Source organism: Meles meles, chromosome 5 (genome assembly GCF_922984935.1).
Source record: "Meles meles chromosome 5, mMelMel3.1 paternal haplotype, whole genome shotgun sequence".
NCBI classification, from domain to species: Eukaryota; Metazoa; Chordata; class Mammalia; order Carnivora; family Mustelidae; genus Meles; species Meles meles.
The window spans coordinates 31,986,905-32,058,993 of record NC_060070.1 but is presented as its reverse complement, the minus strand read 5'-3'; the positions used below and the strand labels follow the sequence as shown (position 1 = coordinate 32,058,993).

At 38.0% G+C, this 72,089-nt stretch overlaps 1 protein-coding gene and 1 pseudogene across 1 annotated transcript; one reads left to right on the top strand and one right to left on the bottom strand.

Moving 5' to 3' along the window:
• The first annotated feature begins 34,699 nt into the window (after positions 1-34,699).
• LOC123942793 lies at positions 34,700-34,782 on the top strand (annotated as a pseudogene).
• Positions 34,783-37,180: 2,398 nt separating this feature from the next.
• MCHR2 (melanin concentrating hormone receptor 2) lies at positions 37,181-61,345 on the bottom strand. Its single transcript, XM_046004280.1, has 5 exons — positions 61,164-61,345; positions 51,355-51,564; positions 46,632-46,826; positions 43,861-43,980; positions 37,181-37,496 (listed from the first exon to the last, which is right to left on the bottom strand). The coding sequence occupies exons 1-5, from the start codon at positions 61,343-61,345 to the stop codon at positions 37,181-37,183; spliced, it is 1,023 nt and encodes a 340-aa protein (XP_045860236.1).
• Between the last annotated feature and the right edge of the window lie 10,744 nt (positions 61,346-72,089).

The window sequence follows — 72,089 nt, the reverse complement described above, 5'->3', positions numbered from 1 at the left end:
ATTTCTGTGATTCCCTCCCCACCCTTTCCTTCATGTGTGCAACGTAGATGCTACCACACCTCTGTGTATGAGGCATAAAGAAATGAGGAAGGGTGCCAGATGAATGTTGTCCCTTTCAGCAAGAAAAGCAAAACATTTTCCTTTGGCCTTATGGTGTCTTATCATCAAGGACTACCCAGTGCCTTTAGGATTTCCAGTGTGATAAGAAAATTGGAGATCAACACTCATAAGAGCACCTACTACGGATTGGGCACTGTGTTAGGTTCTTGACATGTCTCACTGATTCCAGGTGAGGCAGTTAAATGGAGGTGAAGGCACTAGATCAAGGTCACTCATCTAGAAATTGGCAAACAGGGGATTTCAACAATAATGCCCTTGGAGCAGCAATCAAACCCTTTATTCAAATGAAATCTTATGTGGAATAAAAAGAAAAAGATAACAGTTAAGCTCCTCTAGTTAAGTCAGGGAAGGGATCTGAGATGTTGATTAGCATTTTCCTGATCATTAGCGACATTGAGCGTCTTATATCCATTAGTTATTTGTATTCTTCTTTATACTGGAATTAAGAAATATATGAAAAGAAAGACCAGGGAAGAGTCATCTTTGCCTTATTCCTGATCTTAGAGAAAAGAAAATCTTTCACATTTTCACCATTAGGTAAGATGTTAGCTTTGGGCTGGTCAAATATGGCCCTTATTATGTTGAGATAATTTCCCTGTATTCCTAGTTTGTTGAGCATTTTTGTCATGAAAGAGATTTAAATTTATCAATCGCTTTTTCTGGATGTATTGAGATGATAGTGTGATTTTTGTCTTTATTCTGTAATGTGGAGTATTATATTAAGTTGATTTTCATAGTTAATTCATCTCTGCATCCTGGGGATAAATCCCATTTGGTCATGGTGTATAATCCTTTTAATGTGCTCTTGAATTTGGTTTGTTAGTACTTGTTGAGACCTTTTGCATCTGTCTTCATCAGGGTTATTGATCTGTAGTTTTTTGGTGATGTCTACGTGGTTTTGGTATCAGATTAATGCTGACCTTATGAAATGAGTTTGGAAGTATTGCCTCTCTCCAATTTTTTGGAAGAGCTTAAGAGGGATTAATATTAATTCCTTAAGTGTTTGGTAGAATTTACCAGTCAAGCCATCTCATCCTGGGATTTATTTTGTTGGGATTTTTTTTTTTTTTTTTTTTTTTTTTTTTTTTTTACTGATTCAGTATCCTTGCTAGTAATTGATCTGTTCAGACTTTCTGTTTCTTCATGATTTGGTCTTGGTAGATTTTGTGTTCCTAGGAATTTATCTGTTTCTTCTATGTTATTTAGTTGGTGTATAGTTTTTTTAAAAAAGATTATTTATTTATTTATTTGAGAGAGAGAGAGAGTCAGAGTGCACACAAGCAGGATGAGGGGAAGAGAGAGAAGCAGGCTCTCTGCTGAGCAGGGAGCTGGTTGTAGGGCTCAATTCCAGGACTCTGGGATCATAACCTGAGCCGAAGGCAGACGCTTGACTGACTGAGCCACCCAGGAACCCCTAGTGGGTGTATAATTGTTCACAGTAGTCTCACCATCCTTTTTCCCCCTTGTGTTATCAGTTGTAATGTGTCCCCTTTCATTTCTGACTTTATTTATTTGAGTCTTCTCTCTTTTTTTCTTAGCCAATTTTGTTGATCGTTGCAAGAAACCAACTCCAAGGTTCATTGATTTGTTCCTATTTTTCTATTCTTTATTTAATTTGTTTCTGCTATAACTTTATTATTTTCTTCTGCTATCTGTGAGATTATATCTTTTCCCAGTTCCTTGAGGTATGAAGTTAGGTTGTTTATTTGTGGTCTTTCTTTTTTTAAAATGCGGACATATATCCCATGAACTTCCCTCTTAGTACTGCTTTTGTGCATTTCATTAATTTGGTATGCTGAGTTTTTGTTTTCATTTGTTTTGAGATATTTTCTATTTTACCTTTTTTTTAAAAATATTTTATTTATTTGACAGAGAGAAATCACAACTAGGCAGAGAGGCAGGCAGAGAGAGAGGAGGAAGCAGGCTCCCTGCAGAGCAGAGAGCCCGACGCGGGGCCTGATCCCAGGACCCTGAGATCATGACCTGAGCTGAAGGCAGAGGCTTTAACCCACTGAGCCACCCAGGTGCCCCCTATTTTACCTTTTGATTTCTTCTTCAATGTGTTAGTTGTCCAAAAGTGTGTTGCTTAATTCCCACATATTCGTGAATTTTCCTGTTTTTTTCTGCTATTGATTTCAAGTGTTGTTCCACCGTGGTTGGATAAGAGTCTTGGTATGATGATGGTCTTCCTAAATTTAGAACTTATTTTGTGACCTAATGTGATATATTCTGGTAAATGTTACACTTACACTTGGGAAGAATATATATATCCTTCTGCTTTCAGGTGGAATGTTCTGGGTAAATCTGTTATGTCCATTTGTTCTATACTGTTGCTCAAATTTGCTGTTTCTTTGTTCATTTTCTGTCTGATTATTCTATCCATTATTGAAAGTGGGGTATTGAAGTCTCCTACTATTATTATATTGCTGTCTGTTTCTCCTTTCAGTTCTGTCAATGTTTGCTTCCTATATTTAGGTGCTCTGAACTTGGGTGCATAGGTATTTATAATTGTTATATTTTCCTGGTGAATTGACCCTTTTATCATATTGTTCTTCTTTGTCTTTCGTCACAGTTTTTGACTCAAAGTCTATATTTTGTCAGGTATAATTGTACTCTCTCCTGCTGTCTTTTTGTTGCCATTTGCATGGAACATCTTTTACCATCTTTCAGTTTCAGCTGGCATGTGACCTTAAATCTAAAGTCAGTCTCTTAGAGAAAACATATAATTGGACTTTTAAAAAAAACCTATATAGCCACTCTATGTCTTTTTCTACCGTTTTAATTTTACTTCCAGTTAGTTAACATACAGTGTTACACTAGTTTCAGGTATACAAATTTAGTGATTCTTCACTTCCATACTTCACCCAGGGTTCATCCCAAGTGCACTCCTTCATCCCCATCATCTATTTCCCCTATCCCCCACCCGCCTCCACTCTGGTAACCATCACTCTATGTCTTTTGACTATGGAGTTTAATCCACTTACATTTAAACTAGTTATTTATTTATTTATTTATTTAATTTTTATTTTTATTTTTTTAAAAGATTTTATTTATTTATTTGACAGAGAGAGAGATCACAAGTAGACAGAGAGGCAGGCAGAGAGAGAGAGAGAGAGGGAAGCAGGCTCGCCGCTGAGCAGAGAGCCCGATGTGGGACTCGATCCCAGGACCCTGAGATCATGACCTGAGCCAAAGGCAGCGGCTTAACCCACTGAGCCACCCAGGCGCCCTAAACTAGTTATTTATGTGGAAGGATTTATACTTGCCATTTTGTTAATTGTTTTCCTGTATGTATTATAGTTCCATTTCCCCCCCTTTTTTTTCTTACTACATTCCTTTGTGTTTCACTGATTTTTGGTATTGATATGCTTTGATTCCTCTCTCTCTCTCTCTCTTTGTGTAACTGTACAAAGGTTTTCTTTGTGGTTACTATGGACACAAAATATCTTACCATTACAAAAGTCTATTTTAAGCTGAAAAAAATATAACTTCAATTGGATATAATAACCCTCCACTTTTACTTCTTCTACCTATACTTTACATCTATTTACATTTTTAAAATTATGGTTATTTTTAATTCTTTTGCCTTTTAACTTTTTAAAAAATATTTTATTTATTTATTTGACAGAGAGAGAGATCACAAGTAGGCAGAGAGGCAGGCAGAGAGAGAGGAGAAACAGACTCCCTGCTGAGCAGAGAGCCCTATGTAGGGCGATCCCAGGACCCTGAGCAGGAGGCAGAGGCTTTAACCCACTGAGCCACCCAGACGCCCCTTGTCTTTTAACTTTTTTAAAAAAGATTTATTTATTTATTTATTTACTAATTTGAGAGAGAGTGTGTGTGCACTTGAGAGAGAGTGTGTGTGCACATGAGAGAGCATGAATGGGGGAGGTAGAGGAAGAGAGAGACAAGCAGGCTTGTCTCCCAAGACACCCCACCCACACCATATCTTGACTTGAGCTGAAACCAAGAGCCAGAGAGGCTTAACCTACTGAGCCACCCAGACACCCTGCCTTTTAACTTTTAGACTAAATTTAACTTTTAGACTAAAATTCAGAGTAATTTACCCACCACTGTTATAACAATATGGTATTCTGTATTGTATACATATCTTTTACCAGCTTTATATTTTGCTATATGCTATTGGTTGCTGCTCAGGGTCCTTTCATTTCAAGAAGGAAATTCTCTCTTTAGCATTTTTTTGTAGGTGGATATAGTAGTGATTAATTTCCTTAACTTCTATTTATCAGAGAAAGACTCTATCTTCCTTTTTTTTTTTTTTTTTAAAGGGCAATTTTGCCAGATATAATCTTGGTTAGCAGGGGTTTTGTTTTTTATTTTCAGCACTTTGAATATCATCTCACTCTCTTTTGAACTGAAAGCCTTCTGCTGAAAGTCCACTGAGGGTCTTACGTGGATTCCTTTGTGTATGAGGAGTTGCTTTTCTTTTGGCGATTTTAAAACTCTCCGTCTTAAACTTTCGATAATCTGATTATGGTGTGTTATAGTACAAAGCACCATCATTGTTCTTAGTCGCCCCTAAGAATCTAGAGTATGCTTGGTTCCAAAAGTACTCTGAGATATGCAAGAAAGAAGTCAGTCTTTTGGGCACCCCCTAGAACACTGGGAATGTTATGTGTGGTCCAACTCATTCCCCCTGCAGAGTGAAGTTGGAAGCTGTTTTTTCCCTTCCCCACTTGTGCTGCACTGAGCTGATGGGGAGAAGCTGTGGTGAGTGCTCACATGCTAGTTCAAACTGTTGCTTTTGTATGTACAGTTGCCAGGGTCTGGCATATGCTGGGTCCTATGAGTGGTCCTAGGTGTTCTGATATAGGTGAAATAGAAGCCAGTTCCTTGGGCAGTACTCAGAAAAGTTGGGATGTTGGGTGTGTGGTCTAAACTTCTCGCTCCTCAGTGGGAAACTGGGAACTGAAGTTCTCCTCCTGATCGTGTGCTGTGCTGGGAAGGGGGATTATGGAAAGAGGGCATCTCCAATTTTTCTTCCAGTTTCAGTGTGGCTGGTTTTGTACCTGTACAGGATGTAGTGACCTCCTAACTAGTTCCTGGCTTTTTCACAATGGAAATGCATACGTTTTTGATGTTGAACTTGTGTGCCCATTGGGTAAAAAATAGTCCAGTGCTTCCTACTCCACCATTTTGCTGACATCACTCTGCCTCATGTTTTATTTTTTGGGTGTCCTTGAAGACATTGATGATTTCCCCCCAGATATTCTAGTATTTCTTTTTTTTTTAATTTTTAAAAAAATTTTAAAACTTCTTTTCAGCGTAACAGTGTTCATTGTTTTTGTACCACACCCAGTGCTCCATGCAACACATGCCCTCACTAATACCCACCACCTTGTTCCCCCAACCTCCCACCCCCCGCCCCTTCTAGACCCTCAGGTTGTTTTTCAGAGTCCATAGTCTCTCATGGTTCACCTCCCCTTCCAATTTCCCTCAACTCCCTTCTCTCCATCTCCCCATGTCCTCCATGTTCTTTGTTATGCTCCACAAATAAGTGAGACCATATGATACTTGACTCTCTCTGCTTGACTTATTTCGCTCAGCATAATTTCTTCCAGTCCCGTCCATGTTACTACAAAAGTTGGGTATTCATCTTTTCTGATGGAGGCATAATACTCCATCGTGTATATAGACCACATCTTCCTTATCCATTCGTCTGTTGAAGGGCATCTTGGTTCTTTCCACAGTTTGGCGACCGTGGCCATTGCTGCTATAAACATTGGGGTATAGATGGCCCTTTTTTCACTACATCTGTATCTTTGGGGTAAATACCCCAGTAGTGAAATTGCAGGGTCATAGGGAAGCTCTATTTTTAATTTCTTCAGGAATCTCCACACTGTTCTCCAAAGCAGCTGTACTAACTTGCATTCCCACCAACAATGTAAGAGGGTTCCCCTTTCTCCACATCCTCTCCAACACATGTTGTTTCCTGTCTTGCTAATTTTGGCCATTCTAACTGGTGTGAGGTGGTATCTCAATGTGGTTTTAATTTGAATCTCCCTGATGGCTAGTGATGATGAACATTTTTTCATGTGTCTGATAGCCATTTGTATGTCTTCATTGGGAAAGTGTCTGTTCATATCTTCTGCCAATTTTTTGATATGATTATCTGTTTTGTGTGTGTTGAGTTTGAGGAGTTCTAAATGTTTATACTGCCTAGGGCAATCTATACTTTTAATGCCATTCTGAACAAAATTCCACCAGTATTTTTCAAAGAGCTGGAGGAAATAATACTAAAATTTGTATGGAATCAGAAGAAACCCCGAATTGCTAAGGAAATGTTGAAAAACAAAAATAAAACTGGCGGCATCTCTCTCAGAAATAGACAGATCATCGAAGCAGAAAATTAATAAAGAAATAAGAGCATTGAATGAAACATTGGACCAGATGGACCTCATCGATGTATACAGAACATTCCACCCTAAAACAACAGAATATTCATTCTTCTCAAGTGCACATGGAACCTTCTCCAGAATAGACCACATACTGGGTCACAAAGCAGGACTCAACCGATACCAAAAGACTGATATTATTCCCTGCATATTCTCCGATCACAATGCTTTGAAACTGGAGCTCAATCACAAGGAAAAGTTCAGAAGGAACTCAAACACCTGGAAGCTAAAGACCACCTTGCTTAAGAATGCTTGGATCAACCAGGAGATCAAAGACGAACTTAAACAATTCATGGAAACCAATGAGAATGAAGACACCTCGGTCCAAAACCTATGGGATACAGCAAAGGCGGTTCTAAGGGGGAAATACATAGCCATCCAAGCCTCCCTCAAAAACATTGAAAAATCCAGAATACACCAGCTGTCTCTACACCTTAAAGAACTGGAGAATCAACAACAAATCAAACCAACTCCACATGCAAGAAGGGAAATAATCAAGATTAGAGCAGAGATCAATGAGGTAGAAACCAGAGATACAGTAGAACGTATCAATGAAACTAGAAGCTGGTTTTCTGAAAGAATCAATAAGATCGATAAACCATTGGCCACACTAATCCAAAAGAAAAGAGAGAAAGCCCAAATTAATAAAATGATGAATGAAAAGGGAGAGATCACAACTAACACCAAGGAAATAGAAACAATCATCAGAAATTATTACCAACAGTTATATGCCAATAAGCTAAGCAACCTAGATGAAATGGATGCATTCCTGGAAAGCTACAAACGCCCAAAATTGAACCAGGAAGAAATTGACAATCTGAATAGACCGATATCTAGTAATGAGATTGAAGCAGTGATCAAAAACCTCCCAAAAAACAAGAGCCCAGGACCTGACGGATTCCCTGGGGAATTCTACCAAACTTTCAAAGAAGAAATAACACCAATTCTCCTGAAGCTGTTCCAAAAAATTGAAGCAGAAGGAAAACTTCCAGACTCTTTTTATGAAGCCAGCATTACCCTGATCCCCAAACCAGGCAAAGACCCTACCAAAAAGGAGAATTTCAGACCAATATCACTGATGAATATGGATGCAAAGATTCTCAACAAGATCCTAGCAAACAGGATCCAGCAGCACATTAAAAAAGATTATCCACCATGACCAGGTGGGATTCATCCCTGGGTTGCAAGGTTGGTTCAACATTTGCAAATCAATCAGTGTGATAGAACACATCAATAAGAGAAGAGAGAAGAACCACATGGTCCTCTCAATTGATGCAGAAAAAGCATTTGACAAAATCCAGCATCCGTTCCTGATGAAAACGCTTCAAAGTATAGGGATAGAGGGAACATTCCTGAACTTCATAAAATCTATCTATGAAAGACCCACAGCAAATATCATCTTCAATGGGAAAAAGCTTGCAGCCTTCCCGTTGAGATCAGGAACACGACAAGGATGCCCACTCTCACCACTCTTGTTCAACATAGTATTAGAAGTTCTAGCAACGGCAATCAGACAACAAAGAGAAATAAAAGATATCTAAATTGGCAAGGAAGAAGTCAAACTCTCTCTCTTCGCAGATGACATGATTCTTTATATGGAAAACCCCGAAGACTCCACCCCCAAACTACTAGAACTCATACAGCAATTCAGTAACGTGGCAGGATACAAAGTCAATATACAGAAATCAGTGGCTTTCTTATACACCAACAATGAAAATACAGAAAGGGAAATTAGAGAATCGATTCCATTTACTATAGCACCAAGAACAATAAGATACCTGGGCATAAACCTAACCAAAGAAGTAAAGGACCTGTACTCGAGGAACTACAGAACACTCATGAAAGAAATTGAAGAAGACACAAAAAGATGGAAGACTGTTCCATGCTCTTGGATTGGAAGAATAAACATTGTTAAAATGTCTATACTGCCTAGAGCAATCTATACTTTTAATGCCATTCCGATCAAAATTCCACCGATATTTTTCAAAGAGCTGGAGCAAATAATCCTAAAATTTGTATGGAGCCAGAAGAGACCCCGAATTGCTAAGGAAATGTTGAAAAACAAAAACAAAACTGGCGGCATCACGTTACCCGATTTCAAACTTTACTACAAAGCTGTGATCACCAAGACAGCGTGGTACTGGCATAAAAACAGACACATAGACCAGTGGAACAGAGTGGAGAGCCCAGATATGGACCCTCAACTCTATGGTCAAATAACCTTCGACAAAACAGGAAAAAATATTCAATGGAAAAAAGACAGTCTCTTCAATAAATGGTGCTGGGAAAACTGGACAGCGATATGTAGAAGAATGAAACTCGACCATTCTCTTACACCGTACACAAAGATAAACTCGAAATGGATAAAAGGCCTCAACGTGAGACAGGACTCTATCAGAATCCTAGAGGAGAACATAGGCAGTAACCTCTTCGATATCGGCCACAGCAACTTCTTTCAAGATATGTCTCCAAAGGCAAAGGAAACAAAAGCAAAAATGAACTTTTGGGACTTCATCAAGATCAAAAGCTTCTGCACAGCAAAGGAAACAGTCAACAAAACAAAGAGGCAACCCACGGAATGGGAGAAGATATTTGCAAATGACAGTACAGACAAAAGTTTGATATCCAGGATCTATAAAGAACTTCTCAAACTCAACACACACAAAACAGATAATCATATCAAAAAATGGGCAGAAGATATGAACAGACACTTCTCCAATGAAGACATACAAATGGCTATCAGACACATGAAAAAATGTTCATCATCACTAGCCATCAGGGAGATTCAAATTAAAACCACATTGAGATACCACCTCACACCAGTTAGAATGGCCAAAATTAGCAAGACAGGAAACAACGTGTGTTGGAGAGGATGTGGAGAAAGGGGAACCCTCTTACACTGTTGGTGGGAATGCAAGTTAGTGCAGCCACTTTGGAGAACAGTGTGGAGATTCCTGAAGAAATTAAAAATAGAGCTTCCCTATGACCCTGCAATTGCACTGCTGGGTATTTACCCCAAAGATACAGATGTAGTGAAAAGAAGGGCCATTTGTACCCCAATGTTTATTGCAGCAATGGCTACGGTCGCCAAACTGTGGAAAGAACCAAGATGCCCTTCAACGGATGAATGGATAAGGAAGATGTGGTCCATATACACAATGGAGTATTATGCCTCCATCAGAAAGGATGAATACCCAACTTTTGTAGCAACATGGACGGGACTGGAAGAAATTATGCTGAGCGAAATAAGTCAAGCAGAGAGAGTCAAGTATCATATGGTCTCACTTATTTGTGGAGCATAACAAATAACATGGAGGACATGGGGAGATGGAGAGGAGAGGGAGTTGAGGGAAACTGGAAGGGGAGATGAACCATGAGAGACTATGGACTCTGAAAAACAACCGGAGGGTTATGAAGGGGCGGCAGGGGGGTGGGGGGGGGTGTGGGAGGTTGAGGAACCAGGTGGTGGGTAATAGGGAGGGCACGTACTGCATGGAGCACTGGGTGTGATGCCAAAACAATGAACACTGTTATGCTGTAAATAAACAAATAAAAAAAAAAAACTAAAAAAAAAAAAAAAACAAAAAAAACTGGCGGCATCACGTTACCTGATTTCAAGCGTTCCTACAAAGCTGTGATCACCAAGACAGCATGGTACTGGCATAAAAATAGACACATAGACCAGTGGAACAGAGTGGAGAGCCCAGATATGGACCTTCAACTCTATGGTCAAATAATCTTTGACAAAACAGAAAAAAATATATAGTGGAAAAAAGACAGTCTCTTCAATAAATGGTGCTGGGAAAACTGGACAGCTATATGTAGAAGAATGAAACTCGACCATTCTCTTACACCATACACAAAGATAAATTTGAAATGGATAAAAGACCTCAATGTGGTCTTTTGACGGGAATCCATCAGAATCCTAGAGGAGAACATAGGCAGTAATCTCTTTGATATCAGCCACAGCAGCTTCTTCTAAGATATGTCTCCAAAAGCAAAGGAAACAAAAGCGAAAATAAACTTTTGGGACTTCATCAAGATCAAAAGCTTCTGCACAGCAAAGGAAACAGTCAACAAAACAAAGAAGCAACCCACAGAATGGGAGAAGATATTTGCAAATGACACTACAGACAAAAGGTTGATATTCTAGTATTTCTGTAACTGTTTTGTATTTGTTGTACTTGTTGTTTGTTTTCTTTATGGGATATCTTCCTCTCTTTCCCTGTGTTGTCTGCTTTTAATTGACAATTTTATATGATTCCTTTTTCTCCTCTTTTAACATATTAATTATACTCCTTTAAAACTATTCTTTTAGTGGTTGCTCTAGAGTTTGCACTATACATTTTTCAGTAATTCTAAGTTGACTTTCAAATAACTTTTAACTCCTCATGTGTAGGACCTGTACCTTAAAACAAAAGATTTCCAATTTCTTCATCCCATGATGTATAACATCGCTGCATTCATCTCATTTATATAATGGTTGTTATTACTTTGAAAAAATATTTATTAGATGAGGAAGGAAGAAGAAAAATAAAAATTTATTTTACTTTCACTTATACCTTTGGTACTCTTCCTTTATTATGTAGATCTGATTTTTAAAACTATGCCATTTTTTTTTTTTCTCTGAAGAACTGCTTTTAAGGTTTTTTTTCAAGACAGGTCAACTTGGTACAGAATTTTAGGTTTTGTTTTTTTTTCCTACTAACATTTTGAATATTTCACTTTAGTCTCTTCTTACTTGCATGTATTTTGACAAGAAGTCCTGTGTAATTCCTATCCTTATTTCTATAAAGTTAAGGTGTTTTTCTCCTACGGCTTCTTTTAAGATTTTCTCTTTACCTTTGATTTTATGCATTTTGAATACTGAACGTCTAAGTGTAGATTTTATGGATGTCAATCCTTTGTGCTGTTCTCTGCACTTCCTCTGGGATCTGTGATTTGGTATCTGCCTTCATTATGGAAAATTCTCAGCCATAATTACTTCAATGTTTCTTCTGCTTCCTTCTCTGCTTCTACTGCTTCTGATAGTGCCATTATACCATGTTATTTTTCCTTGTAGTTGTCCCACAGTTCTTGGATATTTAGTTCCCTCCTTTTCCATCCCTTTTCTCTTTGCATTTCAGTTTGGGAGGTTTCTATTGTCAGAGCATCAAGATCACTGATTCTTTCCTTGTTTATGTCCAATTTACTGATGAACCAACAAAAGTATTTTTTCATTTCTGTTACAATGGATTTTTAGCATTTCTTTTTGACTTGTTCTTAGAGTTTCTAGCTCTGCCCATCTGTTCTTGTGTTTTACCATTAGATCTCTTGGCATATTAATCATTAATTTTAAATTAATGGTTTGATAATTCCAAAATCACTAACATATCTGAGCCTGGTTTTGATGTTTGTCCCTTCAGATTATGTTTTTTCCTTGTATTATTAAACATGTCTTGGATTTTTGTTTTTGTTTTTGTTTTGCATTTTACCATGGCTTGCACTTATTTCCAATATGTAGCACTGATTGACTGATTAATTTTTACTGGTCTGTTTTGACTTTAAGGGCAGTGAGTTATCTTTGGATCCCAGTGGTTAGAATTGTCCTTGCCATATAATAAGCACTCAGAACATGTTTGTTGAAAGTACTCAGGACACATTTTCCCCCCATTCTTCTGCTACTTTAGAAAGTCTGAAACATCCAGAACCCAGGTCTCTTGGCATTTCTTTTGGAGAGTTCCAGGAAAGGAGAAATTGTGATTCTCATTAGAAGCCATTTACTCTCAACTGGCAAAGTTTCCCTAATTAACTAAATTCTCTCAAGCTGAAAGGAATATATATTCCAGTCCTAAAATATTTTCCTGAAGCACATTTCCTCTTCTTCTTGCTTCTTCCTCCTCTTCCTTTTTTCTTTTCTTTTTGTTATTTTCCGAACCCTATAAAATAGTATTGTTAAGGTGAGTTAAAAAAAAAAAAAAAAAAGCAAACCTGATCCTCTCTCTTGTTGGAGAAATGGTTGTGTCTAACACTGGGGTCCATCCTCTGACCTTTATGCAGGGTAAGGGGATTACCCAGTCTATTGACTAGCATAGAGAATAGTGGATGGCACTTTTTCCCAGAGTAAATACTCCAAACGAGTGCAGAGGGGACGTTGTCTCAGCAGGATGCTAACGGCTTCGGCATACCTGCTATGTCTTCTTCTTTGCTTCAGAGAACAATGCCTGATAGTTCAAGCCAGAGGGATTTAATATTGCAGAGATAAACTCAGCTACTCTAAACCTGAGTCAAGGTGAAATCAGGATCTTGTGCCTGTCAGCTTTCTTTTGGTGTTTAAGTGAATGTCAGTGAATACATTAGAAAGGGCCACTCTTAAAAAAAAAAAATCAAAACAAAGCAAAAAACAACAAGAAAACACCCCTCCTTGAATGCTAAATGTATTGCAAAAAGAGAAGATTCCGTTTTGTCTATTCTACTTAATCTTTTTTATCCCTAATTTTTAATAGCGTAAAATGTAAAACAAACACTTAAACCCTACTAAGAGCATACAATTACAAATGTATTATAACCATATATACAAAATGGACTTGAAACTTGAACGGATAACTTTCAGTTTATACTTTTAAATAACATGAGAAAGTAAATCAGAATAATATACTTTGTGTTAGTAATACCTAAAATGGGCCTTAAAATAATATACAAACCTTTTTAATGGCTTTTTAAATTTATTTTTTAAATTGAAGTATAGTTGACACTCGATATCACATTATTTTCAGGTGTCCAGTTTCCTGGACAACTGTACATATTGTGCCGTGCTCACCACAAGTGTAGCTGCCGTCTGTCACTGTACAACCCTATTACAGTGCCATTAACTGTATTCCTATGCTGTGCCTTTCATCCCCATGACTTATTTATTCCATAACCAGAAGTCTGTAACTCCCACTCCATTTCACCCATTTTGCCCACCATCATCCTTCTGGCAACCACCAGTTTGTTCTCTGTATTTATGGGTCTTTTTCTATTTATTTGTTTTGTGTTTTAGATTCTCCATATAAGTGAAATCATATGGTATCTGTCTTTGTCTGACTTACTTCGCTTAGCATAATACCCTCAGGCCCATCCATATTGTTGCAAATGACAAAAATCTCATTCCTTTTTATGGCTGAGTAATATTCCAGTGTATATGTCTGTGTGTGTGTGTGTGTGTGTGTCTGTGTGTACATGTGTATCTCACTCTTCTTTATCCATTCATCTATTGATGGACACAGGTTGTTTCCATGTCTTCACTATTGTAAATAATCCTGCAGTAAACACAGGGGTGTATATATCATTTCGAAATAGTAGTTTTGGTTTTTTGACTAAATACTCACTAGTGGAATTACTGGATTATGAGATATTTCTATTTTTAATTTTTTGAGGAACTTTCATACTGTTTTCCATAGAGGTTGCACCAATTTACATTCCCACCAACAGTGCATGAAAGTTCCCTTTTCTCCACATCCTCACCAACACTCGTTAATTCTCATCTTTTTGATGATTGCCGTTCTAAAAGGTGCGAAGCGATATCTCATTGTGGTTTTGATTTGCATTTCCCTGATGATTATATTCTACTTATTCTTAATGAATTAAAGTTTTATGTGAAAGAGGAGAAATGAATATAGATAGTAACTAAAGCAGAATTCACAAACTCAGATGTCTTCAGATGACAGACATGTCAGACAAGCGACTTAAAGGCGTGACGTCCCAAGGTATGACACTAGCAAGGGGTGGACTCTGAGGGATTCGGTGAGTGTTTCACTTAAAGACATACAATTCAAACTTTCGAAAAGCATTTAGTAGGCTATAGCCCATAGTCTCAGAGGGTGGGATTTCTGAACTAAGATGATGCTGTCAAATCAGGCATGTGATAAGTATTAGTGAGGTCTGGTTAAAAGCAGGAATCCCAGGGATAGCCCCAGAACTTCTAAGCCAGAATCTTCAGAAAAAGGTTCTGTGAATATCTATCTACCTACATACCTATCTTTCTATTATCTATAATCTATCATCTATTTATCTCTATCTACTATTTAATTATCTATTACCCAAGTGATACTTTTGACTGGGAAATCTTGGGAGCTTTGAAATACAATGCATAGCCTGATGCTCTGTAACTAAATGCAGAGCTATCAGATTGGGGAAGATGAGAGGCCAAATGATGGGTTGATATAGGATGAGTGTTAAGAGATGGAAGTGAGGTCAGGGAGGATATCCTGAGGGAGAGATGTGAATGCTGTGAATATCTTGAATGCAGTCAAGGAGATGGATAGGGCTATGGTTATGTTATGCATGTGAGCCAGTGGGTTTGCTAGTATTTCCATGGTCCCAGGGACTGGTTTGCGATGTTTAGAACACGATGAGTAGAACTGCCTTTGAATGTGTTTTGTCCCTACTGGAAACTTGGTTGGGATAGGGAAAAGAAGTCTTCTGCTGATAGATCAACTTGTTTTTTTTTTTTTTTAATATTTTATTTATTTGACAGAGAGAAATCACAACTAGGCAGAGAGGCAGGCAGAGAGAGAGGAGGAAGCAGGCTCCCTGCGGAGCAGAGAGCCCGACGTGGGGCTCGATCCCAGGACCCTGGGATCATGACCTGAGCCGAAGGCAGAGGCTTTAACCCACTGAGCCACCCAGGCGCCCCTAGATCAACTTGTTTTTTGAATGCCTCAGTTGTCATAAGGTCTGTTTGACATTTTTCTGGATAAAAAGATTTCAAAGTTGTTCTAATTTATATTTTTCATTTATAAAGGTCATTGACAATAGATCACTTAATCTGCCAACTTTTGAAGAGAAAATAAAATTCTGCCATGGAAAATCGATGGCTTTCTCTGCACCTTAGTGAAATGTCATGGAGGTGTTAAGACTAAGATTAGAAAAATGACCCCACTACAACTTGGCATATCAAAGGTAGAACAGTTGTCAAGCTATAATCACCTGTTACTTTGCTGCACAAAAATAAAGTAAGCGTGTGATAAATGTAAGGGGATATTACACAAACATAGTATGGTAAATAAAAATATTAAAAATACTTGCTTTATAGATTCCATAGATAAAGTGCATGAACACAGATACTGTCTGATCAAGCTTGAAAAGTGGAACATTTTGTTTTGGTAACAATGGAAGTATTGGATAGTGGGAATAGGATTAAAGAGATTCAAGCTCTGGTTTGTTATTGGTAATGACTGATAGTGCTGCTCAAAACAATATGGTTATTAATAATGCTACGCAGGCTTTTGTTCATTACTAAAGCTACTGCTGTTGAGCACTAAAAAATGTCAGCTACTATTCTAATAAATACCACTTTGGTATTTCTCAATTTTTTTTTTTTTACACCAACCATCAGAGTAGTCTTACTACTTTTATGTTGAGGAGAAATGTGACTCAAACGGGTAGAGCTAAGGTTTGCAACAATCAGTCTGATCCCAAAGCTCCTATTTTTCACCAACTGACTGCCAAAATCAACAAGTAGTTGATGAATTGCTTACCATGAGCAGGTTACTATGCAAGGTATCAAAATATAAAATAAGGATCTGGGAATATGAATGGAAATGATGATGAATAAAAATTTAAAATGGGATACAAAAGCCATGCAAGCAGTAAAGACATTACATGTCAGGAAAAGTCAGTGGAAGGAGTTATCATTGAGGACTAAGGACAGACTTCATCAATCCATCCTGGAGGGAAACAGAGGATTTGGGCAAGTAAAATGACAAGAGGGGTGAGTGGGGTGGGATGTGGTTTTTGAGGATTAACCTGACTTCAGTGAGAGAGCGGATTTTTCCTGGAGCAGGTGAGTGGAGAGATGCCTGAAGGAGTTTATTGCTACCGCCTCCTTCCTATGTCCACATCTTGTGGTGATGATGATCTAGAAAAGTGAAAATGAAAAGAGAGGTTGTGGAAACATTAAATTATCAGCCTTGCATACTACTTAACCTCAGCTTAATCAAAAATAAAGAGCAGAAATTACTATCCTTGGCTAAATTAAGAACCTTGGAAAAAGGGGGACTATAGACATAAGTGCTTTGGGAGGACAAGCATGCAGCTAGCCATTATTTATTGTTAGATAAGAACAATATTAGTATTTGAATGCCTGTCACTAAAAAATTTATTTGATAAATATTTATTTGTATCCTATCACTGTGAAGTTATAATTCTAAGACTCTTTGCTAATCAGGGGAAAGACTTTTCTTACAACAAAGAAAAATTTTAAATAGTTCTCCAAACTGTACACACATAACCTTTAGACTACAATGTTTATTGTAAGAAGTGACATTTACAAGAACATTGCTATATAAAATTGTGTTCACTTAAGGTTATAAGCTATATCAGTATACCAACTTGGGCATTTATTGATTTACTATAGAATTAGCTGCTTTACTATGGTTTAGCTTTGATAACTCAACCTGGATAAAAGCTCTGTGGAAATTTTCTTAATAGACAGATAGCTAAAGGCATATATTTCCCTTGAAAACAAATTCACAAATAGAATGCAGCTTCTTACAGACTGGTTTTTAGCCACAATTCAAAATTTGTTGTTGGAGTGGAATAGATTCTGAAGACCTAGGAAGGGTGAATGAATGTGTGATTCACTGAATTTAAGCAAAATGTGCTCTGAGTTTCCTGCACATGGTGACCCATTCCCAAGATCTCTGTCCATGCACTAGAGGCAAAATGACCTGTATAGGGGCTAAAGGTCTTATGCTGACTGCTCAGCTCATCAATGTGGATAAGTCTTTGGAGAAAACTTTATATAAATGTTGTGATATCTTGAAAAGCTTTCTGAGGTCTGATGAAGTTCTAAAATGCCATAATTCTTTGATTCTTTCATTTTCTTGGGACCACAGACTATATTCAAAGGGTAGTTGTTTGGGGTTTGAGAGCAGCCCAATGGCACAAAACTGAATAGAACAAACTCACTCACTTACAGAGAAAGAGACCATGGTTTTGTCACCATACTTAACTGATGGCTTCCAACTATATCTGACAGTTCAAAAAAAGACATTACTGGATTCTCAAGACTCTTAGTAAAATCTCTGATTGCTCAGGTGATAATATTATTAGTTCCTAGTTTAAATCAGAGTAGATTAAAAAAATGCCTTTGGAGAAGGTAGTATTGTCATTTTATCAAACTTAAAAGAATCTTTTTTGATATTGTATTTACCAAATTGAGCATTTCATGCTCAACACCAAACACATATAGACTTGGTTTCAATAGTTTCAGGGCCCACATGTGTCTCAGAGGTAATTTAATACCATATTTCATTTAATGTTCACTTATATGGTCTGTTTTTTGCCACATTTTGTTCTAAATTGATTCAGAAGAGTTAATCTTCAAACACTCTTACCTCCTTCTGCCAGCTGGTCTCTTTGTAGGTTCTTTAGATGATATTGGGCTGGTAAAAATAAAGGTCTTATTTTGGTAAGTGGCTACTCTATCATCAGAAGATCAAAACAGACTCCAGTCAATTTTCGGGCCTATTGGCTAAATCTTCTTATGTAGCTATCTGAGAGTTCTAAAACTCAGGAATAATTTATTTGGTTTAAGTTTCTTTACCTTTAAAAAGTAAAATATTTATAAGTACATTTACAGTGTTTCATTTGTAGTATTTATTTGTAAATTACTAAAATATAAGGAATAAGTGGGGAAACATGGGCAATGAAGGTAAAGATAGTTTCTATTAGTTAGGATTCAGTCAGGAAAATAGAAAGCACTAGGTATTTCAAGCAGAGAGGGATCAATGCAGGGAGCTGATTGATAATCTGTTGGAAGGATGGAGGAGCAAATCAGAAAAGAATATGTTACCCAGACATCAGCTACCACCCCTGGTGCTGCCACGGCCGCTGCAGCTGTTGGAGCCCTGCTCTTGCTTCCAGAAGTTCTTACTATACTAGGAGGTAAGAAGAGGTGAGATGCTTTCATTGAGTAGCCAGAAATCCAGAGGTGAGAAAGGTGTACAGAGAGGGATAGAAGAAGACTCTGAAGATGGACTGGGAAATGATGGCTCTGTAATTTCTTGTAAATGAGAAGTATTGAAGGAGATAGACTCAATGATGACCGGGATGTAATAAATTTTTACAGAAATTTGTTGAATTGAGGACATTGTAGACCACCTCAAGAACTTGGGGAATTAATTTATTTTGATACTATAATCAGGATGGATGTTCTATTTCACCAGTTATATTTACTTCAGTTATAAAATGCAAGCCCTCTCACATGCCCAAAGTCTAAACTTTTCTTGGAGTTTCTCTTTGTAATTCAAGGCATCACTTACAGGGTTATGAATTAGTCCTTGTTATTTATCTGCTACAAGTGTTTAGGAAAGAAGGAACTCTGGCATCCTTGAAGACCATCATATCCTTGAAGTCCACACACCTGAAGAGCAGTTCTTTCTGCTGGGCCCTTCTGCCTCTTGCCCTTGTTTTCTGGAAATCCTTCCTTCTTGGACTATCCTTTCTCTGTTTTATCCTATGTATTGGTCCTGAAAAATGGGAAGAATGCCACAGATAGGCCATCTCATGGTAGAACTGAACATTCATGGTAGAACTGAATCTAATATATTGACATAGAAACAAATGCTATGAAATTGAATCCTTGTTTTCTTATTTTCAGGGGTGGGGACGGGTGACTGGGAGCTGGATCTGTGTAGAATGCAGGAATCAACCACTGAAACTGGTTTGATTAAGTAGTTAAGCCGCATAGCTATTTGTCTATTTTCCCCTTTGCTAAATTGACCAGCTGTTTGACAGAACGGAGTGATTAAGTAAATAAAAATGTCTATTTGAGCACTTCATTCTACCTCTCTTTGTTATTTGAAATGTATTTTTATTACACCCAGTGAATTACTGAATACTAGTTTAGAAATAGTTTGCTTTGTATGACAAGATAACCTCTAGAGCTTAATATTTTTCCAAAGATTATCCAAGATATAAGGCTTAAAATGCAGTTATTGACATTTATAATTTTCTTTATACCCTTCCCTTCATCAGTCACTTCTTACCAACTCTTTTAAGTCCTATCTTTTCTCAGTATTTTTCCCTCATAATGGCTCAGTCTTCCCCCTACTTTTGCTTGGCTCTGCTTTGGTTCAATAGGGTGATTACAGTGCCTACCTGTGAACACCTAGATCTGTTCTGCATCCTTTCAGTGGTGGAGGAACAGGACTTAGGGTTTATCATTAGAGAAAATAGGAAGTATCTTAGTCTCATGACTCCCAATAAAGAGCTCTTTCTTTTGTACAGTTAGTGGGGTTGGATGTAACCTTGAAGGTCTATTGCAATTGAAGGAAAAATAGAAAAATGTTGAGTGTGTTTAATTCTGTTCGCTAAGCATACCACCTTCCAGTAAATGATCACAGTATTTTTCCCCCCACTAAGTCTCTCAGGAATTGTTTGAGTGGCTGAATGATCTGAGGAAAAATTCCAGCTACACTGGGGCCAATGTACAAGATGGAGTACTATAGTTGATGTATCTCACAGGTTAGTCTGTGAAGTTTGTAATTTACCATGAGACTCCAAATTAAATGCATGGCCATGATGCATGGGAATTTATTGTTGAGAAATGGTGTGATATGAACAAAGAAGATAATCAAGAAGGGGGTTGCAGGGTTTGGCAGAAATCTCTTTACTAGGGATAGACAGGCAAAGGTAGAGTGGGGAGCACAGTTGGCTAACATCAGAGACTCAGTCAGGCAAGTCTGGGATGGTGATCTAGGAGCTTAGATTCCCAGCTGTGCTTTAGGCAAGCATTTGGCACCTTGTGTCTAAGACAAAAAGGCAAGACGAACATGGCAGGGAGAATATATGTGCATGCCCTTGTTTTATCTGTGAGAGTTTTACATGAATAATTCACACTGTAGTTAGTCCATTTCTAGATAACTGGGACTTGGCTGTTGAGAGAAGTTGAGAAAGCTTGCTGTATATGTGGTATTTTACGTTTCCTGAGTCTGTGTTTTGACCTGGTCTAAATTGTTGTCATCAGAAATAAATTACCATTGACATTTCATTCTTAGTCACAATTCAGAAATCTTATTCTGTGTTCTTGAAAAATCTTTGGTTTGGCAAATAAAAATTGGCAGCTACTATCTATAGAAATCCGTTCCTTTAAAGTGAAGTTGACAGCACCATTTAATTAAGTCCAATTTTTTCCACATGGGAGAGTTGTGAAGATGAATGAATAATTTAAAAACATTTCTTTGGGGGTGCCTGGGTGGCTCAGTGGGTTAAAGCCTCTGCCTTCGGCTCAGGTCATGATCTCAGGGTCCTGGGATCAAGCCCTGCATCGGGCTCTCTGCTCAGTGGGGAGCATGCTTTCCTCCTGCCTCTCTGCCTACTTGTGGTCTCTGTCTCTGTCAAATAAATAAATAAATAATCTTTAAAAAAAAAAAAACCAAAAAAGATTTCTTTGGTAGTACATGGTAGAAAAAACTTTAAAAAATATTATCATGTCCTGATTTTGGTGATACGGACAGATATTTTTCTTAAATAAATGGGAATCTATCATTTATTGATCTCTATCTATTCTCTAATCTATAAAAGAATGTCTTACAAATATACTTGATTTTGACCTAGAATAAGAAATACAATTTATACTACTGCATGTATGTGGACATACAACATACACACATATACTCAAACTCTATATGTTCTATTAAGTCAGGGGAGAGGAAAAACAGCTGGTTGAGAGCCACTAACTTGGTCTCATGACTCTCTGGTTGTGACCTGTGCCTTGAAAAACACTATTAGTAATATTTTATATAAACAGATAAGCAATAAAAAAGCCATATGCCAAAACCCTTTATAGTAATAATTTAAAACAGAGCATGAGTCTCAAAGAAGTGTTTGACTAGAGTACAATTCTTTTCTTTAGGGATCTAGACGTAGTGATAAGAGTCTATAACATGTTACCTTTGAGTTCATCCTAATTGAGCCCTGTCTTCCCCATGGGTTTCTGATTGAACTTTCTTTATTTCTGTGAGTGATGTATAAATTAGCAGGCTAATTCCCATATCTAGTCCACATGCTACTTTTGATGAATAATAAGAATATTTTAAAAAATAAGTATTTATAGATATTGAAGTTATCTCACATGTGTTTTTGCATCCATATGCACATTTTTTCCCCCTAGAAAACAACCACACACTCAGTTCTACACCCCCCTCCCACTGTTACAAGAATCTAGATGGCAGGTTGGAAATCCCCAGAAACATTTGCTAATGTTGACATTGGGACATTTCTCCAAGTCAAAACCGACAATATCTCTGTTCATTTGCTTAGCTTTGTCAAAATGATTGGCCAGTTTTGTGGAAATAGGCTGACTTTATACTCTGATGATTGTCTACATGGAAACTAACTACCATCTCTGTTTCCCCAAATTAGGAGAATTACTATGTACTTTTTAAAACGTAAATGCTGCCTTCATTTTTAGGGAGCACTCTGTATTCAAAATCTCACACTGTTTCAGCAAGAAATCTATACAAAGCAGTGACATGCTGTTTTGATTATGTCTCAGCTCATCCTTTTAAGAAGGCTGAAAAGTTGTTTCAGCAGATTTCCTGCAGGTGTGCCTGATTACCTGGGCTCCACTGTTTCAGAAAGATAAATGGAAAACTTAGATCTTCATGAAATAAGGGCTAGAGGGAGAAATTCTGCAGTGAACTGTCTTAAAAAGCAAAGAACTTCTTATCCCTAGAAATCTTTAATCATTGATTTGGTGACTGCTGTTGGAGGTATTTTGGAGAGGATGGTGATGTAGGATTTTAAGGCCTGTGGGCTTAAATAGTCATATCCAATTGGGAGCTTATATGAGTTTAAATAATGTGAAAAGATTGACATACTAGGCCTTAGGATCTATTGAATTTTCAATGACATACACATGGGTTGGTACCCATGTAAGCCTGGCACCCAGTGTTCTAGTTATCAGTGGTTAAGTTTGGGTTCAGCATGACGGCATCTTCAGAAAAGCTTGTGCTGGATTTATTCTTTAACTTAAAAACACCAATCACTATTCTTCAGCCATTTCTTCTTTGTGGGATGTCAAACTCTGAATTTGAAGAAAAGTTTTTAAAGTTCAAAGACTGGGGAATCCAGATAGTGTCAAATGTGAAAAATCCTTGAAGAACACCTCATGATTCTTAACAATTTTGGAATCATAGGTCTTTTCAGACTCTATCCAGAAAAGTGCACAATGAACTTGATAGGCTCAGAGGACTCACCCCAGGTTAAGAATACTTGTAAGGAAAAATATAAACTTTCTAAAGTCTCATATTTTCACTTCTTAGGGATTGCCAGAACACACCAATTACTCAAGTTTTTCTCATGGGGTCCTGAATCCTTTTCTGAAAATTAAATACCTTGAGAGAAGTAATAAATACCCTCATCCACTCAACAATTACTATGAGTTCTGTCTGCACCAAAAGTCATCTCAGAGTTCATAAAGCCCTAAAACCAATAGAAGAAATTCAAAGTAAAAGGCGAATGGATGACTATATAAAATGAAAGACTGTTCATCAAAGAAAACTATAAACAAGAGTAAAAGCAAAATGAGAAATTGTGGGAAAATAATTGCAATAAATATCTAGAATATAAGTTGCTTTTAGAATCAAAAAGAAAAATGCTAAATACCAATGTAACAAATGGTCAGAGTATGTGAAAATATTCTTTTAACAGTAGTTATTGAGTCATTACAGTGTGGGAGAAAAACACCCTTGTCTTCAAGGGGCTTAATTCGCGGTAAATGAAATACAAATGACCAATTAACATGTGAAAAATGCCCAACTTCACTTCATAATGGAAGAAATGTGCAAAATTATTGAGAAACAACATTAGCCTGTCATAATAGCGAGACAAAAAAAAAATACTGAATATTATTGAAGAGATGGGAAATAGATGCTCTTATCTATTGTGAGTAGGAAGTTCCATAGTGACAACTTTCTGCAGAATATCTTGTCAACATGTATTCAAAGTTTTAAAACTTGGGTACTCCTTGATCTATTTATTTCTCTTCTATATATCTGTTCTCGAAAAGTAGTTAAAAACTCAAATACCTACACACAAATTCCACTGTAGTGTTAGTTGTAACTAAAAAATACAAAACCAAACCAAACCCCAGGAGTAACCTAAATTCTATTTAAAAATATGCACCATGGTCCAATATGTGTTAAAGTAACATATACTTAGGAAAAACTAATCTAGAAAACACTGATTTTCATTCTATTTTTTGATTTTATATTTCTAAGTTTTCTATCTATATTCTTTTTTTTTAAAGATTTATTTATTTACTTTAGAGAGAAAGTGCAGGGGGTAGGGGGAGGTGATGAGGGAACAGAAGGCTGGCTGAGGACAAAGCAAAAGCTGACACCCTGCAACCTTCCCCCACCCCCACTCCTGTGTGGGACGTATGTGACATTCTTTAGGCATCTCCCACCTATCTTAATGTTAATACCTTGCTAGAGGGAAAAATGGCCTCTGGTGTCTTGGTATCTTGTAGGTCCTCTTTAGCATATGAAAGTTCTATTGAAACCTCCCTTTTCCTTAACTTCCCAACCCTATGGTACATAACCTGCCACCCCTCACAACCCCAGGGCAGCAGCTCTTTCTGCCCACGTGTCCTGTCCCTGTGCTTTAATAAGCCACCATTTTGCCACAAGATGTCTCAAGAATTCTTTCTTGGTCATGGCTCTGGACCTCACCTCACTGAACCTCAATTATATTCTAAAACTTCATTGGAGGAGGGGGAGAGAGAGAGAAAATCTCAAGCAGATGCCGGGTTAAGCGCAGAGCCTTGCACAGGGCTCGATCTCACAACACTGAGATCATGATCTGAGCAGAATACAAGAGTTCGATGCTTAACCAACGGAGCCCCCAGTGCCCCTCTATATTATTTTTCTAATGAAATATTATTGTAATAAAATATTAGCAATAATTATCTTGGGCTGCTGAATTTAGGATGATTTTTATTTTCTTTTAAAGAAAATTACTTGCTTCTCAAATTCTCTATATTGAGCAGTTTTATATTTTTTTCTAAATTCAGAGAAGAAACAAGCATTATTTAAAAGCAGATCTTGACAGCAAGAATATATTCAAATGCCTGTCAAGTTTTAATAATTCTATGGAGGCAAGAAAGAATATTCATGTAGAGAAGACACTTGGTAGAACCAGCCATCTTTAGAACATGTAGTTATTTGCTTGATAACATTTTTGGGATTTTGATTCATTAGAAAAGAAGACAGAATTGAGTATTTACTCTGCTTGATATCTGATGTTACTATATAATTTTGAAAAGGTTATACTTTGAACTTTCAAATGTTCTTAAATGTACTAGGCAGTTTTGAAGTTTAGAAATTGGTTTACAGAGGTCTAAGCTTTAAGTTAAGCACTTGCAACATTTATCAAATATTGTTCTCATAGCTTCACAGTAAGGCATTTGAAACCACATTAAATCCTTTTATCTCATATACTTACATTTTTTCACAATAAATCTTAAGAAGTGCAAATCAGATGCCTTTTAGAAAATCCTAGCTAAAACCTAACTAAGGCAAAATGTCTGCAAGCATTTTAATACACAAGTGGTATACCAGTGCTTTATTGCTACATTCAAAATAAAAAATGAAAAGAAGTTTAAAGAGATTAGTAACATATTTCAATCACACGTCTTTTCATAGTTTATATGAGAAATCTTCCTATATGTTAACATTTAGATATATATCTTTCCATGCCCACATATGACTATGGATACACAAACACACACACCACACAGACACCCCAGCATCTCTTCAAGTATTCTTTGTCTCCTTTTCTTATTTATTTATTTATTCCATCAATTGATTGTTTCCCGGACATTTGTTATGTGATAGATACTTAAGTATAACCAATACCAAGATGGGTTAGATATGTTTTGGTTTGAGGAGCTTACAAATGTAGTGGGTAAGACAAGTACACGATGCTGTTATAACAGAGGACGCCGCAGGGTAGTATGTACCACCAAGGAAATGATTAATTTGTCTTGCTTTGGGAGTGAGAGTGTAAGGAAATAACAATTACACGGGGGTGAAGGGCAGGAGCTTCTTAGGTGGAGAAGAAAAGAGTATTCTAGGTAGCAGGAATGGCACATAAAAAAACTCGGGTTTGTGAACGTGTATTCCTTGTACAGGACTGACCAAATTGTAGGGTGAGCAAAGGGGAATGGCCCTTGGGGTTCAATTGTGAAGGGCTTTGTAGACCAGGCTTTATTTAAGTCTCAATCACGGTGACCTGGGACCTGACCATTATCAAGCTTCAAGGCCAAGGGTCTTCTTCTCCTCTGCCTGATCTAATATCCCAGAGGGTTCTATTTGGAAATGCAAATAAGGCCTCCTCAGGGCAGAAAACAATCCTCCATTCCGGCTGAGGAAGTGCTTTGCCTAAGCCCATTTTTCTTTCCAGGTATACCTTCTTCAGAATCAAATAGTCAACAATGCCCAGAGTGCTTTCACAAGACCTTCTCATTTGCAATGACCCAAGAAACCCAGCTTTGTTAATAAGCGCTGAACACCTACTCAGTTTGGCAACTGGGTCAAAATGTTAATTACTCTCCAATAGCCACATTTTTTTTTTCTCTCTTCATTTGCTTTTTCACCTCCTCAGAGACTTTAATCAAGTTTGAATTTTCCTCACTGCTGAGACTAGTGTAGTGTTAAAAATAAGTTAGCCCTTTGCCTGTCTCCTGGGCACCTATAATCTCAGGCGTCATTAGCTTCTCTCCTTTTCCAAGTTAATTATATTCAGTGTGAGTTTGAATTTTCAAATCCATCTGCTTTCTCCATCTCTGGAGATAGTTTATTTATATCTACTATTTTAAATAGAAAAGAGATGGAACAACAGTTTCCTCATACTTTAAACGTTTTGAGTTGATGTAATAGCCATTTCTTTTAAAATAAAATCAATGGGGGAGAATTTATTTCACAGCATCTCTATGTCTAAACACTGAGAAAAACTATCCAGTACAATTAAGGTATGTCTCTGCTAGTCTCTTATCTAGGCACTTACCACAATTTATAATTATATACGTATTTCCACGTTCCATTTGTAATGCTAACTGGACTGTAAACTCTGTAAGGGCAGGAAAATGTTTTGTTCATCAATTTATATATTATGATTATAAATATATATTTTATATATATATGTTAGTATATTATCTGGAGAATGCTAGGTGCTCAATAAATATAGAATGAAGAAAGAAAGGAAGGAATCAAAGTTTATAATAATTATAATACTTCAGAAGATCACAATTTTTTTTTTAATCACCAAGGGCCATTTTATTAATTTTATTTTTATGGGTGCTACTACAGTTACCTATTGCTGTGGAACAAGTTGTTTCAAAGCTATGACTAAAACAACAACAATTTATTATTTTTCACAATTCTGTGGATTGGTTAGGTGGTTCCTCTGTGGCTTTCATTTGGGTCACTCGTATGACTGTGAATGCTGGACAGTCAGCTAAACTCTCAGGTCCAAGATGGTCTCACTCACATCTAGGAGTTGGTGTTGGGTGCTTCAGTTCTCCTCCTCATGGCCTCTCATCCTCCAGTAGGCTACATTGGCTTTTTACATGGTTTCTGAGTGCAGGATTCCAAGAGGGCACAGATAGAAGCTGCAAGCTCTCTTGAGGCCTATACTTTGGAATTGACACAGCCTCACTTCTGCCATAATCTATTGGTCAAAGGAAGCATAGCTTCAAGGGATAGGGGAAAAGACTCTACTTCTCAATAAGAGGGATTATAAAATGTTGTTCATACATTTTTCAATTTGTTGAGTATTTTAAAGTGATGATAATGAAGATGATGAGGGTGATGATGATACTAAAATACTAAGTATTTACAATAAGCAGTGTTCAAAGTGATTTAAGTATTTACAACTCACAAAGGAAGTATGAATTGGGTGATATCATCATCCTCAATTTATAGACAGGGAACAGGGTTAGAACGGTTAAAGAACTTGCTCAAAGTATTACACAAACTTAGATATGGAAACATAGGTTGACTCACTTTAGCCTATAGTTTCCCCCTCCTTCCCTTTCTCTGTACTCTTTATGAAGTAACTAGTCCCTGCTATCTGGGTTATGCCTCTCCATGTCACCATCAATCCTGATTTAAGTAAGCATAGATTCTTGTTTTGGCAGGTTGCTAATAAACAATAGAGTTGAATAAATAAGTTGATGTGTAGGCACTGTTAACTACTACTGGTAGTCTGATTTTGATAATCTGTTAGAGAGTAGGTTCAGTCCTTTTTATTTATTTTTATCTTTATTATCATTATGAATGTCATTCAACACTTTAAAAATTGATTTAATGGGCACCTAGGTGGCTCTGTCATTTAAACATCTAACTCTTGATTTGGGTTCAGGTTATGATCTCAGGGTTGTAAGACTGAGCCCCATGTCCGGCTCCATGCTCAGTCGGGAGTCTGCTAGAGATTCTATCTGCCTCTACCCTGCTCATGTGCTCCCTCTCATTCTCTCTCTCAGATAAATAAATAAATCTTTAAAAAATAATAAAATTGGTTTAAGAACAGACAGGCAGCAATTATTTAGTTAATACAGATTGCAACTGGTCCTCCTTTTGCGTTACTATTTCAACTGTAACTTTCTCTTAGGCTAGACATCTCAAAACAATTTTCTTTCTCTAGTATTCTTCAGTCTGCATAGCCAGCTTTATTTTTTTGGAAGGTTTCTCCCGTCTGTCTCCTCCTTCTCGCTTCCATTGGGCATAACTCGTTGCAGCTCAAAGTTTGGTCTATGGACCAGCAATGTCGGCATCAACTGGGAACTTGTTAGATATGCAGAATCTCAAATTGCACCTAGAGCTGCTAAATCAGAATCTGCATTTAAAAAGAGAGAAAACAGAATTAGAAATGAAAGAGGAGACATTACAACTGATACCACAAAAATACAAAGAACCATAAGAACAATGAAGATGAATAATCATATGTGAAAAAATTATATAATCTAAAAGAAAGAGGTAAATTCCTAGAAACATACAACCTTTCAAGATTGAATCAAGAAGAAATAGAAAGCCTGAACAGGCCAATAATGAAGAAAGAGACTGAGTCAGTTAAACAACAATAAGATCAATAAACTCCTAACAAAGAAAAGCCCAGAACCAAGTGGCCTTACTGGTGAATTGCACCAGTCAAAGAAGAATTAATATCAATCTTTCTTAAACTCTTTCGAAATTATAAGTGGAGAAAACACTTCCAAACTATCTTATGAGGCTAGTATCCCCAGATACCAAAGATACAACAAAAAACTATAGGCCGGGACGCCTAGGTGGGCTCAGTTGTTAGCCATCTGCCTTCAGCTTAGGTCATCATCCCAGGGTGGTGAGATGGAGTGCCACATTAAGCTCCATGCTCAGTGGGGAGCCTGCTTCTCCCTGTGCCTGGCACTCTCCCTGCTTATTCTCTCTTTGTCAAATAAATAAATAAATAAAATCTTAAAAAAAGAAAACTATGGGCCAATATTTCTAATAAATTTAGATGCTAAAGTCTTCAATAAAATGCTAATAAACTGAATTCAACAGTACATTAAAAAGGTCATAGACCACAATTCAGTGGAATTTATCCCTGGGATGCAAGGATGGTTCAACATACGTAAACTGATTGATGGGATACCCACTCTTGCTGCTTCTGTCCAACACAGTACTTAAAGTCCTAGCCACAGCAATTAGGCAAGAAAAAGAAATAAAAAACACCAAATTGGAAAGAAGTCAAATTATCACTATTTGCAGATGACATGATCATGTATGTGGAAAATCCTGAAGACTCAGCAAAAAACTGTTAGAATAATAAATTTAATAAAGTTGCAGGATACAAAATCAATATACAAAAATCAGTGGCATTTCTATACAGGAATGACAAACTATCTGAAAAGAAAATTAAGAAAATGATCTCATTCACAATACCAACTAAAAGAATAAAATAGGAATAAACTTAACCAAAGAGCTGAAGAGCTTATCCACTGAAAATATAAAATATTGATGAAGGATACTAAAGAAAACACAGATAAATAGAAATACATCCTTTGTACATGGATTATAAATAATATTGTCAAAACATCCATTCAGTGAAATCACTGTCAAAATCCCAATGGCATTCTTTAAAGAAATAGAAAAAACAATTCTAGAATTCATATGAAAATACAAAAGACTCCAAATAGCCATGGCAATGTTGAGCAAGAGGAACAAAGCTGGAGGGCATCATACTTCCTGATTTCAAAATATATTTTAAAAACCACAGTAAATAAAATAGTATGGTACTTGCATAAAGATAAACATGTAGACCAGTGAAACAGGATAGAAAGCCCAGAAACAAATACAAATACATGCAATTATGGCCAACTGATCTTTGACAAGTGTGCCATAAACACAGTGGAGAATGAATAATCTCTTTAATATATGCTGGAAAAACTGGATATCCACATGGAGAAGGAAATTGGACTCCTCTCATACCATGTAGAAATAAGAGATAATTGATACAAAATCAATGCAAAATGGATTAAAAACTTAAATGTAAGACCTGAAATACAAAACTGCAAGAGGAAAACATAGGGAAAAATCTTTTGACATTGGTCTTGGCATTGATTTCATGGAGATGACACTAAGTGCACAGGTAACCAAAGCAAAAATAGACAAACGGTATTGTATCAAAGTAAAATGCTCCTGCTACTGAAGGAAACAATAAACAGAATGAAGAAACAACTTATAGAATGGGAGAAATATTTTCAAACCATAAATCTTATAAGAGGTTAACATATCCAAAAAATATAAGGATTTCAGCTTAATAGGAAGAAAATAACCTGATTAAAAAGTGAGTGAAGGACCTAAATAGGTATCTCTCCAAAGAAGATATACAAATGGCCAACAGGCAGAGTTGCTCAACTTCACTAGTCATCAGGGAAATGCACATTGAAACCACGATGAGATATTGCCTCACACCTGTTAGAATAGCTATTATCACAAAGACAAAAGATGAATGTTGTTAAAGATGTGGAGAAAAGGGGAACCTTTGTACACCATTGGTGAGATGTAAATTGGCATAGCCATTATGAAAAATGGTATGGTGATTTTTCAAAAAATTAAAAATAGAGTAGCCATACATCTTAGCAATCACACTTCTGAGTATATATCCAAAATAAATGAAATCTGGAAGAGGTATCTGCACTTCCGTGTTTTTGCAGCTTTATTCCCAATAGTCAAGATATGGAAACAACCTGAATGTCCATCAGCAGATGTATGGATAAAGAAAATGTAATACAAGCAAATGACACACAGACACAGGCTATGCACACATACACACAAGAATATTATGCAGCTTTTTTTTTAATATATTTTATTTATTTGATAGAGAGAAATCACAACTAGGCAGAGAGACAGGCAGAGAGAGAGGAGGAAGCAGGAGCAGAGAGCCCGATGTAGGGCTCGATCCCAGGACTCTAGGATCATGACCCGAGCCGAAGGCAGAGGCTTTAACCCACTGAGCCACCCAGGCGCCCCTATTATTCAGCTTTTAAAAGAAGGAAATCCTGCCATTTGTGACTACATGGTTGAATGTGGAGGACATTATGGCAACTGAAATAAGCCAGACACAGAAAGATAAATACTGCATGATCTCACTTAGGTGGAATCTAAAATAGTCAAATTTATAGAAGCAAGGAGTGACATTGTGGTTGTCAAGGGCTAGGAAGTGGGGTGAATGGGGGAGATGTTGGTCAGAGTACAAAATTTCAGCTCTACAACATGAGTAAATTCTGGAGATCTAATGTCCAGTGTGCTGGTTATAGTTAACAATATTGTATTATATCCTTGAAGTTTGCTAAGTGGGTAGATCTTAAGTGTTCTCATAACCAAATAAATAAACAAGCAAGGTGATGGGTATGGTATGTTAATTAACTTGATTGTGGTAATCATTTCACAATTGATACATATATCAAAACTTCAAGCTGTATACCTTAAAAAATAGTATCCATATTTGTCAGTTACACTTTAATATATCTGGAAAAAATCCTTTGTTAAAACTTGGGAAAGAAAGGGATCTGTATTTTTTTTTTTTTCTTTTTTACAGATTGAGAGAGAGAGAGAGAGAGAGATTACAAGTAGGCAGAGCAGCAGCCAGAGAGGGGAGGAAGCAGGCTCCCTGCCAAGCAGAGAGCCCGATACGGGGCTCGATCCCAGGACCCTGAGATCATGACCTGAGCTGAAGGCAGAGGCTTAACCCACTGAGCCACCCAGGCGCCCCAGGGATCTGTATTTTAACAGTATCCCCAAGCGATATGCCTGTGTTACAAATTTTGAGAAGCAGTGGCATAGTGAATGGATGAGAACATCATCTGTGTTTGAGTTCTGAGTGCCCCCTTGCGGGCTATGTAATCTGAGGCGGGCTACCTCAAGCTCTGAGTTCCTCATCTATACAATGGTGACAATAACAGTATGTAGCTTTGAGGGTTGGCGTGAGTATTAGATAAGATTTTGCTCAGTATCTGGCACATTTGGTGTACTCAACAAACATTAGTTAAGCATACACTACTATTGTCATTGTCCAGTTGACAGCAACTTTTTCTCTCATTGGACCATTGTGATAATTTCCTGCCTGCTTTTCTAGTTTTAGGCTCTCCCCATTCACCCATCCTCTACTCTAGTGACAGTTATTTCCACCAGCAAATATCTGATTGTGATACTGCTCTCCTCAAAAAACTTCAGGGCCTCTCACTGCATTCATTAGCATTTTACTGCATTTGTGAGCCAAACTTCTTTGCAGGAAATTTACAGCCTCCTACTGCCCGAGTACAGGCCAGAGAGAAACATGGAAAGGCCTGAGGTGGGAGCTTCAGAATTGCGCCCTTGTTTTAACAAGAAAAAGCTGTTCGACTTTGTCTACCCTTCTTTGGGCTCCAATTTTTCTGATTCCTACAATTAAGTAGTTTGGTTAATAGTTTTACCAAGGTCTTTTACATCCAGTGATTGAGGAGGCTAGAGCTGAAACCAACTCTACTGCACATTAGGAATTCCAGAGTTTTGCACAATACTGAAAACTGAGGACAGGACCTCATTGCTTATGTCTTATTCCTGGAAATAAGTTTAGTCAGTCAGGAATTTTTTTGATCACTGCCAACAGGTCTGCTGCATGGGCCCTCTCCATCCCCCAAAGGGAGATGAGATCATCTTCATGGGCAGACCTCTTGCCTTGACCCCTAAGGGAAAGTGGTCTTGCCTGGGAGAATCCTTTTCTTTTGTTAGTAGCTTTCTTGCCCCATCTCCTCTGTAAGGACCTTCCATTTTGTACAACTCCTCTGAGAGCCCTTCTGTTTGCTAGATGGGATACTACCTGATTCATGACTCCTTTAATGAAGTCAATTAGATTTTTAAAATTTACTCAGTTGAATTTTTGTTACTTAACAGGAATAAATCTACATATGATATTTTAGAGAGTTTTTTTTTTTTTTAAAGATTTTATTCATCTGTTTATCAGCAAGAGAGAGAGAGAGGGAGAGCACAAGTAGGGGAAGCTCTAAGCAGGCCTCCTGCCGAGCAGGGAGCCCAGTGCAGGGCTCAATCCCAGGATCTTGGGATCATGACTGGAGCTGAAGTGAGAAGCTTAACCAACTGAGCCATCCAACCATCCCTAGGGAGCTGTTATTAAAAAGTGTCTACTATTCCATGATGTGTGAAGGGGGAAAAGAAAAACAAGGCGTAGAACTTCCCCCGGCCTGTAAAGGGGGGAAAAAAAAGTGTCTACTATTACTTAAGTCTTTTAGTGAAAGAGATACTTGCCTTGGATTTTTTTTTCCCCACAGAAATAACAAGTGTATTGTGTTAAATTAAGAAGAAGAACACATTTTATTATATGTGTTAGAAAAACAGTTGTATTCTCAGTAAAAATCATGCATTTTAGAAATTTTTTTTGCTTTTGATTTGGACGTGACTTTACACCTTTGAATAGGCTTCTGATATATCTTTGAAGCAGTCTCCAGAAGCAATCTACCAGAATTATATTCCCAGTAAGGAGTAATGGAGCCCAAGATAAGTTTTATTCTCAAGAAACTCAGTTTTATTTTAAGGATGCCATGTTAAGTTTTTCAGTTGTTAAGGTAGCAAGTATTTGTGACTTTGTTGTTATAGAAATAAAATTTATTTCAAAATTATTTATATTTTTTTCTCAATCCTGTGCCTGAAAAAAAGTAAAACATTTTTGAGGTGTTTAATTAATCTAGATTATTTTATATGATTCTTACTATTAATGTGAATATTTAATGTTATATTTTTATTTCCCAAAGGCAGTTATTAAATTAATGGTGCATTTTAAACATGAATTGTATTTTAGAATTAAGAACTCACTGGAGATTGTTTTCTGCATCACCCAAGTAGGTAGAATTGATCTATAGGAAACAGGAGACACTGGATTTTCAGTTCTTGAGATTGGGTAATGTTTTAGGTGTTAATTTTTTTCCCCTCAGTGAAGTCCAGCATAGTGTCCTAGGGGTAAATTCTTATGTAGATATCTGTTAAATAATGAATATACAAACACCAAAAATCAAGATACCAATTTAGCATAGTTTTTTGGATGGACATTGCTGTATTTGAGCTAATTGCTGAAAGGGCAAATGAAATAATTTAATACTATCCTTCCTGGGGTGAAATCATAAGGGAGTCATAGCTCTGGGCTATTCCCAGGCAATAGGCAAGGAGGAGGCTCCCTGTAGAACGAACTAAGTTTTTGGTATTGGAAAGTGTCAACGAAAAAACTGGGGATGGTAAAAGAAAATATTGTTACTTTCCATATTTTGCTTTGGGCTCATTGTATAGAACTCTGTGAAATAAATGGAAAATTAATCTCTGCCATCCTGAATAGAAGCCCAAGCAAATTATGATGAATTGGGGTTTGTTCCCCCCCCCCAATTCTATAGCTTTTAATAAATACTTACACAATCTTGATTTACTCACTGAACTCTCAGAAATTTGTTATTGTCATTAAGTATTATCTTTAATTTTCTTATTAATTGTTTCTCACTGTCCCAAAAGGGAGGAAAGTTTGGTGGAAAGAACTCAGGACTGATTTTTAGCTGCCCATTAAGGGTGGCTCTCTCGACACACACTAGACTGTGTTAAAAATAACTTTATCTCAAAACTATACTTTCAGGGATCATTTCTATAGTTTGTTATTAGAGAAGAGTCTCTGAATTTGTAAAAATAATGATCTTTCTGGGTATTACTTTTCTCATCTGTAGCATCTGATTATCTCTAAACTATCTTTCAAGTCCAAGAGTCCATGACTTCTGTGATACTGTAACCCATGAAAAGCAGTAATTTCTAAGACTTCAGGTATAATATAAGTGCCTCAACTTCTGAGAATCCAATGTGGATAGTGCTGTTCGACTATTAGCCATATTTAGGACACATTTTACTAATTCTGAACTCTTTATGCTTTGCTCAGGAGAAACTATGTTAAGGAAATGTGAAATCCTTTATATAAGAAAGCCTTACAAATATAAGCTATAAGCCAGAAGTAAATAATTATACAAGCACTATTCATTGATTTATATTAATTGGTCAATATTTAAATGAGGTACCTTAAATTGAATAAGCATATAATTCTGATTGTAAGTAATGACAAATACCAAGTATTAATTAGATATGGGAAACTGATCATTGTCTTGAAAGTAAACATGTACACATATCATGGGCAAAAATACAAAACAGGATCTTTATCAAACCACCTCAGCAAATTTGCATCTGTGTGTGTGTGTGTGTGTGTGTGTGTGTATACATTTATGTATAGAAAAACTGTATAGAGGCACAGAAATGAGTTTTTAGTCACCCTTTTTATTTTGTACTTTGATTAAATGTTAAAGTTCTTTACAAGTCTTAATACATATAAATTAAATCACTAACCAATTTATATGCTGGAATTATTTGAGGCCTGTTGGAAATGCTATTAGAAAAATGTCTGTTGGTTTAAAATCATTTAAATCTTTCAATTCATAATATTGTCTGTATTAAAAAAGACAATGGAGGTAAAGTCTTCAGCTATTTTTCAATTACCAAATGACAACATCTGTGTATGACCCATGGTGGTGGGTCTTCAGATATCAGGGTTACTCACTGAACCCTGACTATGCACCTTAGGGAAGTGAGAAGGAAGGGCTTTACTGTAGCTGTGACCCAGCTTCTTCTGACCCTGTAAAGGAGCACCTAGGCTCTGGGTGTAGCTCTGTAGAGCTCAGTTAGGGAACTGAAATATCTCAGATGTGACCTACATCAGTCTCATGTTGTTTACATGACCTTTAACCCAGATATGTGTTTACATATTACCTTGTTTCAAAATGGTCTTTAGAAGATCTAGAACCAAATACTTTGGGTTAAAAGTCATGTGTCTTGACAATTAAGATGTAAAACTGGACATGAGGTTGTTAAAAAAGGTGGTCTCTGTGACTCTTTTCTATAAAGGGTAGATTAAAAATCAGTTTAAGACATCCACGAAGCAAGTGATTTTATGATTTAGATGAAGGAGGTGGGTTTATAGATTTCATCCACAAACAAAATAACAGTGTTTAACCTTTGAGAATACAGGCTATAAAAGTCTTTTTTTTTTTCTTTCTATACAAAGCGCATGTTTTATATAAGCCCAAAGAAGAAGAGATAGATATAGTGAATATCTACAAATTCAGGGGTATTACTTTTGTACCCTTGAACAAACATGTACTGTACCTAAAGAGAATGTATCGAGTATGTGCTTAACATCCTGAAGAGTACTATCATTAATATGCAGATGCTGGTTTCTATAATTCATAAGCACGAGAACAAAGCTAAATGCAAAATATGCTTAAACTATCGACTAACTTCTGACAGACATTAGTTATTTCCTTATGGGGCAATAGAAGAAAGCAAAACCCCCCAAATTATTGACTCTCCAGAATGATAGTTAGAGGTTGCCAGGATGGTGCTTTCAAAGGACAGAAACAGGAAGACCTGGATTTTAGCCCAGCTCTTTGTACTGCGTAGCATCAAGCTATCACTTAACCTTTCTGAGGCTAAGTAAATTGAGGTAATACATACCTTATGGGTTTGTTACATGTGATCTTACATATTGCATATTTTCAATACATGGTGACTGTTATGCTAAAAAGTGGGGTTGATTATCAAAGGCATTAGATGGGACCATATGAAATTTTGTAGATAAAAAATGGCCAAATTTCAAACCTCATTGTATAATGTTCCCCTCCTAGGAACCTCAAGAGCACTGTTGCAGTGAGCAAAGTATGGATGGCAAGGTCAGATTCCTTTGTGAGTTTTCAGTTAATAGTCATGGATGACCTTTTTATCAGTGACTAGTTTATAATACACTGAAATAACATCCACAACCATGGAGTTCAGGTATCTTAGACTATCCCATTCCTTACTTCCAATGCAGACAAATATTTACATTTTAGTAAAGTTAGCATAGTAAACTCTTTGCATTTGAATGGTTACTTGTCCATTCCATGCTCCTAAGAGTCACAAGTGCACAGGAAGGATGGACACAAGCACACTGTTTCACCTGTCCTTTCTAATAATACCAATAACATAGGCAAGTCTATCTAGACGTTTGGTGATCCATGTACTTTCCTAAAAGCTTGATTTCAAGGTATTTTCTTTATTGTTGATTTCCCTCTCAGTCACTCTTCTTTGCACTTGAGGCAGGCGTTTCCGGAAATTTCCACTCAGCATTATGTAGAGAAAAGGATTAATGCTGCTGCTGGCATAGCTGAAACAGATGGAGAGATAATAGCCTACATGGAAGGCCAGTGTGGGCTGCTCCATCTGTAAATTCACCAGTTGTATCACGTGGTAGGGGGCAGCACTCAGGATAAAGACTGCCACCAACACGAGCACCATCTTTGTCAGCTTCATCACTCTCTCTTTTGGAACACTGGGGTTGTAACTACAAAGGAAACATTAGGATAGACAGAATATAAGCAACCATAGAAATTGTGGGCAATGATTTCTTAGAACTTTCATCAACAGAGATGTAATGCAGTTACCATGTGCTCCCTGATATGTTGTGATGAGAAGAACAGATTTTGCCCCAAAACACAGAAATACAGTCTAACTGTCATACAATATCAGACAAATTCTGATTGGGAACATTCTACAGGATACTTGACCAGTACTCCTTAATACCCTTGAGGTCATGAAAAACAAGGAAAAATTAGGAAACTGTCATAGACCAGAGGAGACTGGGGAGATATGACAACCAAATGCAATATGGTATTCTGCATTGACTCCTAGACCAGAAAAAGGACTTTAGTGGAAAAACTGGAGAAATCCAATAAGAGATAGAGTTTAGTTAGTAGTAATGTCCTAATGCAATATTCTTTGCTCTGACAAATGCATCATAGTAAGGTAGAATATTAATGGAGAAACGAAGTGAGGCATGTATAGGAACCCTTGCTACTGCTTATGCCACTTTTCTATTAAATTAAAATGATTCTGAAATAAAAAATATTTCAAAATTCCCAAGTTTTATCATGTTATATTATATTTAGGCATTTAATAAAAATGTTCCAGGGACATATTTGAAGCAGATGAATTACCCTGGGGAATAATATAAAAAAAGCACAGCAACTGAAAGTTGTTGTAAGGTAATGATTCCTCTGTAGTTTGTCACAGTGGGCACCATCATTCCTCTAACTTCTTCCATTTTGAGGGATAACTAGACAGTAAGAGCTATGCTCTTTGCATTTCTGAGAAAAGTGCTGTGCACTGACCATCAATGAAATCTTCTCAGGGGACAGCTCAGGAAGAGTGCCTTACAGTTCAGTGTGACCGCGACTCTGGCACATTCCTGGTTTGACCCAACTTAAGCCCAAGGCAGCCCCATACTGATCCATTAACAACACAGGAATAAAACCTTGCCCACAGCAGGCAGAGAGAGCCATTACTGATGACTGGACTAAAGGGAAATGCAGTTCAGCCATAATAGTAAGGGGCATGCAACACATATGGGAGAGATCCCTGAAGTGTCAGGTTCTGGTGAACAGGGAACATTGCACTGCGGGGCACTAAAGGACCTCTTCTTCATAAGGCCACTACTTTCAAGAGCAGAAAATATAGTTGATATTCCTAACACATAGAAACAGACACAGAGTTAGATAAGATGAGAATTAGAGGAATGGGCCCCAGAGGAAAGAACAGGACAAAGTCGCAGAAAGAGAGCCAAATGAAATGGAGATAAGCAAAATGCCTGTTAGGGAATTTAAAGTAATGGTCATAAAGATACTCAGTGGACTGGAGAAATTACTGAGAGTAAAAATACACTAGAGAAAATTAATAGTAGATTAGAGGTAGGTGTGCTGGCAAAGTGAGCACAAAATTGTAAAATAGAGTAAGCAGAAGAATGGATCAGTGACCTAGAAGACAGAATAATGGAAAGCAATCAAGCTGAACAGGAGAGAAAAGAAAAATTAAAAAATGAGAACAGATTAAGGGAACTCAGCAACACAATCAAGCATAATAATATTTGCGTCACAAGGATTCCAGAAAGAGAAGAGAGAGCAAAGGGGGCAGAAAATTTATTTGAAGAAATAATAGCTGAAAACTTTCCTAATTGGAGGAAGGAAAAAGACCTCTAGATCCAGGAGTCACAGACAGCTCCCAATAAAACCAACCTAAGGAGATCCATAGCAAGACACATAATAATTAGAGTGACAAGAAACAGTGATAAAGAGAGAATTTTAAAAGGAGCAAGAGAAAAGAAAGCATTTACAAACAAAACTCCATAAGGGTTTCAATTGATTTTGCAGGCAAGAAGGGAGTGGCATGATATTTTCAAAGTGCTGAAAGAAAAAAACCCCTGCAACCAAGAACAGCAAGGCTATTATTCAGAATAGAAGGAGAGATAAAGAGTTCCCCAGACAAGTAAAAGTTAAAGAAATTCATCACTCTAAACCAACCTCAGAAGAAATATTAAAAGGAATTCTTTAAGTGGAAAGGAAAGACCATAAGCAGGAGTAAGAAAAGCAGAAAGCACAAAAGCAGACAAAATAGGTATATCTACAAAAATCAGCCTAGGGATTCACAAGATAAAAGGATGTAAAGTATAACACCATATATCTAAAATATTGAGAGGAGGGAAGTAAAAATTTAGTGCTTTTAGATCTAGGGTTCAAACTTAAGAGACCACAGACTACTATATGCATAAAATGTCATATATAACCTAATTATAACCACAAATCAAAAACCAGTAATAGATTTGCACAATATAAAGAGAAAGGAATCCAGGTATATCACCAAGGAAAGCCATCAAACCATGAGAGAAGAGGGTAAGAGAAAAAAAAGAAAAGAAAAAAAGAAGAACTACAAAAACAACCATAAAATAATTTTAAAAATGACAATAAGTATATACCTATCAATAATTGCTTTTAATGTAAATGGACTAAATGCTCCAATCAAAGATAGGGTGACTGAATGGATAAACAAGTAAGACTCATCTATATGTTGTATACCAGAGACTCATTTCATTCCTAAAGAAACATGCAGTTTGAAAGTGAAGGGATAGAAAACATTCATCATGCAAATGGAAGTTAAAAAAAAAAAAAAGCTGGGGTAGCATTACTTATATTGGACAAAATAGACTTAAAAAAAAAGACTGGGGGTGCCTGGGTGGCTGAGTGGGTTAAAGCCTCTGCTTTTGGCTCGGGTCATGATCCCAGGGTCCTGGGATGGAGCCCCGCATTGGGCTCTCTGCTCAGCAGGGAGCCTGCTTCCTTCTCTCTCTCTGCCTGCCTCTCTGCCTACTTCTGAACTCTGTCTGTCAAATAAATAAATAAAATCTTAAAAAAAAAAAGACTGTACAAAAGAAAAAGGATAGATACTACATAGTCATAAAGGGAACAATCCAACAAGAACATATAACAATTGTAAATATTTATGGAAACAATATGGGAACACCCAAATACATAAAGCAGCTATAAACAAAAACAAAGGAAGTAATTGATACTAATACACTAATAGTAGGAGATTTTAATACTCCACTTGTATCAATGGATAGGTCAGATAGAAAATCAACAGGGAGACAGTGGCTTTGAATGACACATTGGACTAGATAGATCCAAGAGATATATTCACAACATTCCATTTGAAGAGTGGAATACACTTTCTTTCAAGTGCACATGGAACATTCTCCAAAATAGATCACATGTTGGGCCACAAAACAAGTCTTTTTATTTTTATTTTTTTTTAAAGATTTTATTTATTTATTCGACAGAGAGAGATCACAAGTAGATAGAGAGGCAGGCAGAGAGAGAGAGAGGGAAGCAGGCTCCCCACTGAGCAGAGAGCCTGACGCGGGACTCGATCCCAGGACCCCGAGATCATGACCCGAGCCGAAGGCAGCAGCTCAACCCACTGAGCCACCCAAATTAAAGAAGATTGAAGTCATATCATATATGTTTTTCTGACCATATGCTATGAAACTAGAAATCAACCACAAGAAAAAAATCTGAAAAGAACACAAATACATGGACGTTTAATAACATGGTACTAAATAATGAATGGCTCAATCAAGAAATCAAAGAGGAAATTTAAAAAATGGACACAAATGAAAATGATAACAAAATGGTCCCAAATCCTTGGGATGCACCAAAAGCTGTTCTATGAGGGAAGTTTATAGCAATACAGGCGTACCTCAAAAAGTAAGAAAAATCTCAAATAAACATCCTACTCATATATAAAAGAGCTGGAACAAGAACAAACAAAACCCAAAATCAATAGAAGGAAATAAATAGTAAATAATATAGCAGAATAAATGAAACAGAAATCAACCAACCAACCCATAAGAGAACAGATCAATGAAACCAAGAAATGGTTCTGTGAGGAGATAAACAAAATTGATAAAACATTAGCTAAACTCATTTAAAAAAAAAAAGAAAGGACTCAAATAAAATCAGAAAGTGAAAAAAATAACAACCAACACTACAGAAATGGAAAAGATAATAAGAAAATATTGTGAAAAATTATATACCAACAAATTAGACAACCTGAAAGAAATGAATAAATTCCAAGGAACATATAATTTCCCAAAACCTAACCAGGAAGAAATAGAAACTTTGAAATGGACTGATTACCAGCAATGAAATTGAATTAGTATCAAAAAACTCCCAACAAACAAAAGTCCAGATCAGAGGGCTTCACAGGTGAATTGTGCCAAACATTTAAAGAAGAGTTAATACTGTTCTCAACCTATTCCAAAAAACAGAAGAGGACGGAAAGCTTCTAGATTCATTGTTTGAGGTCAGCATGACCCTGATACCAAAACCAGATAAAGACACTACAAAAAAAGAACTATAGGCCAATATCTATGATGAACACAGATGCAAAAATCTTCAACAAAATATTAGCAAACTGAACCCAACAATACATTAAAATCATTCACCACAGTTAAGTGGGATTATCCCTGAGATGTCCAAAAATAAATCCACAATTATATATATAGTCAATTAATCTTTGGCAAAAGAGGTGAGACTATGCTATGGGAAAAAGACATTCTCTTCAACAAAGAGTGTGGGAAACTGGACAACTACATGCAAAAGAATGAAACTGGGCCACTTTTTCACACCATGAATAAAAATAAACTCAAAATGGATTAAGGACCTAAATCTGAGATCTGAAACCACAAAAATCCCAGAAAAGAGCACAGGCAGTAATTTCTCTAACGTCAGCCACGGCAAGATTTTTCTATCTAGGTCTTCTGAGGCAAGGGAAACAAAAGCAAAAATAATCTATTGGGACTATATCAAAATAAAAAGCTTCTTCACATCAAAAAAAAAAAAAACTGTCAAGAAAACAAAAGGACCACCTACTAAACGAGAGAAGGTATTTGCAATGACATACCAAATAAAATTACCATAAGATCCAGTGATGTACCACTGGGTAATTACCCCCAAAATACAAAAACACTAATTTGAAAAAGATAGATGTAACTCTGTGTTTATTGCAGCATTATTTATAATAGCCAAGATATGGAAGCAACTGCAGTGTCCATCGATAAACATAGATAAAGAATGTGTGATATATACATATAATGGAATATTACTCAGCCATAAAAAAGAATAAAATTTTGTCATTTGCAACAACATGGGTTGAGCTAGAGAGTATAATGCTGAAGGAACTAAGTTAGCCAGAGAAAGACAAATACCATATGATTTCACTCATACGTAGAAGAAACTAAACAAATGAAGAAACCAAAAAAAAAAAAAAAGAGAGACAAACAGAAAATGGACTAAAACTAGAGAAGAAACTGGTTGGCAGAGGGATGTGGGTAGGGGGAAGGTTAAAATACGTGACGGGGATTAAGAGGGGATTAATTAAGAGGAAGTTATGTGTGGGAAATCTAGTAATTTTGTCTGTCCAAAATAAATACAGTAGTCTAGTCTAAGGACAAATTTTAATAATATTTTTAAAACCCAACATGTCATATATTCACTACTTACTCACTTGAACACCTTGGTATAGACAATTTCAAGTAGAAAATAATTTTTTAAAAGATTTGTTTGTTTATTTTTAGAGAAAGAGAGAGCACATGTGCATGGGAGGGAGGGGCAGAGGGAGAGGGATGGAGAGAGAATCCTTAGCAGACCCTCTCCAACCCCCTACCCCTCAGTGAGCATGGAGCCCAGGCAGGGCTTTATCTCAGGACCCTGAGACCATGAGCTGAGCCAAAGTCAAGAGTCAGATGCTTAACGGACTGAGACACCTAGGGCCCCCTAGAAAATAATTTAGATTTATTCATAGAGTTTTATAGACAAATATCTTTATTGTTTCATCCCAAGTCTATTGTCTTAGTAAGTCTTTGGCTTTATTTAGTCCTAATTAATCTTGTCCTAAGTATTCACGTGTTAATGAGATCCCTACCCTCCAAATTTAAAATTTAAAACATAGAAGTTAGAAAGTTATGCATGGCATCTAAGATATTCACATATGTACACAACTCTGCAAAGTGTACAAATAAAACATTTAAATAACATTGTTGATGACAAACATAAAGATATTCTTTAAATAGTATCTTGAGTTCTGTTTACATTTCTATGAAACCATTATATCAGTGATTGCGACATTTATCACTGAGAGATCCTCAAATAAGCTGCTTCAGAACTTGTCCTGTTTTCAGAAATCGCTCACGTAGACATTAATGCCCATACGTCTAAATGTATGTTTCAAGTGATTGTTGTTTAAATTTCTGTTGTAGATGTCTTAGGATCTCTGAATTGTTCTTTCAACAAGTAAAGCAAAATAGGGTAAACACTTACCATCTGGCATCCTTATTCTGTTGATACATCTCCCAAGTATAGCATAAAATTAAAATATAGCACACCAAAATCAAAGGCAAAGGAAAAAAAAAAGTTGTTATCGTCAAATAAAGTGTATACCTGTAAAATGAGAGAGAGAAAGAGAGAAGACATAACTGTCATATTCCCAATGCCAGGAACTTTTACAGTTTATGAGGCATGATTCTCTAATTTTGGGGGGCTTACGATAAAAGTCCTTGGGAAAAAGTTAAGGATTTTTGTTGTTTTTACATAGAAAAAATAAAATGAGATAAAAACAGAGAGGGGGGTAAACCATAAGATACTCTTTTTTTTTTTTTTTTAATAATTTTTTTTTTTTTGAAGATTCTTTTATTTATTTGACAGAGAGAGAGGAGGAAGCAGGCTCCCTGCAGAGCAGAGAGCCCGATGCGGGGCTCGATCCCAGGACCCTGAGACCATGACCTGAGCCGAAGGCAGCAGCTTAATCCACTGAGTCACCCAGGCGCCCCAAGATACTCTTTAACTATAGAGAACAAACAGGTTCACTGGAGGGGAGGTGGGGAGGAGATGGACTAACTGGGTGATGGACATTAAGGAGGGCACTTGATGGAATGAGCACTGGGTGTTATTACGCAAATGATGAATCACTAAATTCTAGTCCTGAAACTATTACTATTACATGTTAACTAACTTGAACTTAAAATCTTGAAAGAAAAAAATAAGCTCTTGCTTTTCATTGTCTGCTAGCAACAGTGCTTATCTCTTCTCTAGTCAAGCCCGAGGCTACTGAGTACAAACAGGAGAGAATATGTATTACCATTATCTTTTAGTGTCGGTTAACAACAATAATGAACTGCAGGTAGCATTTATTATGTAGTAGGATATGAGTACTTTACATACTTTCAACCATTGAATCTCCGCAACCCCATGAGTACAATTGCCATTAGTATTCTGTTACAGAGGAACAAACCAAGGCGCAGTGGTGTTAAGTGGCTTGCCCAAGGTATTCCCTCTAGTTAGTAAAGAGCATCTGGGTAGGATGAACCCAGACAGCAGAGCTGCACAACCCACACTTGTAATCAAGGCTCCAGATGGCCTCTCAAAGGGCCTGTTGTGAAATAGGCCAGTCTTTTTCTCCATGCTTCCTCAGGGGAAATTTTCAGGTAGGTCAACTCCATTTCTGTACAGATGCCAGGTGTCCTCCTTTCTGGGAAGAAGCATGGCATTGGTGGAAGCAGGCAGCCCACGTTGGGTGGGTGCGGACAGGGTGACAGGGAGAGAGAGCACCTGGGACCCAAGGGACTCTGAAAGCCGTATAGTGGTTCCAGTCTCAGTTCCCCATAAGAACTTAACTCTAGGAGGATCAACAGAGGCTAGAACTTCAGAATACCCTTTATGATAACCAACCAAAAATAACAGAAGCAGGTTCTGGTGCAAAACTGGTGAATCATTGTTATTTCTTGGCAAAGGCTGAAGTCATACAGTCATCTCAGGTTGGGCTCCTCTTTTAGATATGTTGGGGTCCATATTAATGTATCAGCCACTGGTGATTAAATATCATTTCCCTTTAGATTGGTAGATGGCTTTTGCCTGTAAGTGCAGCCAGTGATGGTGGGAGAAATAATGAATAAACAATAAATCCTACATATGTTGCAGTCCTCTGGAGATTTTCATTACTGGATTTGCAGCCTTGCAAGGGCCTCTACCGCCATCTCTCTCAGGCTATGACTACATGATACAGAAATCACTCATCTATTCAACAAGTGTGTATGGGAAAAAGGAATCCTCCAGAATGACTTGAGATAATATATGCAAAAAGCACCTAACACCATACGTGGCACTTAGTAGGCCATCAAAAAATTTTCATTATAGACTCCAGTGCTGTGTTCAAAATTTCAAACAAAAATTTTCATTTAATTTTTTCTTTCAAATTAAAATGTGAGAAATCCCTGTGTTGGCTGCTGTATTAGCTGCCGAGAGCTGCTGTAACAAATTTCCACAAGCTGGATGGCTTGAAACAACAGAAATTTATTGTGTCCATTATGGTGACCGAAGTCTGAAACTAAGGTGTTGGCAGGGCTGAGGAAGCTCTGAGGGAGAATCGGTTCCATGCCTTTCCCCTCACGTTTGCTAGTTTTGGGCAGTCCTTGGTGTCATTTCACTTGTAGATGCATCACCCCAGTTTCTGCCTCAGTATCCACAAGCTTTTTCCTCTGTGAATCCCTTCAAATCACACTTCTCAGGAGGACACAAATCCCTGGATTTGGGCCTGACTCTAATCCAGCGTGACTTCATTTAATTTAATGATATCTGCAAAGACCCTATTTCTCAAATAAGGTCACATTCACAGGTATTGAGAATTAGGACTTGAATATATCTTTTTGGGAGGAACACCATTCAGCCAAACTCCAGTGGTATACCGATAAGGTCTGAGTCTCAGTAACTCCTAGACCCTTTTGGAAATTTTGCCTCTGCCTTGATTTTTGTGTTCCTGTTGTACCTGGTTGCCATGGACCTTTAAAATCCATATTTAAATATATTTTTGTCCACTGAAGCTACATAATTCAAACTCCAAATCTTTTTCTAAAGGTTACCCCCCCCTTAAAATCAAACTACCAACCTGATTGTGGAAAGCAGAAAAGTAAGCGGAGAGACTGCCCCTTGGAGGGTCCCCCAAGGACACTCTGCACGGCTGCTCACACGTTGACAAGGAGGATGAAGCACTCCACAACTTAATTCAACTCTATTTTTCTTAAGTTTTAACAACCTACCGGAGTACATCGTCAGGGGATGTTAAATCAAAAGCACAACTCTCCACGCCGTCTTTAAATTTGATGACCTTCGAGTAGACCCAGACAGGCAATGCCAGAATGAAGGAAGCTGCCCAAAGGCCCAAATTGATGCGGATGGTCTTGTACCTCGTTCTCCAACTTGTAAGTCGAAATGGTTGGACGAGAGCCAAGTACCTGCAAAGCCCGTTAAGAAGGGTTTCGGAACAATCAATAAAAGCACTGAGCTCCAAGGATGAAAGGTTCATGACAAGAGTAAATTATTAGTATTATTATCCTCCCTGAAGCACACCTCTATCAGGGTAGAAGAAAGTTATATTTTTTAAGAGCTGGCTGGTACCTGTAGAGAAAACAACTCTTGACCCCACAAGTCTGAATAAACCACTCTCTGAAATAGCTGTCATTTCCACGAACACACTGAGAATGGTGAAATTTAGGCCTGTGCAAACTCTCTCTCTACAAAGGTGCTTCCCATGCAGGCTAGGCTCTGGAAAACTTAGTCTCTGAGTGGGGGTTTCCTCCAGGAGGGAGAGGCCCTCTTTACTGACGCAGAGGCAGAAAGGAGGCAAGTGCTCTGGCTGGTAGGAGAGTCCATTGATGAGATGAGGCTCTGGCCCACTGGGACAGACATTTTGCCCAGATGGCTTTCCAGTGGGGGCCCCAGGCTCCTGGAGGTTCAGTTCACAGAAATCACAGTGAGGATACGAATGTGACTAGTACAGACAATGCAAATGCCTCAAGGAACTTAGGCTGGAGCCCAGAAAGGGGATGCGGGCTAATTTCATAGGGAAAGGGGTTTTCTTTCTTCTCTCTCTCTCTCTCTTTTTTTTTCCATTTCTGATTCAGAAAAAAGGGATAATCATGAATTAAATGTGACGTCCTGACATACCATATATATTTGGTTCTCTAGGAGATCCAAGAAGAATTTTTAGACCCAGCTGAAAACTAAAGAGGCTAGACCCAGAAGGAAGAGTGTTTGTGAATGCGCACTTCTGCTGGAGGTGCAGGTGTTGGAAGGCAGTATTTGTAGACATTACATTAATGTAAAATATGTTTTGATGGTCATTTAATGTTTATAGAGCTACTGAAGGAAGATTTATAAAAATAAAAAAATTCTTTTCCTCTGTTATTTCAATTTTGCATAAGAGGCAGGACTTTCTAAGGGATATTTAGTTAAGAGACCATATTTGGCATGCAGGGAGACTCTTGTGGCCCATGGTACCTTAGCCGCTCCTCCTTCTGCATACGGCAACTTCATTACCTGTGGCTAAGGAAAGAAGGACTCCTCCCCCCACCCCCTTGCTGGGAAAGGGAATGAGGCAGTGATTGTACAGATGCCCAGCCATCATTCTGTCTGGGATGAAAGGGTGATGGAGTCATGGCATCAATAGATTAGGGAATCTCCTCTGATTGTATCCGCACCCCAACACCTTCCTTCCTCCAGCTGAAAACCCCTCCCTGGTTTTCCATTGCCTTTCAGATAAAATTCAGAGTTCTTACCATTGCTTGCAAAGACTTTCTTCACCCGATACTGCCTGTCACTCAGGCTGTAGCTTGTGTCAGTCTCTCCCTGGCCTTCCTTCAAGCTCTCTTTCAGGGCCCTTTCAGGGCCAGGTGCATGCTGTCTACCTGCCTGGCTCCCTCTGATTCTGCTTGCTCTTCCTTTGAGTTTCTATGTAACAGTCTGTGTCTCAGAGAAGCCTGACCACTCACTCTATACAAGGGCCCATGACTATATATGCAGATTGTAGGGGAACTCTCCTTTCCCTTCCTAGTACGTATTATTGTGTGGAAATACAGATTCACCTGTGTGACTCTTCACTTAATGTCTGTCTACATCTCAGGAGTGGAAGCCCCACGAAGGAAGGAACCTTGACTGTTAGTTTAATGCTGCTGTATCTCCTATATCCAGCATAGTTCCTGGCCTATAGCTATACTCAAATATTTGCTGAATGAGTGAATAAATGAAGAGGGGATTTGGCTTCTGCGTACTGATTTTTGATGTTCTAGAGAATTTATTTACAAAAATAGTCTAGGCAGCTTTCATTTGGAGGTATATGTTTTTAATATTTTGGATGTTTACAGAAATTCTTTGGTATTGATTTGGAGGTAGGCACCCACTTTTGAAATACTACACATACAGGTAGATATAACTTATCAGAGAAAGAGGGATGAAAATGATGAGAAACACTAGAAACTTAGGCTCTATTGAATTCGCAATTAAAACGACAACGTATAAGCAAGAAGTCTTGTTGATGGCACTGACGTGGTCAATGCCTTGGTTATTACCTTGCAAAGAGAAGTACATTTCTTTTTAAAAAATTGCAGATATTGTTGAAGTTTTATGCATGTAGTACAGTTGTAACTCAAAGAAATGTTGAAGAGGAAAAGGTTCAGTTTTATAGAAACTTCATTTTTCTCTGGTCATGTAATCCAGTGAGGGCAGAAAGAAGGATAAGGGCCCTAGTGTCTTAATTCTGAAGTAAAATTTTAGCGTAGTGTGTCCACTAGATTTATTTTTTTTTAAAGATTTAATTTATTTATTTGACAGAGAGAGATCACAAGTAGGCAGAGAGGCAAGCAGAGAGAGAGAGGAGGAGGAAGCAGGCTCCCTGCTGAGCAGAGAGCCTGATGTGGAACTCGATCCCAGGACCCTGAGATCATGACCTGAGCTGAAGGCAGAGGCTTAATCCACTCAGCCACCCAGGTGCCCCTGTCCACTAGATTTGAAACAAAATGAAATGCAGGTGTATAAGACACTCATGCACATGAACACATTCACTCACAGTAAAAGAACCTGTGAGCCTTAGGAGATGTGTACAGCTGGTCTGTTCCAATGCGGACAATCTCCGTTCTCCTTATTTGCGGTAAGAGGTTTACAGAAGAGGTACTATTTCCCTTCTTTAAAGAAAAAGCCAATACTCTCCTACTTTCAGGGTTCAGGGTTTCAAGAAATTTTATTATCTCTGAGAATGGGATTCCAGTTGGTAAGACTGGTACTTAAGTTGCTTTCTTGCAGTGGGCCTGCCCTGTGCAGAGCCCTCTCCCTGTGTTGGGATGCTGGCAGGCTCACCAGCCTTTACTCAAGACACTTTCAGCATTGGCTGGCATCAGCTGAACTAACCAGACCTACACAGTACATTGATTTTTAAAATGCGGTGTTAATTATAAATTGAGAAGCACACTCTGTATTTTGAGAATTCTTTTACAGGAAAGCAACAGGTTATTAAAAAGTGCATTGAACATCACCATCACTATTCATGTCTGAATAATAGTGATTCAGTGAATGATTTCTTTAAACCTTGCTATTCCTTTGTTAATTCATTTGAAAAACTGCTCATCACTTCTCCACCCCAAAGGCACACGTGGAAGGGTAAAAGAGGCAGAGTTGAGGAAGGAGTCACAGATGGACCCAGGGAAATTTAACATAGCCCTCAAGACTGAGAGTCCTTCATTCATCAATATTTTCTGAGCACCCTGTGCCAGGCACTGTCACAGAGATACTTGGGATATATTAATGATCACAGACCCTGCCTTGTGGAATTTACCTTTGAGGGGCAGGGGAAGCTGAACAATAAACAGTACACACATACATGCACACACGAAATAAATTAAAGCATGTGATATATTGGCAACAAGGGAGAGAGATAAAGTAGATCGCGGTGGGTGGTTAAGTGTGCTGGCTTGGGGTAGGGATGGGAAGATGGATGGAGATTTTATGTGGGTTGTTCCCTGAGACAATTCCCATTATGCATATTATGGTGTCTTTAGGGCTTGTTTCTATTTGGAGAATGCTGCTAAGACCTAATCTGGAGGTCCTAGCTTCTGAATGATGCAGGACATCTTAGTTTGCCTGCTTCCTGCAGAGGCCGAGAAGGAGGGAATTACTAGCAACCTGCCCTCTCTAGAGACAGCTTGGTCCTGGACTGGGCTCCACCACTCACTGGCTTCACAAGTACCCACCATCACTGTCGTCTCCTTTAATAACATTAGTTTACATTGTTGGTGAATATGGTTGTGGCACATTCCAGGTCACAGTCAAATGCACTTCTAATGATGTAAAATGGTAGCATTTGCATTAACCAGTCATAACAAGGGGTATAAAAATTGTAAAGTATGGTCTTCCTGGTACTGGAACATCTCTTTATAGCTATTCAGGAGCCCAGATCTATTCCCCAGATTCCTTCAAGCCGCTAGGTGATCACAGGAGTCTGTGAGATATTGAACATACCAGTGAAATATTGAACATACCAGAAAGAGCCCTGAACAGAGTGAGGAGACCTACTTTAGTTCTCAGCTCTGCCACTGACTTGTCAAGTGCCTTCAGAAAAGCCCCTCACTTCTTGGGACCTCAGCTTCCTTACTGCAAGAACGATGCACTCATTCTGGTTTCCAACCTTTCATGATTTCCAGATATATATATATATATATATATATATTTTTATCTTGCAGTGAATTATAAATAACACTGAAGTTAAAAAGAATGATTTGAAAAAAGGAGATTTTAGTGTCTTACATTTTCCATTAAAAAATATATTTCCATGAAAGTTGGAAAGAAGATTTTTAAGTCCTCCAATGAAACTAGCAAAGGAAGAGGAACTTGGCTGTTACAAACCAGCACCAATGTTGCTTAAGTAGGGATAACAGTGGGAAATAACAAGCACTTCTGAATTATGTTAAGCTATTTCAAAGTTTCTTTACTTACCTGTCCACACTCATCACGGTCATTATGGCACTACAGGCAAACTGGTTGCAGGTATCCAGGGACGTGATAATGGTGCAGAGGGGCCCCCCAAACACCCACTCTCCTCCCCGGGCCCACTGATGAATAAGAAAAGGCATTCCAATGATGTGAACCAGATCAGCCACAGCCAGGTTGCAGATATAAATGTCAGGAATGGTTTTTTTCCTGGACCTGAAAGAAAAGCATGGAAACTGAGGATTGATACTGACAGTATGCACCTTCTTCAATTTATGCCACCTGTTGCAAATTGTTAATTGTCAAAATGAATTTTAAAAAGAAGTTAAAGGAACACCTACCCAAATACACATACAAATGCTTAGCCTTGTGCCTATTTAAACATTCTGAACTATATATCTAATAACTAACTGTGGTAGCTTAAAAATACGACCACAGGGGCACCTGGGTGGCTCAGTGGATTGAGCCGCTGCCTTTGGCTCGGGTCATGATCTCAGGGTCCTGGGATCGAGCCCCGCATCGGGCTCTCTGCTCCGCAGGGAGCCTGCTTCCTCCTCTCTCTCTGCCTGCCTCTCTGCTTACTTGTGATCTCTCTCTCTGTCAAATAAATAAAATAAAATCTTTAAAAAAAAAATACGACCACAAAGTCTCTGATACTGCTTTTGAAAGGTGGAACCTAGGGTGGTTGGGCTTAGTAACCCACTTTTCACACATGGGATTTGGTGGAAATGCCAATGTGTGACATAGAACATAAAGGCATTATAGGGTTCCTCCTTGCTCTCTCTTGGATCACTTTCTCCGGGGTAGCCAGCTGCCATCTTGGGAAGATACTCAAGCAACTCTTTGGGGACGTCCACATGGAGAGGTCCACATGCTGTCAACAGTCAGCACCAGTCTTCCAGGTGTGTGAGTGAGCTACTTTGGGAGTAGATGTTCCTGTTGCCTTGGAGGGGAGCGTAATTGCAGCTTGGTGAGCGACTCCAAGCAGGAACCACCCAGCTAAGTTGTTCCTGGATTCTCGCCCCTTGAAATGGTATGAGATAATAAATGTTTATTGTTTTAAGCCACTAAGTTTTGGAGGTAGTTTCTACATAGCAACAAATTATACCAACTTGAAGCTTACTCCAGAGAAAGGCTAAGTCCTTGCTTGTGCCTATCACCAAAGATAGCAGAACAGGGAAAACAAATGGTTTCCATCGTATAATGCATTTTTCCCCCCCACTGAAGTGGAAGTCAATCCTAACAAGTCATTGCTAAAGAAATTTCAACCTTTACTTAGAAAGATCCCAAGAAACTTTAACCCACTAGCAAAGACTATAAATGAAGATGCCAAAATCCAGACAGTGTAGAGAAGAAAACTGAAAAGGGTAAACTGGTAGAGGCAGGGAGGATGATCTCATGGCTTCTGCTGAGGGGAGTGATTTTAATTTTAAATTGATTTTAATTTACCTAGATATGGCACTCTTCTTTATAGGCAAAAGAATTTCCTAAGAGCAGAAATTTAAATTAAAAATTTAGTTGGTCCCTATGTTCAAGGAGTTGGGACATACAACAATAAACAGGTAACATCTTTATCTGGGAGATGATATTCACGAATTCAACAAGTATTTTATTGAATACCAATTATAGGTCAAGCATCATATTGTGCTGTGGGGCTGCAAAGCTAAATAATCTATAAACCAGAGCATCAAAGAGTTTGTGCTGTAGATACATCTAAATACACGGTCCCTGTAGGGCGATGAGAGAAAGCTAGAGCAAGCACAAGGAACACACAAAACAGGCCTCTGTTCCTCCCTTGGGGACAGTCAAAGCAGTTTTCTTGGCAGAAGTGGCATCTGAACTGAGGACAAATAAGACTTTTAAGAACACATGAAAAATAAGCCCTAAGGTTATGTCACAGTTGCTAGTTCAGGGCTTTGCTCCTCACTTAGAGGCTAGTGTGTGTCTTTATTATTCATTGGCTGAAAATCCTACAGCCTGTGAATTTTATTTCTAAGCCAGCGAATCCTCCTGTGAGACTAGTCCGTGAGGATGTTTTACCCAGACCCTGGCAAGTCCAGGTTGTGTGGGAAGTTACTGCTCTTGAGTACTTGACTCAGCAACCACACTCTGGGCGTTGTGGATGCCACTATAAATTATGTTGATTCCTTGTCCCCAGCAGGTGGTGACTCATATCAGAAAGACCCAAAATGAGAAGAGATTTGATGAAAAGATCTTGTCAACCAGAAGAGCAGCCAAGGACTGTCCTTGGTCTCTCATCATCTATCTTCTCCAGGCCTGTGGCAGTGGGAGATGGGCAGGGGTGAAGGAGGATAGACCCTAGAGGTCAGGTAGAAAAATTTCCACATTAAAAAACAAAAACCAAAAAAAAAAAAAAAAAAAAGGAAAACACCACAAAAATTCCCATAAATCTTAGTCTATAAGCAGATGTTATTTCCATTTTTAAAAAAAGGTTTTATTTATTTATTTGACAGAGATCACAAGTAGGTAGAGAGGCAGGCAGAGAGAGAGGAAGGGAAGCAGGCTCTCTGCCGAGCAGAGAGCCCCATGCGGGGCTCCATGCGGGGCTCCATGCGGGGCTCCATGCGGGGCTCGATCCCAGGACCCTGGGATCATGACCTGAGCCGAAACCAGACGCTTTAACACACTGAGCCACCCAGGCACCCTGTTATTTCCATTTGAATTGGGAGATAAACCGTAAGTGCTTGCTTAGGGTCTAATTGCAGCAATTAGATTCATGGCCCTTGCTCTTCTCCAGACAGGACCCATCATTTACTGATAATGAATTATGGTAATTCCATTGTTGAGGACAGTACAGGCCATTAACTGGCAATTAAAAAAATTAAGTGTTTCTAAATGATATTCTGTATGGAAAAAGAATTCTGAAGCAAAAGATGATCTGGGCATAAGATAATAGGGCAATAAAAATAACACATTATGTCTATTACTGCTTTCTTTACTCAAAGTGACAGCATAGAAATTAAAACACAAATAAAGAGAAATTGTAAAATCTCTACCTATATAACTTGCATTCTTTTTTTAGGTCTAATTTATCTCCAGATTTTCCATTGCCAGGCTTCATTAGACTTCTGTCTCTTATGACTCTAACATTTAAAATAAAAAATGTAGACTAGTGTGATCATTTTAGCTAACATGTTTTCCATATGGTTAACATGGCCATATCTAATGTTCACTTATTTGGAGAATGATAAAACAAATTACGGTTTTCCTCATTACCCTACAATAAATTATATAGTTGCTATAAATCATAGTTTGCAAGGATATTTTTTTTCCCCAAAGATTTCATTTCTTTATTTGACACAGAGAGAGATCACAAGTAGGCAGAGAGTGAGGGGGAAGCAAGCTCCCTGCCAAGAAGAGAGCCTGATGCGGGGCTTGATCCCAGGACCCTGGGACCATGACCTGAGCCAAAGGCAGAGGCTTTAATCCACTGAGCCACCCAGGCGCCCCAGTTTGCAAGGATATTTAATCAAAAGGGAAACATACTGATTCAGTAAAAAATTCCTAATTATGTATATAGCATACATTTATATAACATCTAAATAATGTATGTCAACATGTGAGTGAAATAAGTCAAGCAGAGAGAGTCAATTATCATATGGTTTCACTTATTTGTGGAGCATAACAAATAACATGGAGGACATGGGGAGTTGGAGAGGAGAAGGGAGTTGAGGGAAATTGGAAGGGGAGGTGAACCATGAGAGACTATGGACTCTGAAAAACAACCCGAGGGTCTTGAAGGGGCAGGGGGTGGGAGGTTGGGGTGGGTATTAGGGAGGGCACGTATTGCATGGAGCACTGGGTGTGGTGCAAAAACAATGAATACTGTTACACTGAAAAGAAATTTAAAAAAATATGTTGCAATCATGTATCAATTGGCTACAGTGATTACCTATTGGGTCATAGTAATAGGACTGATTTTAACTTTAAAATTTTTCTATTAGGGGCACCTGGGTGGCTCAGTGGGTTAAGCCTCTGCCTTTGGCTCAGGTCATGGTCCCAGGGTCCTGGGATCAAGCCCCACATCGGGCTCTCTGCTCAGCGGGAAGCCTGCTTCCTCCTCTCTCTCTCTCTGCCTGCCTCTCCAACTACTTGAGATCTCTGTCTGTCAAAAAATAAAAAATAGGGGCGCCTGGGTGGCTCAGTGGGTTAAAGCCTCTGCCTTCGGCCCGGGTCATGGTCTCAGGGTCCTGGGATCGAGTCCCACATCGGGCTTTCTGCTCAGCAGAGAACCTGCTTCCTCCTCTCTCTCTGCCTGTCTCTCTGACTACTTGTGATCTCTGTCTATCAAATAAATAAATAAATAAACTCTTAAAAAAAAAATTAAAAAAAAGAGTCTGTTAAAAAATTTTTTTTTTCTATTAAAAACGTGTTTACATTTTGTAGTCAGAAATGAGAATATATGCTATGGATTAAAGAAAACTGCTAAAACATACAACCCACACATGCAGGAGGCCATTTTGCTGGTCAGTTTGCTTTCAAATCCATTCCCCACCTTCTCCAGCTGTGTTCCTAGGTGTCCTTGCGAACTGCTTTTTGGTTGGTTTTGGCCAATAGGAAGCACTACTGGGGGAAAACTGGAAGATGGAGGAGAGGAGAGGCCAGGGCAATTCCTTGTTCTTTCTACTGCTGGCATCTCTGGGCAGTGGCTGCATTCCATCCACGGTTCCACCTTCATCCCGTAGTCCCTGTTCCTTGGCCTCAGACCCCATTCTGGCTGTAGCTCCCACTAGGCAGGGAAGACTCCTGAGGTCCATAAAACCACCTGCCTCTTTTTCTCCATCCAGCTCAGGGCCAGGAGAAGGGAAGTGGTGTTGGGGTGGGAGATGGTGGTAGGACAGGGTAGAAGCCTTCTGCTTTTGTGTATCTCTGGGTTTCCTTACCAGCCCCTGTTAGGTTTTTAACTCTAATTGAATTAAATTCCTATTGGGAACCAACCCCAATGGATTAGTAGTGATTTTGTGGAGCACACTGTGCTGGAAAGAATTCTTCGTCTTCAACCAGGCACTACTTACAGGACAAACCTGTGCTCAGATTGGAGATGACTGGCATGGATAGGAGAGTTTAGGGTCAAGAGACATATTTGTCAGCCTTGCTCTAGATACATAGTGTAATACAGTTGAAAGAGAACCTGCCTGGGAATTCCGTTTTCATTTCTATGCCCTCGTAGTGTCCTTGGGCAAGGCATTCAACCCTTTTAGATTCCAGAGTTGTCTTGGTGCACTTGGTGCACGGTTGCAAGGAGGCTCTCAACAACTTCCCATTTCAGGTGAATAGATGTGGCTGAAAAGTTCTGCGGTATCTAAAACATATGGTATGAGTGCAGCAAGGATACGGTCCATCCCAGCAAGAGCTTATGTATGACTGATACTCTGCGAATGGCTGAGGGCTGGGTCAGAGGGAGCCAGTAGTTATGATTTAAGCTGGCTTGGAGAAAGGAAGAAGGCTTGTTCTAAGTATTTTCCCTCCCCCATCTGTCTTAGCAACTGGTCTCCCACCATCAGATCATTAGTGGTCCTTCAGGTTAATGCATTGACCCTCTTGTAATCTCTGTATAAAATGTAGACACCATTGGGAGGGTTTAAAGTAAGGTGTTTTAGTAATTCATGATTTAGTGTGAATTTGTTGACTTTATAGGGAGTTGAGGTTAGGGAATGACAGAACAAGGACTTTCTATTTATCCAGAAGAAGGGCATGACTTAGAGTCTTTGCCCACATGAAGCTGTCTGTCAGTAGACAGGTGAACGATGTGTTCGGGAGATAGGGGTGAGGGACTGATGGAGAAGAACATCCTCCCCTTTGTGGAAGTAGCTTCCCAGGGCCCACTGAGACTGTGGAACATAGTAAGGTAATGGGGTTAAGTTCACTAGTCTCTCTCTGAAGAATAAAAGGGAGGAATGATTATGTTATAATTGGCCCAATTTCCCTTCTACATTTTCTAATCTAGCTTCCTTTTAGCTAGCTGCGAATTTAACGTGTGACAGACTAGTAATGATCTGGCCTCACTACTTTATAGTCACTTTCCTCATGCACAAATTGCTTCTTCCTTTTTTGTTTTTTTTTTGTTTTTTTTGTTTTTTTTTGCTTCTTACTCTTAAAAATAGCCACACAGGACCTCTTATTCTGGAAACTCCATCTTCCTCAAATCTGTTTTTTTTTTTTTCCATACATTTTTCTAGTTTTCCTGTGCAAAGTTAGGAGTTAGTTCATTGCTTTCTTCCCAGCATCACTAATGATCTTACTGATTTTAGTTCTATTCATCTTCTGAGATAAATATTCATCATAAATAGGAAAGTCCCTAAATCTTTAAATGTATCTATTTCTCCTTATTTTTAGTATAGTTTTAGTATTCTAATTAGTCCACCCATCTGTTAAGAAGGCAACAAGTAAAAGATCATGGCAAGACATGATGAAAATATTAATAACAAATTGCCTTAAAATTTTTGGAAAGCAATTTAAAAGAAAGTGTTAGATTAATTCCAAGCCAAAAAAGAAATTAAAATTAATTTACTTCCACATGACTTTTAAAAGACGAATACATTTTTGGAGAGCAATTTGCAAAGAAAAATATTAAAGTCCTAGTAATGAACGTTAAAATTAAGTTGCTTCCAAATGTTTTTTGTGAGACTAAAAGATTCATCTTAAATGCTCTGTTAACATATATCTTCTCACATATTATCTATACAATGGTAATGATACAAAGAAAGGACAGATTTTTCACAGTCATTGTAAATAAATTGGTCAGTATGATGGCACAGATTTTCTTTTTTCTAGTTACATGGTTATTTGCTTTATGCTGAGAATCTGTTTCCAGGAATTATAGCTCAGTATCGACTTTTGGAAGAGTTCATACTCCACATTTCTTCTTTTTTTCCAGCTTTGTCTCCAGATGGGTAGATAGGGTCAGACCATTATCTATTGGTGTAATTTGAGGGGAACCAAGAATTTTGTCTGTCCCCATATACCTCTTTAACAGCTTTTCACAGTGTCTGAAATTTAACATTGAAGAGTCTTTGCATAAAAATGTTGCCTGTAAAAAATGCAACCAGTTCTGCAGAGAACTCGATTCTCCCCAGTGAGGTCAAGGCTAGATCTATGGGTGTGAGGTACGCTATGTGTATCTCTAGGAGAGGACAGCAAAAATACCAAGGAGTATGAGGGAAAGATGGAAGGAGAAGTGGGCAGGAGCAACAGGCAAACAAGAGAGAGCTAGAAACATTCTCATGTTTCTGACTATTAACCCTCTACTTGGTGTTATTTCCTCCTTGAGCCTTCCTGAGAATATCTGATTACTTCTATTTCCCTTCCTGGAACTCATTATTTGAGCCATCTTTTTTTTTTTTTTCCACTTGATTTTTCCTAATGTCTTATATTATTTTTCAATTTTATGTGTTTAAATCTTTTTTTAAAAAGATTTTTATTTATTTATTTGACAGAGAGAGCCAGCAAGAGAGGGAACACAAGCAGGGAGAGTGGGAGAGGGAGAAGCAGGTTTCCTGCTGAGCAGGGAGCCTGATGCGGGGCTCCATCCCAAGACCCTGGGATCATGACCTGAACCGAAAAGGCAGATGCTTAATGACTGAGCCACCCAGGTGCCCCCAAACTTGTATTTATAACAAATTCAGACAGTAAATACAGTGATTCTTAGTTCATTTGGGCTGCTCTAAGAGAATACCAGAGACTTGATAGCTTATAAACAGCAGAAATTTATTTTTCACCATTCCAGAAGTTGGCAGGTCCAAGATCAAGACACCAGCAGATCTGGTGACTCGTGAAGGCCTACTTTCTGGTTCATAAATAGTGCCTATTGCTGTGTCCTCACAGGGGGGTAAAGCGCCAAGGGGGCTTTCTTGGGCCTCTTTCACATGGGCACGAATCTCTTCATAAGAGTTCTGTCCTTATGATGTAATCATCTCCCAAAGGCCCCTGTTTCTCAGACCACATCACATCGGGCATTAGATTTTAACATGAAACTTTAGCTGGGGATGGACATAGACATTTATACTATAGCACATTCTTTTTTTTTTTTTTTCCCCAATAGCACACTCTTTATAGAGCTTTGTGCCCTGTTTATCATAAATAAGGGTTTCTCTACATATCTCAGAGAGATATTGCCTCTGTGAGGATTCTTTTATCCACATGGTAGACAGAGCCATCTTTCTAGTTTTGATGATTTTTTAATAATGATTTTTATTTATTTATTTGAGAAAGCGGGCAGGGAGGAGCAGTGGACAAAGCAGGCTCCCACTGAGCAGAGAGCCCAATGTGGGGTTGTATTCCAGGACCCTGGGATCATGACCTGAGTGGTAGGCAGATGCTTAACCGACTGAGCTACCCAAGTCCCCCAATTTGTTTTTATTAGTGTGGAGAAAATAGCCTGGGATTTGCAATCATGGGATCTGCGCTCAATTCCTGGACTATCCCTTTCTAGCTGTGTGATGCTGGACAAGTTATTCTCTCTCCTAAGTCTCTTTCCCTAAATGGGTATAATAATAGTACTGCTCTTTTGAGGATTAAATGAGATTGCAACTGTGCTTTGTAAGTATAATATGCTACACAAAAGACTGTTGTAGTTATGTGTTAATATTCACCTACTAGGAGGTACTCTCAAATGTGTTTTCTTATATACAAGCATGGATGAAATTTTCTTTAATGATGGTTATAAGCATGATTGGAGATTAGGGTGTTAACATTTAAGATCTTATGTTGATTAAAACAAGTAAAACTTAAATGGAAAAATTACCAGGATAGCAAAGATATCAAGCAGTGATGGGGCACACTGACTCTGCACCCTAACTCTGAACCCATGGGAAACAAGTAAATCTATTATTATTTTCCAGGTTGAGCTTTATGCCCTGGGGTTGAGAGGACGGAGGGAATTACCTGAGTGAGGTGGGAGATGTGAAGCAAAGGCAGCAGGTGTTGGGAGCAGATGGCTCTCAGTTTGGCCTACATGGGGCTGGTCTACAATGAGGGACCAGCTCACCCTCGGTGACTGCCCGAATCTTTGGGTGATCAGGTGGAGTCTCTCTCTTGCCCAAATGAGTGCAAAATAATCTCTTTAACCACGGGGGGGGGGGGGGAGGTTTTTTTGTTTTTGTTTTTTTAAAATAAATACAGAAACTCCATCTTTATTGGCTGTATAAACATCTCTGAGCAGTACACAGGATAATTCCTTTGTCAAAAGTTGGAAACAGAATGGTGGTGTCGTAGTTTTACTCCATGCCTGGGCTCCAGCTCTAGAGATTCTGAATTAATTAGTCTAGGATGAAACTATGTATTAGGATTTTTGAAAGCTCCCCAGGTAATCCTATATGGGGCTAAGATTGAGAATCATGGCTCTAAAAATTCACCGACCCAGCAGGAAGCATTGTTTAGGTCTTTTCTTTTCGAGTTTTGCAACTCAGATGTTATTTAATACATGATGCAAATATCTGTAGAACCTTCTTTAATGCTCTTAACCAAATCTTTCCAAAACCGATTTCATTAAGAAAAATCCTATAGAGGGGTGCCTGGGTGGCTCAGTGGGTTAAAGCCTCTGCCTTCGGCTCAGGTCATGATCCCAGGGTCCTGGGATCAAGCCCCACGCCGGGCTCTCTGCTCCGCAGGGAGCCTGCTTCCTCCTCTCTCTCTGCCTGCCTCTCTGCCTAGTTGTGATTTCTCTCTGTCAAATAAATAAAATATTAAAAAAAAAAAAACTTAAAAAAAAAAAAGAAAAATCCTATAGAGGGAAAAGGATTCATTTAGTGAGTATGGAATGTGCCTAAATTATGGAAAACAATAGACTCTCTTACCTTATTATAGTGAATACAATGAGGACATTGCCAACCAGCCCCATTGAACAGATAATCCCAACCATAGAAGGGAGGATGATTGTATCCACAATTCTGAGGGTTTGATAAGCAGACTCTTTACTGCAGGATTTGTTCAAAAGTTCAGCAGAGGTGTTCCAACAGGATGAGTGAAGTGAATTCATTGTTTATCAACTTCCAGTGGTTAAAGCTGTGAAAGGATAAGAAGTGATTTAATTAGGTTTTTTTTTTTTTAAAGATTTTATTTATTTATTTGACAGGCAGAGAGGCAGACAGTGAGAGAGGAGGAAGCAGGCTCCCCCCGGAGCAGAAAGCCCAATGTGGGGCTCGATCCCAGGACCCTGGGATCATGACCTGCGCCAAAGACAGAGGCTTTAACCCACTGAGCCACCCAGGTGCCCCTATTTAATGAGTTTTTTAAGCAGTTCCACGAAAATAACATTTCTTTAACTTAATTGAAAAAAGTATTTATTGGGGCCTTCTTTGTACCAATAACCCATGCAACATAAGATTCCAGGTGAATATGACTATTCCCTGTCCATAATGGCCTCATAGATTATCCGTGGGGATATGTAAACAGCAGATTACAGAACAGTGCACTGTGATAATATGCATATGTTATCACATCTTATTGTATATTCTTTGAACACTGCTGATACTTACTCAGTACACACTGGTACTGGTCATTTACAGCTGGCATCTGTTCTTATTTCTGTGTGTCTACTAGTCTTGACTAGAACCCCTGCAATACTTACACTGTTAAACATCTCTTCTCTGTCTGCAGTAAAGTACAGGGGGACACCAACTCTTGATTATTTGGGAAGGGAATGCAGCAAGATTTCCTGAGATGATTCCTGGGCTATCTTAAAGGATGAATAAGAGTCAGCTCATTAGGGGTACCGGGGTGGCTCAGTTGGCGGAGTGTCTGACTCTTCATCTTGGCTCAGGTCATGAGATCGAGCCCTGTGTTAGGCTCTGTGCTGGATATGGAGCCTCTTTAAGATTTTTCTCTCTTCCTCTTCCTCTGCACCCACCCCACCCCCAGCTCGCACTCTCTCTCTCTCTCAAATAAATAAATAATAAATAAATCTGTAAATAAAAGAAATGGATACATTAAAAAAAGAGCTCAGTAGAGGACAATGCAGGAAGGAAAAAGTATTATAGCCAGGGGAGTACCACATACAAAGTATAATTATGGCACAGGAAAAGTGTGCTAAAAAAACAAGAAAAGAAACAAAATGAAATAGATCTGGAAAATTATTTGCTTGACAAAGACACTTAAAAATGTCATCTAAGTCTTGTTTCTGGTAATGGTAAATTGGGTAACTCAGATTAACCCTCCCAACTGAAAACAATAAAATATGTTGGACAAAAGTTTATATGTATATGTATGAATATGTGTATGTGTGTGTATACAGCAGTTTAAAACTGTTCAAGATCTGAGAAGTTACTGGGCCCTCCCTGACCAGTGTTTGGATGAGATCCTGTAACTGGGAAGTAAGCAGAATATTAAAGCACCAAGGCTGTCTTTATCCAGAAGGCACATATTGTTGCCACAGCCGTTTGAGCTCTGGTTCCATGTCTGTAATCACGTCCAGAGAGAGAGGTCAAGGCCCACAGCTTACAAAGGTGGAAGATTTTGCAGGAGAATGCTTCTTCTGATCTGGAGCCCTAGATGTTACATCCTCAGGTATGGATGAACTGGATTTAGATTTTTCTCTCCTACCTCTGCCACCATTGGGAACTGCTCGGATGGTTGCCTTGCTATCTTCGGAATGGAGAAGAAAATGGATCTCTGCGGTTGTGGCTTCCAGAGACCCTTCGTTAGGAGGGTCCAGAAGAATCCTCTCTCAGATTTGTACTCTGACCACTCTAATTAGCCCAGGGACTCTCAGGACTTGAACTTAGCCTGATATTGTCCAAGTGTACGAGGCCCCTAGTTCTGGGCAGGTGCAAATGCAAATTCTTTTTGAAGGGGAAAGCAGTTATCCCAAAGGCCCCAGGGAGCTCTCAAAATATTTTTTGAGGTTAATGGCTAGCAAGCAGTCAAAGATATAAGCATTACTTATATACTGCTTGAGATGGATTAGACTTAAGAGTAAGACCCTAAATTGTAAAACTACAAGAAGAAAATATAGGCAAAACACCTCAACACTGGTCTTGACAACAAGTTTTTTGGAAATGATACCAGAAGTGCAAGGAACAAGAGCAAAGATAAGTAAATGAGACTACATCAAACTAACAAGCTTCTGAGCAGCAAAAGAAACTATCAGCAAAAAAAAAAAAAAAAGTATTAATAGAAACTATCAGCAAAATGAAAAGGCAACATATGGAATGACAGAAAATATTTGCAAACATTTCATCTGATAAGCAGTTTTTATCAAAAAAATAAGGAACCCAAACAACCCAGTAGTAAGATACAGGTAGTGCAATTAAAAAATGGACAAAGGATTTGAATAGACATCTTTCCAAGGAAGACATTTGAGTGGTCGATAAGCACAAGAAAAGATGCTCAACATTGCTAATCATCAGGGAAATGCAAATTAAAACCACAATGAGATCACCTCACACTTGTTAAAATGGCTAAAATAAAAAAGACAAGAAATAACAAGTGTTGGTGAGGATGTGGAGGAAAGGGAATTTTTTTGCACTATTGGAAGAAATGTAAGTTAGTACAGCCACTATTGGAAACAATTATATGGAGTTTCCTTACTAAATTAGAAAAAGAATTACCATAAGATCCAGCAATCACAATCCTGGGTATATATCTGAAGGAAAGGAACTCAGTATCTCAAAGAGATCTGTATTCCCATGTTTATGGTATGATTATTTGCAATCGCCAAGATACGGAAACAGCCTAATGGATGAATGAATAAAGAAAACATCAGATACACACACACACACACACACACACACACACACACACATGAATATTATTCAGCCATGAAAAAGAAGGAAGTCCTGCTTTTTGTGACCACATGGATGGAACTTGAGAGTATTATGCTAAGTGAAATAAGTCAGACAGAGAAAGGCAAATACTATATGTTCTCATTAATATATGGAACTTAAAAAAGCTGAACTCAGAAACAGAATGATGGCCAACGGTAGTAGAAAGAGACAATGGGGAGTTGCTGTTTAATGGGTATAAAGTTTTAGTTGTGTAAGATGAAAAAGTGCTAGAGGTCTACTGTATAACATTGTGCTTATTCAATATTCAACACTACCATTCATTTAAAAATTTCTTCAGAGGATTGGTACCTCAATAATAAAAAATGTATGTGAAAGGACAAAATGGATATTTGAAAAATGGGGCAGAGTGACTATTACATTTTATAGATGGAATAATTCAGTCAGTGGCCTATTGGTAAAATATGTTCATAAAAAATAAAAGGTAACATGGAAATTGGTATTAAGATAGCCAAAAAGGCAAGCCTCACAGTATATTTCTAAAACATACAACCAACAAAAGTTCTTGTTCTGAATATATAAAATAGGTATATAAACCAATTAGAAAAATATAGACAGCTCAGCAGGAAAATGGCCATAGACTTCAACAGGCAATTACAAAACAGGTATCCAATGGTCAATAAACATTTTGTAAGGTATTCAATATCATTGGTGATAAAGAAAAGGCAAATCGAGGGGCGCCTGGGTGGCTCAGTGGGTTAAGCCTCTGCCTTCGGCTCAGGTCATGATCTCAGGGTCCTGGGATCGAGCCCTGCATCAGGCTCTCTGCTCAGCAGGGAGCCTGCTTCCCTTCCTCTCTCTCTGCCTGCCTCTCTGCCTACCAGTGATCTCTGTCTGTCAAATAAATAAATAAAATCTTAAAAAAAAATGAAAAGGCAAATCGAAACCAAAATGGAATATATCTGCACATAACTATCAGATTGGTAAAAACTTTCAAGCCTGAGAGTTCCAAGTGCTGGTGAGGATACAGAGCCACAGAAACAACCCCCCACTGTGGGAGTATAAATTAATATACCTCTGTGGAAAACAAGGAGGCATTATTTATCATAGTTGAATATATACATATTATTCCATGACCCAGAAACTTCCCTCAAGATGGGATATACCTAGAGATAGGTTTATATGTATCAGGATGAGTGCTCTCGTGTGCTCATAGAAATATTTGTTTTAAATGTCCTAAACTGAAAATAGCTAAAATGCCCTTTAACAATGGGATGGAGAAATCAAGTGTGATAGACTCACACAATGAAACACAGTACTAGAGGACAGACTACCAGTACACACAATAGCATGGATGAATCTAATGACTTAAAGTTAGGCAAAGGCAACAATTCATACAGTATGATTCCATTTACACTGAATTTAGAAATACAGGCAAAACAAATCTACATAATTAGAGATAGATATAATAGTGAAAATATAAAGAAAAGCAAAGGAGTGGTAACTGGAAAAGTCAGATTGATGGGAGGGTTCTATGTAAGGCTCTGCAGGTTATATTAACAGTAAAAAGAGCTTTTAAAATATAGTCTGATACCTAACCACATGGTTTCAAGGCAATAATCTGAATCTTTGTTTTTATTCTTTATTAATACTTATCTTATGCTTAATTTTCCTACTTTGCCTCTGTGCTGTTCCGTATTTCTATCCTGTTATTTCAAACATTAAAAATCATCTAATATAAATGTTAACTTTGATTGAGTTTCTGTTATGCTGAAATTTCATGTCAAAATATATGCAAAATTTTTGTAAAAAAAAGCCATTTTCAAGCAAAACAGTTATATACGACCGACTGGCTGAACTTATTAAATAATCTCATACAGAGAAACATATTCACAGTCAGGTACCTCATGTTGTTTTAAAAGCAACAAATGTAGCTATTTGAAAAAGCCAAGATGACTAATTTATTTCAGTCCTCATTCTGTTATTTAGATCCTGAAAAACCAATCCTTAAGAAAGATTCTGGGAGATACACAAAAATCTAGTGTTTAATAGGTGAAAATGAACCTATATGACAATTGTTTTTAAGCATTTCCAGAAGTTCAATAAAGAAAATATGGATTATATATTCAAAATAATAGATTTAGGGAACATATATGCATTTTTTAGAAATGATTTAAATTTAAGATGTAGGTAAACATTTTCCTACATAATGAATTATGTATAGCAATATCTATTATCTCCCAAATCATTTATGTATTTAATTATCTCTTCTCCAAATATAATTTACAGGAATATGACTCCCCAAGTTTTAGCCAACAGTCATGCTAATAAATGTTTCTAAGACTAATGATCTCATGTATAAGATTTGGGAGTATAGTTGATGGGCTATGTGGTTTTTTTTTTAACATTTAATAAAAAAATTGCAAAGTTAGAAGGCTCACCTGTGATCGACAGCTATTGGGCTATTAAAATCTCAGCCCAAATCTCTTCAGCCTCACCTTTCCATATCTTTGCCTCTTCCTTTATTTATCCCAGTTCTCAAGTTCTCTGAGAAAGAAAGGAATGTCAGAGAGTGGGGAAAAAAGTTATCCATAAAAAAACACTATATGTAGAATGAACCCTGAAAGTAAACCATAACCTTTAATCTAAAATCTTTGCTCATGTCAAAGATGAAGGTGAAGAGCCCTGTTACTTTGGCAGTTTGTGTTTTTCTCCTGATGTGAATTAAAACCATTGTATAGCATTTTCTGTAAATGTTGGAATTCAAATTGCTGAATCTGTAAAAATTCTGTGCAGTTAAAATTTTATGAATCCTTCTGTCATATTTATAAAAAATTTCTTGCTTTGCCAACTCACCTAATTTCAAATTTGAGAAATGCGTCAATTGAATAATAAACCCATGTCAAGGAAAATAACCTTCTTATCTTTTACCTTGTCTTGTTACCTGTGACAGGCAGTGTGGCCTGCTTTCCTTCTAGTATATGAGCATGAGAAAAGCTAAACATGAAAAGCTACTGGTCAACAATATTTGGTGCTTCACCAGGCTCAGCAAGTACCATATTCTTATCTTTCTTATCCTTATGCCGTATTCTTATCTAATCCTTATAGACACTGCTCACTAGTTAAATATACAGAAATGAAATATTAATTCACTGATAATTGTGGAATATTAGCTGTTGAAAAAGTTTTAAGCATTATTTATTTAAATTACATTCATATTTTAAATATTATTAATATGTACTCAGAAGGTTATTTAAAAAAAATCCTTTACACAGAGAATCTGTGTAAAATCTCTCAATTCTTACGTGAGAATCTCTCAATTCTTTTTTTTTTTTTTTAAGATTTTTATTTATTTATTTATTTAATTGACAGAGAGAGATCACAAGTAGGCAGAGAGGCAGGCAGAGAGAGAGGAGGAAGCAGGCTCCCTGCGGAGCAGAGAGCCCGATGCGGGGCTCGATCCCAGGACCCTGAGATCATGACCTGAGCCGAAGGCAGCGGCTTAATCCACTGAGCCACTCAGGCGCCCCAGAATCTCTCAATTCTTAGGTAAGATTTCATTATATCTAAGGGCCATTTTCATCCAGGACAATGCCCTCTAATTTTATCTTGAAAACCAGTGCTTTCTCTGACTGACTTAGTTTGCTTAGCATTAAAATTCAAGCTCCATCCACATCATTGCAAATGGCAAAATTTCATTCTTTTTTATGGCTGAGTAATAGTTCTTTGTATGTGTGTCTACATATGTGTGTGTGTGTGTGTGTGTGTATACATACATACCACAACTTCTTTATCCATTCATCAGTTGAGAGACATTTGGGCTCTTTCCATACTTTGGGTATTGTTAGTAATGCTGCTATAAATATCAGGGTGCGTTTCATTTATATGTGGAATTTAGGAAACAAAACAAATGATCATGGGGGAAGAAAAGAGAGGCAGACCAAGAAACAGACTCTTAACTAGAGAGGACAAACTGATGGTTACCAGAGGGAAGGTGGGTGGGGGGATCAATAAAACTGGTGATGGGGATGAAGGCGTGCACTTGCTGTGATGAGTAACAGATGTTGTACCTCAGTGTGGAATCACTAAAATGTACACCAGAACATAACATTACATTATATGTTAACCAACTGGAATTTAAATACAAATTTAAAAAAAGAAAAAGGAAAACCAGTACTTAAATAAGATTAACTTTGGGGCACCTGGGTGGTTCATTTGGTTAAGTGTCCGACTCTTGATTTTGGCTCAGGTCATGATCTCAGGGTCATGAGATCGAGCCTCTCCATTGGAATCTGAGCTAGCATGGAACCTGCTTACGAATTTCTCTCCATCTCTGTCAGTCCCTCCCTGCCACCTTCACATGCTTGAGTTCTCTCTCTCTCTCCAAAGAAATAATAATAAAATTAAAAAAAAAAGATTAACTTATAAATACTCCTTTGCAGAAACTATCTGTATTGCCACTGTCTGTCCTCATGTGGTACCTCGAGGGTAAATCCATCCATCCAGGTATTAAGTGAAAGTACTTTCCCCTTGAAGCTTTTAGGTGTAAAACTCTTTCTCATTTATTAAATTGCAAGTTTTGACACTTATGTGAAATAAAACTCCAGAAATCTGGTCCTAACTAGTTGAAGACATCTTTTTGTAGGAAGATTTTCTTCTTAAAAAAATAAAGGGGAAATTTATGCTTGTGAGGTTGGTGTTGAGAGAAGACTGACAGTGTCAGTTTAATGTATTCTGATTCACATCGTTCATCTATGTACACTGACATCTTCATACATACACAATTTATTCATGATGACAAGGACAAGCAAAAGGAGGAATGGATATAAAGGAAATTAGAGTTTTTTTTAAGAAAAAGTGAGAGTGTTAAGTCTGAAAAGTGAGAGGAAAATGTACATGGCAAAGAAGATCATGATGCAGAGAATAAATCAACAGATGATGAATTTACTTATATTGCAGTGATATTTCACACAATTTCAACTATTTTAAAAAATGAATCCTAAAATAATAATCCTTGACTATTTTTCAATGAACATAATCATGTTGATGGGATTAAGTGAATCTGATGAACCAGCTTTATGGCTGTTTGTCTTGTCATTCCTTTCAGGTTAAATATCAGAAAAAAAATTATATGGGAAAAAGTTCTGCTCCTATTAACTAGATAAATCAATAAAGATGTTTCAGTGGTCATGAGGCACAAAATATAACACTTATGTTTACCTACTATAGCCCTGACCCTCCCCACAACTACCTATAGGTCCAAGTTGTATAGAATTGTTTTCCAAGTTATGGCCCAACTCATCAGGGTTCTTTATTTTTCACCTAATTCTCCTATCTCCCTCCATTCTATTAAAACCTCTCTTTGGAGAATCTTTATTTTATTTTATTTTTTTTAAAGGTTTATTTATTTATTTTAGAGAGAGAGAGAGAGAAAGAGAGTGCAAATGGAGCATGGGGCAGAAGGGGAGGAGAGATAATCTTCAAGCAGACTACCTGCTAAGCAAGGAGGCTGTTGCAGAACTCAGTTCCATGATCTCAGACCCTGAGATCATGACCTGAACTGAAATCAAGAGTCAGACGCTTAATTGACTGAGCCCCCTGGGAAATCTCTATTTTAATTATCTCCAGGCATGCTCACTTATTTTTTCAAAAAATTTTATGATGTCTATAACAACGAACAAGATCAACAAAATTTCCACCTCCTGGAATTATTCTAATATAAGGGTTTAAGGTTTATTAAAATGTACTGCATCCTTCTACTTGCAATCTGTAACTTTGGTTAAGTAATTTCTCTAAGTCTCAGTTCCCCCAGTGGTAAAAGAGTAATAATAATAGTACCTATCACAAAGTATGGTTGTGATGATTAATGTGATCATATGAATAAGTGTTGAGCATAATGTGTTCTAGTAAGTGTTCTGTTAAACTAGTCGTCATCATCGTCATCAAATGCAGTAGAGTTTCCTTATGAGGGTGTAGAACCTCAGGACAGAATGGAGTGATAAGAGTTGTAGGATTAAGAGCTGTGAACCAAGGCAGGGCTGTGGTTAAGGCTCCACTTTTTTTTTTTTTTTTTTTTGAAGAGAGGTTGAAAGAGAGAAGGAGAGCAAGAGTATAAGGTTGGGGTGGGGAGAGGGAGAGAGAGAAACCCAGTGCAGAGCCCAACCCCGGGCTTGGTTTCAGACCCTGAGATCATGACCTGAGCCAAAATCAAGAGTTGGACACTTACTGACCGAGCCACCCAGGTGTCCCTGCCGCTTTTTAAACTTTAATCTACAGTGAGTGGCTTTAGGAACTATTCAAAGGTATAAACTGAGGCACATTTAAATTTTTTTCAAGAGTTTATTTGAGCAGACATCGATTGAAATCAAGGAACACCAAACTGAAAGTGGTTAGAAGTGCCCCACTGACGGGGGCAAGGGGAAAGGTTTTTCTAGAGAAGATGCAGAAGCAATGCAAGAAAATTATTTGATTGGCTGTAGCTTATGGTTGTTTTATTTGGGAAAGCCTGATAGGCTGTTTTTGATTGTTGGTTCTTTTTTAATTTTTTTTTAAGATTTTATTTATTTATTTGACAGAGAGAGATCATAAGTAGGCAGAGAGGCAGGCAGAGAGAGTGAGAGGGAAGCAGGCTCCCTGCTGAGCAGAGAGCCTGATGTGGGACTCGATCCCAGGACCCTGAGATCATGACCTGAGCCGAAGGCAGCGGCTTAAACCACTGAGCCACCCAGGCGCCCGATTATTGGTTCTTAATTGTTTTTTTTTTTTGTGTGTGTGGGTTCAAGTACATTGACTTCAGCTTAAGGCTGAAGCTTATTATATAAGCTACCAAGACATTAGGACCACCTCGGTCAAATGGCCTCCTTGTTTAATCACTTTAACAAGACATAGCACCAGTTTTTAGCTCAAAACACTTCAAACAGTAAAGAGAACCAGAAGAAAAGTGTTCACTCCCTTGACCCTGTCGTTATTGATTGCCTAGACCATAGCTACAATGATCTGATCTAAGCATGGGAAACCAGGCTTGGTGACCTCTCACAGCTAGAAAGAAACCTTTCTAGGGATTACTCTCACTTCTTAGCTTCCCATATATCTCTAAGTGACAAGGAGAAGCTGGAGAGAAGGGACTAACAGAGTTTAGCCTGATGATGACTATATCATGAGTTGATGATGATAAGCAAATACGGCCAGATTGGCTGGGATTGTGTTTTCAACATACCCACCACTTCATTTCTCCCTCTCACCTGTCTCCTTTGGGTAAGTAGTAGCTCAACACTGTAATCAATGCAGCCTAACCAATTGAACTTTATGTTCACCCTTGATTGATACAAAGACATTTCACTTTTTATTTCAAATATGCGCACCATCCTTCATTTGGATTCTTTTCCCAACTAACCAGGGAGAAGGTTCTCTTCGTTGGGATGATGAAGGAATTGGACCTCACATCTGGTGGTGGGTAGGTAGATGGTCAGGAACACATGTAGATTTGTGGGTGCTTTAGCTTATTCAATGGGGGGGGGCTCTTTAAGTAAAAACAAAGTCACAATACACGTTTCAGTGCAGATGTTTCTTTAGAATGAGAAAAGACATGACACTTCACAAATTTTTTAAAAGGCGAAAATACCCTAAACACAAAATCCAGGAAAACAGTATACTATTTTCATTAATTGCTTAACAAATACCTGTCTCCTACATGTTTTGGTTGCATAATCCTTAATTATCTCTACAAATGACAACAATTATAAAATATCTTCTCCGTTACAGTTCAGAATCTATAGCCTTAGAAAACTGTGATTTTGCACAAGTCTCAACCTTTTTCTTTTTTAAAAGATTTTAATTACTTATTTGAGAGAGAGAGTGGGCGGAAGAGTAAAGGGAGAGGGATAAGCAGAATCTATGGTGTGTGGAGCCTGATTCAGGGTTTGAACCCACGACCCTGAGATCATGACCCGAGATGTCTCCAGGACTCGGAGATCATAACCTGAGCCGAAATGAAGAGTTAGA

Excerpts from the sequence above, each read along its gene's own strand:
- MCHR2 (XM_046004280.1), bottom strand. The coding sequence starts at position 61,345 with ATGAATTCACTTCACTCATCCTGTTGGAACACCTCTGCTGAACTTTTG. Across the intron at positions 46,827-51,354 it reads ACCGTGATGAGTGTGGACAG|GTACTTGGCTCTCGTCCAAC; the intron begins GTAAGTAAAGAA and ends CGGGCTTTGCAG. Across the intron at positions 37,497-43,860 it reads CAGAATAAGGATGCCAGATG|TTACAACCCCAGTGTTCCAA; the intron begins GTAAGTGTTTAC and ends TTTCCTTTGTAG.